Below are 72,089 nucleotides of genomic sequence, written 5' to 3' on the forward strand. Positions count from 1 at the left end.
AGCAAGTATGTTTAGCTTAAACGGTTCTTGGACAGAGAAATTCCTCTTTGCATGATGGGAAGGGTCAGATAAAGGTTGAACGGTGGTGTCTAGTATCCAGCTGTAGAGTATTTTAATAGTAACATTTCGGTGTTGGTTAGGAAGAGATTGCTCGCTCCTGCGCATAGTTATGTACAAAAGTAGTTTATAGACATTTTCTGTATTTGCTGTTCATTATCCATGCGGGGGGAATCCAGAGGATACCACCCACAACAGCAGTTGGGGAGAGACACAGCCCACCTGTTCGAACCCACCTATGACCTTTTGTTATAATGCAGAGACACATTCCTGTGTCCAATGAACCATGAGATTATAGGGACCATTGTATTGTTACTGTATGCTGTGTATATAAGGACCACCATTGCTGGGCCAGTCACTCACTCTCTCTGCAAGGTTTTCACATTGAAGGCTGAGGGCTGGATTCAGGACGCGCCTGCGAATCATTCCCACGTGTGTAAGTTCTCTGTTGCCATTTTGTTATCCTCTGTGTTTGCCATTTGTTCTCATTGTGTACTCATTCTGTTTTTCTTGTGTTTGCGATCGTTCGCTATTGTTCATATTATTCCTCGATATTCTGTTTAGATTTGATGTTAGTTTTGTAGTGTATAAGCTGTACTGTTTTTCCCCTTTTTATACTAAAAGAATTATCCACGAGGGTGTTAGAGCCTAAGTGGTTTTTAAATCCTAACCAGGTCTTGTGTTTTCACTAGTTACTGTAAAGGGTTTTCTGAGCGTCTCAATCGCTCAAACATCTTTTCATATTATCAAGGTTTATAAGCATTACATCGTTATAATATTTTATTGCCAAGGTTTAAAGTGTAAAGCATACCCTTACGGTGTGTTGTTACTAAGGGTTACTGTGTAACATTCCGTGAGCGTGCGTGTCGCTCGTGAGTCGCGCCCACGGCCTAGCGTCTGCTACGCTAGGTGCGTACCCTTACGGTACTCAGTGCGCCAATAGCGTTCTTAGTCCATAATAGAATATAGCTTAATGTTTATAGGTAATAACTGACTTTATCAATTGGGGGACTCATCCGGGCCTCCTCATATCCACAACCTAGCGGAACCAGGCAGACTTTATCCATCAGCAAAGGGTGGGAAGGTAGTATCCCCTGTTAGCCGTTTGGTGGTTGGGGATACAGTAGTGCTGATCAGATAAGCGTCTGCTCCGCTTGGTTTGTAGGGATGCTGGTGGGATCCGGAACCGAAAGGTAAGAACGTTAAGCTATTGTCTTTTAAATCTGTTTTAATTTCTGTTTGGTGCCAACTGCGCACGCAACACATGTAACACACGCACACACCTGTACTCTGCATATCTGACCATATTGTTGCAAAACAAGGTTCAAATGAGTCATATTGTGTTTGATTCAGATTGGATTGCTTATCTGTTTAAGTAGGTTTAAAAGTATATTTAAAAGTTGCTCCAAAAGCCTTGATATAGTGTTGTTGTTTTTTTAACTCAGGCCTAAAATAACTTCAGGGGCTTGCATAGTGACTTTTTTTTGTGACAAAGGAAGCCGCATGGTCTGTCCTCCATTTTGTGTAACCCTCAGGGATGTGGAAGGGGGAGGAGCAGTGGCCATTTTGGGAAGGTCAATTCTTTTCTAAATAGCTGATTTTCAGTCTGCTCAGGAATAATCAGCCGTCCTTGGTCAAAAAGAAATCACCATTTATGAGTTACCAATGCATTTATTTAACCCATGCCATAGACAATTACGAATAGATTCAGATGGGGTTTAATAAAAAGTTAATAGTAAGATGAATATTTGATGTAAGAATGACACACAGATATAAAACAAAGTTTTGTTTTTTCCCCCCCTTCTTCTTTACCTCCACGATTCTGTTAAACTCTGCTTGTTTTAAGATAAGCCATTGAAAAGCAAATTAACCTGTGCAACAGCTTTTTTTTCCTGGCAGTCAAAGGCACATTCATATGCAAATTAGAGGAGTGAATGGGTCTCGGGAGACCAGTGAATAGTACATAGATATAATATTATAATTATGTGTGTGTGTTTATATCAATGTATGTTCTGCAAGATAGCTATCCAATATGAATCATACTATTGGAAGCATTGATTAGTAGATTAATTTAGACCTGCATTTTGTGTATTTTCACATATCTACCTTTCTGTTTGCCATTAGCATTGATCACGTGCTGAGAAAATTTGTTGCTATTTAGTTAAAAGTAAAAGTAATACTTAAGGGAGTAATTGTAAAACACGCACGCAGCCTGACCCAGTTATAAAGGTTATACAGGAGATACTGTGTGGTGCTTGGTAAACAATTATAGTTAAATATCGTTTGCATTTATAGAAGCGTGTTATTTGTGTTACTGCGGACGTATCCGGCCTGTGTACACGTGTCTCTGACCGAGTGCGAGACAGCGTGCGCAACGCAAAGGCCTACACACGTGCCGTAAATTACGCAACGTGCGTACAGATACGCCCACTAAATACAAATCACACGATAGCATTGTTTTAGTCTAGTAGATACGGAAGCCACGAGATAATAGCACAAATTTGTTCAGTTTCCAAAATTTAGTTTAAAAAGATCCTCCTCTCGTTGCATTACCTCTGGGATTAGCCTGTGTTACCTGAATGAAAGAAATTTTCTGTACAGAAAAATCAAAGTATATATGAAGTGAAAGAGCGTGTGTATGCAAGTAAAGTTTTTTTTGGTATGAACCCTGGAATTCGAGATCTCGTAGAAGGATACCCGTGAAGTGAACACGTGGTGGCGTGGGAGAAGGCCATCTCACGTTTAAAAGTGAATAAGGTAAGAGGAGCAATTAGTGTTACAGCAGACCAGGAGGTCCGCGAAAGTCAGATATCCGTTAAAAGTACCTATACGAAGCTGTGAAAACCCTGACTTAAGAAATGTCAGAGGTAGTGAGCGCAACCCTGGGGGTTGGCGCAGTACCCATATAGACCCGTTTTGAGAATACGCTCCGGCTGAAGGTTTCGCAGCCTAAACAACCGATTCCACTGGTCGTTCTGCGGATAAGTAATAGTTACTTATACGCATTGCGACTGTACCGCATGTAATTGTGTGCATTAGTTGGTTACCTTGATACCCATTACGCAATTTGCGTACGCTTTGCGGGATCATAAACACTATTTGTACATTCTAACGTGATTTGTGTAGGTTTTTTATTTTAAGGGAGGTTCGCTGATCACTCAGGAATTCTCCAGCAACTGATACTTACTGGGGAGGGTAGCATACTCCCACACGCCCCAGTAAATAGAGGTCACATAGGGGCCCTGGGTTGAGTACGCCAGCGCTGAAGCAGTGTGTGGGCATATTGGTCGACATGGGCGAGAGTGGGTGAAGGCACTCGTTGGACTTTCACCGTTGCCTTACCTCTGGGAACGTGGTTTTTGTAGGAGTTCGCTGAGAAGGCAATACCTGCAAAGAATGGGGGCCAGTTGCTCAAGTAAGGGACGATCAACCAAGGTTCAGGTTGATATTATTCCGCGGCCAGCCGGGTCGGCGAGGTACATAATGTGTGAAAAATATGGATCACACGCAGAGGTTTTTTGCAATGAGTGGGAACGTATGACTGTGAACGATGGGGAGAAGTTTCCCAGGGTAGGCAGTTTTAATCCTGAGGTTTTGCAAAATTTAAGGAGAAGGATATGTCTGATAAAATCTCAAAAACAGAAGATCCTACACACAAACTGTTTACATTTATGGCAACAGGAAGGGGAGATACAAAGGGAATTAGCTCAAGCAGCTGGTTCCCATCTTAGCAGGAAACTGATGGCAACTGGAGAAACAATGGCTACAGAGAATGGCATACTGGGATATGATGATAATAGTGCACTTAATAAATGTATTAATGATGTTAATAGTAAGCGTAATAAATGTAATAATGATAGAAGTAAAACTGATAAATGTACAAATTCTAACCCGTGCAAGTTGCACCCCATGTTAAACTTCCCTCTGTTAGGCGCCGGGGTCCGCTCGGCCGTGCGGCCCGGCGCCTAGCAACCAGGGACGCCGTGCGCGTTCAGCCGCCGGCTCCCTGGCAACGCTAAGACGCCGGGCGCACGGAGCCGCTCTGACCTTAGCAACGGGGACGCCACGTTCAGCCGCGTTCCCCGTTGCTGGGTCTATTCTCATTACCCTGATTATGTGCTGGCCGTGCAGCATGCAAGCTGCACGGCATTTCTATTTGATTGTCCTGTCTGGATCTTGATTGGAGGGTGCCTGAATAAAGGCACCCTCAGGACTTCTTACAGACGCCGGTGATAGCTTCCTGTTTGCCTGTGTCTGCTGCAGAGAGTTCCCAGTCCCGGTCTATTCGGTTGTTCCTGTCCTCAGAGATCCTGTACTCGGAAGTTACCATCTGTTCCTGGAGTCTGACCGAGCACCTTTAACATCTGGTGGTGTTCGTGAGTCGCGGCGCAGCCGTGTGTTGCGGCTTGTCCGCTTCTGTTTATTATTTTGTTTAATTGTGTTCTGGAGCTTTGCGGAGGATTCCGCTTCCACAGATCCACTCTGGTGTCCAGCGGTGCCGGATAGGAGTGTCGGATCAGTGGATCTTTGGTTGTCCTTTTCCCTGCGGCTAGTCCGCACATACCTTTTGATTTAGTTAGTTAGCTTGTAACCCCTGGCCTGGTTGCTTAGTCAGAGGGCCCCTTGTTATCACCCTGTCTCGGACTTCCCCTTGTCTCCCATTAAGACCTGCGGGGGCATCGGGGTTGGGCAGATATAATCCGCCCTTCGAACGCGGCTGCCATGGGCTCAAGCAACCATAGTCTCGCAGGGGATTTCTGATAACACGGGCGAGACAACGGAGTTAGGGCGCCAGGGGTTACTAGGCTCTCCAGCTCCCACAACCAGCTTATTTTCCTGTACTCAGATCCCTGCCATAAGATCGCCTCCGGTCTGGAGTACAGGAATCATAACATTATCACCGGCCGCAAAAGAAAAGATTTAACTTACAGTAAATTTTTTCACTTTTTAGTTGGGAGAATTTGTCGGCCTTATGAATCCCGTCGGTGTTGGGCCAAATCATGGCCAGCTTCTTGTTAGTCAGATTCAGGAACTTACTCAGATGGTTCAGGATCTGTCCCTCCGGGTGAGGTCACAGGAAGATCTGTTACGGACTTCCCCGAGGGTCATCCCTGAACCAAAAATGCATCTGCCTGACCGTTTTTCTGGGGATAGAAAACAGTTTTTTAATTTTAAAGAATCTTGCAAACTGTATTTTCGTTTAAGACCAGTTACCTCAGGTACAGAGGCTCAGCGGGTTGGGATTATTATTTCTCTGCTTCAGGGGGATCCTCAGACCTTGGCTTTTGGTTTAAAGACAGACGATCCGGCCTTATCGTCTGTAGACGCCTTTTTAAAATCTTTAGGGCTATTGTATGACGACCCTGATAGAGAGGCGTCCGCAGAAAGTCAGTTGCGTGCTCTTAGACAGGGTAGGAATCCCGCAGAGAATTATTGTACGGAGTTTCGCCGTTGGTCGAACGACTGTGGCTGGAATGACCCAGCCCTGCGCAGTCAGTTTCGCCTCGGCTTATCTGAATCTATAAAAGACAGTCTCCTCCAGTATCCCGCTCCTGAGACCCTCGATAACCTCATGGAACTCTCTATTAAAATAGATCGTCGGCTCAGAGAGCGGAGGGCTGAAAAAGGGGCATCTGTCGGGTCTTCTCCCTGGGTTCCTTCCATTCCGGTAGACATAGAGGAGCCTATGCAGATTGGTCTCTCCAAATTGTCTCCGGAAGAAAGAACCAGGAGGCAAAATTCTGGTCTATGTTTATACTGCGGAGGTAAGGGACATTTTGCCCGTAGTTGTCCAAACAAGTCGGGAAACTTCCTGACCAAGTGAGTTGTGAGGGGGTTCACTTTGGTCTGCAGCTCATCTCCTCAAATAATTCACTGTTGGTTCCTGCTAAAGTTTCCTATGGCAGCCTCTGTTCCTCGGTCTCTGCTTTTGTGGACAGTGGAGCTGCAGGAAACTTTATGGATTTAACATGGGCCAAGGCCTTAGGTATTCCTCAGCTAACCTTGGGTAGGTGTATCACCATGCATGGTTTAGATGGGAGTCCTTTATCCAATGGGGTTATTTCTCTTTGTACACCTCCTGTTTTGCTCTCGGTGGGAGCTCTGCATTCTGAAAAGATTGAGTTTTTCCTTACCCATTGTCCAGCAGTTCCTGTGGTTCTGGGTCACCCTTGGCTGGCCTTTCATAATCCCATCATAGATTGGCAGTCTGGGGAGATCCTACAATGGGGTACCATCTGTGATAAAGAATGTATTACGCTTCCTATCCGAGTAGCTGCCGCCAGTTCCGCACATATTCCTGGGGAATACCAGGATTTTGTTGATGTGTTTTCCAAGGGCAATGCGGATATTTTGCCTCCCCATAGGCCTTATGATTGTGCCATTGAGTTAATTCCTGGTGCCACGTTGCCTAAAGGAAGGTTATATGCATTGTCTGGTCCTGAAACTGTGGCCATGAATGAGTATGTGAAAGAAAGCCTTGGAAAAGGGTTTATCAGGCCATCTAAATCCCCTTTAAGTGCAGGTTTTTTCTTCGTAGAGAAGAAGGATGGTTCACTCAGACCCTGCATTGACTTTAGAGCTTTGAATAAAATCTCAGTAAAGAATACTTACCCTCTGCCGCTGATCTCTGTCCTCTTTGATCAGCTACGTTCGGCTGTTATTTTTTCTAAGATTGATCTGAGAGGAGCATATAACCTCATCAGAATCAGGTCAGGGGATGAGTGGAAAACGGCATTTAGTACTCAGTCAGGCCACTATGAGTATCTGGTCATGCCATTCGGCCTATCTAACGCTCCGGCAGTTTTCCAGGATCTCATTAATGATGTGCTCCGTGAGTTTCTGGGAAGATTCGTCGTGGTCTATTTAGACGATATTTTGATATATTCTGACTCCGTAGAACAACATGTTACCCAGCTGCGTCAGGTGCTAAAGAAATTACGTGAAAATCACCTATATGCCAAACTGGAGAAGTGTGAATTTCATGTCACGGAGGTATCCTTTTTAGGGTACATTATTTCCCCTCGGGGATTCCGAATGGAACCAAAAAAGCTCCAAGCCATCCTTAGTTGGGCGCAACCCACCAATTTAAAAGCAATTCAGCGCTTTTTAGGGTTTGCAAACTACTATAGAAGATTTATTCACTCTTTCTCTGACCTAGTTGCTCCCATTGTGGCACTTACTAAGAAGGGAGCAGATCCTACCAATTGGTCATGTGAAGCTGAGTTATCTTTTCAGGCCTTAAAACAAGCCTTTGTCTCAGCCCCTGTCCTTAGACATCCCAACCCAGAATTACCTTTCATTGTTGAGGTGGATGCCTCGGAGGTTGGAGTAGGGGCTATCCTTTCTCAGAAGGATCCAGATTCCCTTGAGTTACATCCTTGTGCCTTTATGTCCAGAAAATTCTCATCTGCAGAATCCAACTACGATGTTGGTAACCGGGAATTGCTGGCTATTAAATGGGCTTTCGAGGAGTGGAGACATTGGCTTGAAGGAGCGACCCATACCATTTCAGTTTTGACTGATCACAAAAATCTTCAATACATTGAATCGGCTAAACGACTGAATGCCCGACAGGCTCGTTGGGCTTTATTTTTTACTCGTTTCAAATTCATTATCACCTTCAGACCAGGTTCCAAGAATACCAAGGCAGATGCCCTGTCACGCAGTTTCCTTCCGGTTCAAGACAACAGTCCTGTTACTCCCATACTTCCGCCTTCAGTCATTCAGGCAGGTCTCACACAGGATGTATTTTCCCAATTAAAGCTGCTTCAACATCAAGCTCCTGAAAATACTCCTGCTGGTCGTCTTTTTGTTCCTGAGTTTTTGAGAGCAACTGTTTTGGCGGAATTTCATGATAGCAAAGTTGCAGGGCATCCGGGAATCGCTAAGACTTTGGAATTAGTATCCCGCTCAGTATGGTGGCCTGGTCTTTCCAAAGACATTAAAGAGTTTGTTTTTTCGTGTCAAGTCTGTGCACAGCATAAAGTTCCCCGTTCTTTGCCTATTGGTCAACTTATGCCCTTAAAGGTTCCTCTTAGGCCATGGTCGCATATCTCCATGGATTTTGTGGTGGATCTCCCTCTGTCAGCCGGATGCCGAGTCATATGGGTGGTAGTGGACCGTTTTAGCAAGATGGCCCATTTTATTGCTCTTCCCCGATTGCCATCTGCCCAGGGATTGGCAGTCTTGTTCCTCCGTCATGTTTTCAGACTCCATGGGTTACCCACTGATATTGTTTCTGACAGGGGTCCACAATTCATTGCACAATTTTGGAAGTCTTTTTGTGCTTCGTTAAAGATGAAATTATCATTAACCTCCGGCTATCATCCACAATCCAATGGACAGACTGAGCGAGTTAACCAATCTCTAAAACAATATTTGCGTTTGTACTCGGCCAAACTCCAAAATGACTGGTCTGAGTTTCTTCCATTGGCGGAGTTTGCTTATAATAATGCCTGTCATTCTTCCACCAATGTGTCTCCATTTTTTGCAGTTTTTGGTTTCCACCCCAGAGCTAATTCATTTTTTCAACATTCCTCTGTCTCCTCTCTGGCCCTGACCTCTCATCTTAAACTTATTTGGAAAAAAGTGCACCTGGCTCTCAGAAAAGCAGCTTTCCGGGAAAAAAAAATTTCTGACAGGCTCCGGCGGCCGTGCACTTTTAAAGTAGGAGACAGGGTGTGGTTGTCGACTCGCAACATCAAACTTCGACAAACCTCAGCCAGATTGGGTCCTAGATTTATTGGACCATTTCTCATTATCAAAAAAGTCAATCCAGTTGCTTTCCGGTTACGTTTACCAAAAACTTTACGGATCGGAAATACCTTCCATTGCTCATTGCTTAAACCATATGTTTCGTCCAGCAGATTTCCTCGTAAAGAGTCTCAGGGGAGATCACCAGTTAATGTACAGGGTCAGCAAGAGTTCTTGGTTGAGAAGGTTCTCGATTCCAAGTTGTCCCGGGGTCGGCTTTATTTTTTGGTGCATTGGAGAGGTTATGGGCCAGAGGAAAGGTCGTGGGTCCTGGATGAGGACCTTCATGCCCCAAAGCTCAAAAGGGCATTTTTTCGTGAATTTCCTCAGAAACCTGGCTTTAGGGGTTTCTTGACCCCTCCTCAAGGGGGGGGTACTGTTAGGCGCCGGGGTCCGCTCGGCCGTGCGGCCCGGCGCCTAGCAACCAGGGACGCCGTGCGCGTTCAGCCACCGGCTCCCTGGCAACGCTAAGACGCCGGGCGCACGGAGCCGCTCTGACCTTAGCAACGGGGACGCCACGTTCAGCCGCGTTCCCCGTTGCTGGGTCTATTCTCATTACCCTGATTATGTGCTGGCCGTGCAGCATGCAAGCTGCACGGCATTTCTATTTGATTGTCCTGTCTGGATCTTGATTGGAGGGTGCCTGAATAAAGGCACCCTCAGGACTTCTTACAGACGCCGGTGATAGCTTCCTGTTTGCCTGTGTCTGCTGCAGAGAGTTCCCAGTCCCGGTCTATTCGGTTGTTCCTGTCCTCAGAGATCCTGTACTCGGAAGTTACCATCTGTTCCTGGAGTCTGACCGAGCACCTTTAACATCTGGTGGTGTTCGTGAGTCGCGGCGCAGCCGTGTGTTGCGGCTTGTCCGCTTCTGTTTATTATTTTGTTTAATTGTGTTCTGGAGCTTTGCGGAGGATTCCGCTTCCACAGATCCACTCTGGTGTCCAGCGGTGCCGGATAGGAGTGTCGGATCAGTGGATCTTTGGTTGTCCTTTTCCCTGGCGGCTAGTCCGCACATACCTTTTGATTTAGTTAGTTAGCTTGTAACCCCTGGCCTGGTTGCTTAGTCAGAGGGCCCCTTGTTATCACCCTGTCTCGGACTTCCCCTTGTCTCCCATTAAGACCTGCGGGGGCATCGGGGTTGGGCAGACATAATCCGCCCTTCGAACGCGGCTGCCATGGGCTCAAGCAACCATAGTCTCGCAGGGGATTTCTGATAACACGGGCGAGACAACGGAGTTAGGGCGCCAGGGGTTACTAGGCTCTCCAGCTCCCACAACCAGCTTATTTTCCTGTACTCAGATCCCTGCCATAAGATCGCCTCCGGTCTGGAGTACAGGAATCATAACACCCTCAGGATTACAAGCAAGAAAGTGAGCCCAGCACGATGTCGGCATTCTTTCCAGCAGCCATCATACGAGTCACCCAGGTGGGCACGGCCCAATCGGTAAAGGGAGTAGTCAAGCCCCCTTACGGAGGGTCAGGTGAGGTCGTGTCCACAGGTAAGTATGGTATTGTATGTTATGCACAGACAATTGCACCTCACATTGTAGAGTATAGAGAGGTAACGGTTTCTGTATTAATGAATGGTTTAAAGGAAGTGTTGAGAACAAGGGTACAGACCACTCAACCTAATTGGAAAGGTATGTCGATGGCTGCTTTGAGAGAGACCGCTATTGAGCATGATCGGAACATCGTAAGACACAGGGAGTCACAGGGCGGTAAGCAAATGACAATAAGTAGACAGGCCCTGACAACGAAGCCACATCAGCTTAAGCCCCAGACCCCTGTGGGTAAGTCAAATGTGATAAAATGTTATAACTGCCGGAGGGAAGGGCATTATGCACGGAATTGTATGTTTAACGACCCATATAAGGTATATAAACCCCCTAGACAACGACATAATGCACGTAATTGTAATCAGGGATCGTATAGGAAAAATTTTGGGCCGCACCTGTAATTTGCAGCCAGTAAAGTTGATTATTAGCCTTGATAGTAAGCCTGAGGTTACAGTCGATGTAATTGGTAGGTCATTCCTTGCAGACACAAGGGCGGCCAGGTAAACTCTGTGATTTATCTTTAAATATTTCCTTTTCATCTCTGACGTTCACCAGACAGCTCAAACGTCACATGTCTACTTGGTCTTTGCAGAAGTCTACCCAACCCCAGTATGTCCTACCAGCATCATTGTGCCTGGCCACGCACAGAGGGTGGAAATGCTGGTGGGGGAGACTGTGCGGAGATACCGATGGACATGTTGGTGTGACAGCCTGATGGTGAACGGAAATCTGACAATGTTTCTTTTCTATTGTTCTCTCTCTTTGTTCTTTCATGTTTTACGGATGGTATGTCACACAACAGTTAGACAAATGGTAATGCAAGATTTATGCTCCTTACAGAAAGATCGCTGAGTCGGAAAGAATATCATATCACTGGAGTGTTCGTTTTGGGAAGACTGAGAGACAGCACTGTTGAGACGACATCTGAGCAAGAAGAACAACAAGACTATAGGACAATTATCGTAACATTTTTCTTTCCCTTCAATTAGTTTCGGTACCCCCATTACAACTTTCTCTTTTTTCCTCCTGTAAGATGGACTCGCCCCAAGAGACTGCAGTCCGTGTTTTCCTGTTGACCCTGTTGTTGACCAGAGCAGTCTGTTTTGGTGAGAGTACCAGTGAGGTCGAGAAAGGATCTGGAATGGGTTCTGATGATCAGGATGGATTCGTAGAATTCCGAGAGCAACACAATCACCGAGCAAAGGCGAGTATCAGAAAACGATCTGGTAGCCATGACACTAACAGACATTGTGAAGGATTGTTAGCTGAAGAGAATTGTATAGGTAGGAATTGTGACAACATAGTTGAGGACGGGTGCATCCAGAGATGTCAGTCCAGCATTAATATCAATATGGACCGTCATCCATTGAGTGACTATCACTCATTAGTGGGTAAGGTTTTAAACCAAACGGAATGCTGGGTGTGCTCCCAAGTACCTCAAGGTCATAGAAAGCCAGGACTAGTGCCATACTCTTTAACGATAGATGAGGTACTTGAATTAAGGGATGGGAGACCGGTGGACAAGAAATTTAATATTTCTAGGCCTCCTAGTTTAAAGCTCCACCAATATCATGTGGATAGGTCCTTAATATGTTTTAACATTTCCAATCCCCGAAAGCCGGGAAATTGGGAAGTGACATGGAACAACCGAACCATGACATTCTCACACAGAGCCGATAGAATGCCCATTGACTCAGAGCTTATACGCCAAATAGCCAACAGTGGGAGATATTTCCAATATAGGTACACTCTAGGAAGTAGGCCCATGCGAGTTGGAGAAGTATCACCAGGATACTGTGCGCATATCATACAACCTGATACGTGTACTAGTCAAATGAGAGAGTTAGGGATAGGATTTTTCACCTGGAAAGTTTGTAAGATGGTGATGTCATTTTCTGTCCCATATGTCCTCCCCGACGATGCATATTTCATATGTGGGAGGAAGGCGTATAAGTGGCTTGCCCCAAACTCAGAGGGATTGTGTTACATTGGAAGAGTGTTACCGGAAGTAATGACCATTACCCATGATAGAATGAAAGACGTTCACCGCAATGCTCAAGCTCCTTACACTCACACCCATTACGAACACATTGTAAAGAGACACCTTATAGATAGGACAGAGCATGCAGCCTCTGATTTGATCCATGAATCCACCGGGATTCAACTCCTGCTCGCGCTAGATATCACCCGTACCGCCAGAGGAGTTATAAATTTTAGGTATATTACCGCGCTAGCGAACCTGATAGACAATATCACCAAGATGTATGATGACACCTTTAGGTATACTGGGAGAGAATTGCAAGCTTACAAAATGGAACTGATCCAGCACAGGATGGTTCTCAATTACATCACAGCAGTGACAGGAGGGTATTGTGTCACCCTAGCAACTCAGTATGGTGTGAAGTGTTGTACGTATATCACAAACAGCACTGAGGACCCAACCGAGGTCATAGATCAAAAGATGGACGATATCTTGCAATTGAAGTGGGAGTTCCGAAGGAGACACAACCTTACCCTTGCTTCTGTGGGTAATGAACAGACTGGCTGGGTATCATGGTTGAACCCACGCAATTGGTTCTCAGGTTTAGGAGAATGGGCTCAAAATGTTATCGTTGCTGTAGGGAAATTCCTCTTATGTATCCTAGGAGTTGTCATAATGATTGGTTTGATATTCAGATGTGTTCAAAAATTGCAGCGAAGGACCAAATCGATGAGTTTGAGGAGCGAGGGCATTGTAACAACAACTAGTTTAATTTATGACCCATCAATCGAGACAATGCTGTGATAAGATGTGATTCCACGGTCCGTTTCTTTTACCCGTTTCTCCTTTTATTTTTCTCCAAGGTAAAAAGACATCCACTCGGAAGAAGAATTTGATGACCCATTATACAGACCATTGATGAACTGTTTCACCGACAATTGATGAACCCTTAGAGACTTTAATTTTTATGGACACTTGAAGAGCTGTGCTTGCCACACAGCAAAGATACAGCAATCCGGACAAGACTTCAACAAGACATCAACAAGACTCCAACAGACGCCCAAGGACGACCATATATATATAATCATACGAATACATTTATAACGCATGTTTCTTATCTTCATCTCTTCTATCTTCAGGTAGTGGCACAACTAGTCGACAGGTGATATAGACACATATATTAGCACTCACATACTTTCCCCCTTCATGTATCATCAACTAATGTGCACCCCATTTGTTGGAACTAAAAGCCGAAAAGAGCTCGGTAGAGTTTGTTAGCCCACTTACAGACCCTTAATACGGGATAAGAAGGATTCAATGTATACTTCGCAATACCTCGAAACTTATTTTTAGAACATATACGGCACAATGATACATGAGCCCTCAGACATGGATTTCATACATACATGCTTTTTACTATCTCACTAGGTCATACATTTCCCACCTTCTCCTCTCCTCCCTACTCCCAATCATAATAAGGTATTTCATGGTAATATATATTTTTCTGCTTAATTGTTTAGATAGTGGCAGTTATTGTTGACTGCCAAAGGGTGGACTGTCAAAGTCGAAAAATATCATGAATTACTTGCCTTGTACTAACCCCTCATGCACATGCCCACTGCACGTGCACACGCTCTGCCGTGAGTGCACATATCCGCAATTTGCGTAAGATCGCTCTGGCGATCACGCGCGGTGTATGCGCTTTTACGGTAGAGTTTGTAAGCGTCTAGCGTGCGACTCGATCATAACATATTTAACCCATATAGCGTATAGTGTAGTGAATATTCCCCTTAACAATGTCAGCAAGTATGTTTAGTTTAAACGGTTCTTGGACAGAGAAATTCCTCTTTGCATGATGGGAAGGGTCAGATAAAGGTTGAACGGTGGTGTCTAGTATCCAGCTGTAGAGTATTTTAATAGTAACATTTCGGTGTTGGTTAGGAAGAGATTGCTCGCTCCTGCGCATAGTTATGTACAAAAGTAGTTTATAGACATTTTCTGTATTTGCTGTTCATTATCCATGCGGGGGGAATCCAGAGGATACCACCCACTACAGCAGTTGGGGAGAGACACAGCCCACCTGTTCGAACCCACCTATGACCTTTTGTTATAATGCAGAGACACATTCCTGTGTCCAATGAACCATGAGATTATAGAGACCATTGTATTGTTACTGTATGCTGTGTATGTAAGGACCACCATTGCTGGGCCAGTCACTCACTCTCTCTGCAAGGTTTTCACATTGAAGGCTGACGGTTGGATTCAGGACGCGCCTGCGAATCATTCCCACGTGTGTAAGTTCTCTGTAGCCATTTTGTTATGGCAATTACAGTTTAATGCCAAAAAATGCAAAATCATGCACTTGGGTCTCAAAAATCCTAAAGCTAAATACAGTATTAATGGCACTATACTGGAAACTACTGAGGAGGAAAGGGATCTAGGAGTCACTATTTCAGATGACTTAAAGGCAGGTAAGCAATGTAACAAGGCAATGAGGAAGGCTAGTCAGATGCTTGGCTGCATTGGGAGAGGAATCAGCAGCAGAAAGAAAGAAGTAATAATGCCACTGTATAGGTCATTGGTACGGCCTCATCTAGAATACTGTATTCAGTTCTGGAGGCCATATCTTCAAAAGGATATTAATACATTAGAAACTGTACAAAGGAGGGCAACTAAAATGGTGCATGGCCTACATCACAAAACATACCCAGAAAGACTAAGAAATCTCAATATGTATAGTTTGGAGCAGAGAAGAGAAAGGGGGGACATGATAGAAACTTTCAAATATATGAAGGGTTTTAAGAAAGTCCAGGAGGGAAACATTCTCCAAATGAAGAGAAGCAATAGGACACGAGGACATGCACTGAGACTGGAGGGGGGGAGGTTCAGGGGAAATTTGCGGAAAAATTATTTCACAGAAAGGGTAGTGGACAAGTGGAATAGCCTCCCATCAGAGGTGGTAGAGGCTAAGACAGTAGAGCAATTTAAACATGCATGGGATAGACATAAGGATATCCTTACAAAGAAATAAGGATCAAATAAGGTTAGTGATAAAAAAAAAAAATATATAAAAAAAAAAAAAGGGGCAGACTAGATGGGCCAAGTGGTTCTTATCTGCCGACAAATTCTATGTTATCCTCTGTGTTTGCCATTTGTTCTCATTGTGTACTCATTCTTTTTTTCTTGTGTTTGCGATCGTTCGCTATTGTTCATATTATTCCTCGTTATTCTGTTTAGATTTGATGTTAGTTTTGTAGTGTATAAGCTGTACTGCTTTTCCCCTTTTTATACTAAAAGAATTATCCACGAGGGTGTTAGAGCCTAAGTGTTTTTTAAATCCTAACCAGGTCTTGTGTTTTCACTAGTTACTGTAAAGGGTTTTCTGAGCGTCTCAATCGCTCAAACATCTTTTCATATTATCAAGGTTTATAAGCATTACATCGTTATAATATTTCATTGCCAAGGTTTAAAGTGTAAAGCATACCCTTACTGTGTGTTGTTACTAAGGGTTACTGTGTAACATTCCGTGAGCGTGCGTGTCGCTCGTGAGTCGCGCCCACGGCCTAGAGTCTGCTACGCTAGGTGCGTACCCTTACGGTACTCAGTGCGCCAATAGCGTATTTAGTCCATAATAGAATATAGCTTAATGTTTATAGGTAATAACTGACTTTATCAGTCACTGGAATTACTGATGACAGAGGACACTACCACTGGTCTCATGCAGCCCAACAGGTTGTTATAATTGTTCTACTGCAGCAGTGGATATATAGCAGCAGTGGATATCGCCACTGGAATTACTGATGACACATGACACTACCACTGGTTTGATGCATTCCAACAGGTTGTTATAATTGTTATATTGCAGCAGAGGATATATATAGCAGCAGCGTATATCGTCACTGGAATTACTGATGACACAGGACACTACCACTGGTCTGATGCAGCCCAACAGGTTGTTATAATTGTTATAATGCAGCAGTGGATATATATAGCAGCAGCGTATATCGTCACTGGAATTACTGATGACACAGGACACTACCACTGGTCTGATGCAGCCCAACATGTTGTTATAATTGTTATACTGCTGCAGTGGATATATAGCAGCAGCGTATATCGTCACTGGAATTACTGATGACACAGGACACTACCATTGGTCTGATGCAGCCCAACAGAATGTTATAATTGTTATACTGCAGCAGGGGATATATATAGCAGCAGCGTATATCATCACTGGAATTACTGATGACACGGGACACTACCACTGGTCTGATGCAGCCCAACAGGTTGTAATAATTGTTCTACTGCAGCAGTGGATATACAGTATAGCAGCAGTGTATATCGTCACTGGAATTACTGATGACACATGACACTACCACTGGTTTGATGCAGCCCAACAGGTTGTTATAATTGTTATACTGCAGCAGTGGATATACATAGCAGCAGCATATATCATCACTGGAATTACTGATGACACAGGACACTACCACTGGTCTGATGCAGCCCAACAGGTTGTTGTAATTGTTATACTGCAGCAGTGGATATATAGCAGCAGCATATATCATCACTGGAATTATTGATGACACAGGACACTACCACTGGTCTGATGCAGCCCAACAGTTTGTTATAATTGTCCTACTGCAGCAGTGGATTTATAGCAGCAGTGTATATCGTCACTGGAATTACTGATGACACATGGCACTACCACTGGTTTGATGCATTCCAACAGGTTGTTATAATTGTTATACTGCAGCAGTGGATATATATAGCAGCAGCGTATATTGTCACTGGAATTACTGATGACACAGGATACTATCACTGGTCTGATGCAGCTCAACAGTTTGTTGTAATTGTTATACTGCAGCAGTGGATATATAGCAGCAGCGTATATCATCACTGGAATTACTGATGACACAGGACACTACTACTGGTCTGATGCAGCCCAACAGGTTGTTATAATTGTTAAATTGCAGCTGTGGATATATATATATATATATATAGCAGCAGCGTATATAGTCACGGGAATTACTGATGATACAGGACACTACCACTGGTCTAATGCAGTCCAACAGGTTGTTATAATTGTTATACTGCAGCATTGGATATATAGCAGCAGCGTATATCGTCACTGGAATTACTGATGACACAGGACACTACCACTAATCTGATGCAGCCCAACAGGTTGTTATAATTGTTATACTGCAGCAGTGAATATATAGCAGCAGCGTATATCATCACTGGAATTACTGATGACATAGGACACTAAAACTGGTCTGATGCAGTCCAACAGGTTGTTATAATTGTTATACTGCAGCAGTGGATATATAGCTGCAGCGTATATCATCACTGGAATTACTGATGACAGAGGACACTACCACTGGTCTGATGCAGCCCAACAGGTTGTTATAATTGTTCTACTGCAGCAGTGGATATGTATATAGCAGCAGCGTATATCGTCACTGGAATTACTGATGACACAGGACACTACCACTGGTCTGATGCATCCCAACAGGTTGTTAGAATTGTTATACTGCAGCAGTGGATATAAAGCAGCAGCGTATATTGTCACTGGAATTACTGATGACACAGGGCACTACAACTGAAGTAGACATGGGATAGAGAGAGAGGCCGTGGGCAGAAAGAGTGAGACATGGGAGAGAGCGAGAACTGGGGAAGAGAGAGAGGGGTGCATGTGGAAGAGAGAAAGCAGGAGCAGAGATAGAGGTAGACATGGAGGCAGAGGAGACATGAGGGGAAAGAAAAAGAGAGAGGAGAGCAGAAAGATAGAGTGAGGCATGGAGAAGAGAGAGAAAAAGAGACACCAGGGGCAAAGAGGGAGGGAGATATGGGTAGAGAGAGAGAGAGATAGATAGACATAGGGAAAAGAGAGAGACTAGAGCAGAGAGAGGGAGACATGGGAGAGAGAGAAATTCCTGGGTCAGATAACGGGAGACATGGGAGAAATAGAGAGCAAGAGAGAGCAACTAGGGCATTGAGAGTGGGAGGAATGGGGAGAGAGACATGAGTCAGAGAGAGAGAGAGACAGAGAGAGGGAGACATGGGGAAAGGGAGAGAGTCCTGGGGTACAGAGAGAGAGGGAGATATGGGGGAAGAAAGAGAGAGAGACAAGGAGCAGAGAGAGGGAGAATTGGGATGAAAAAGAAAGCAAGATACCTGATTTAGAGAGAGAATGAGGCACGAGGGAGAAAGATATGGGACAAAGAAAGAGAAGGAGACATGGAGGAGAGAGACCAGGGTCAGAGAGAGAGGGTGACATGAGGATAGAGATCGAGATAGAGTGAGAGACACCAGGGGTAAAGAGAGGGTAGACTAGGGGTAATTGAGAAAGACCAGGGGCAGAGAGAGACAGAGACATGGGGAGAGAGAGATACCAGGGGCAGAGAGAGAGGGAGATGTGGGAGAGAGAGAAAAATTGGGCAGAGAGAGAGGGAGACATGGGGGAGAAAGAGACCAGATTCAGAGTGAGAGGTAGACATGGGTGGGTGAGTGAGAGATAGTGAGAGAGAGAGAGACCAGACATTGGAGGAGAGAAAGAGACCAATGGCAGAGAGAGAGGGAGACTTGAGAAAGAGAGAGAGAGAGACCTGGGACAGAGAGATAGTGAGAGATGGGAGAGAGGGAGACCAGGAGCAGCGAGAGTTATACATGGAAGAAAGAGGGAGAGCTGGGGCAGAGAGAGAGGGAGTCATGGGACAAAGGGAGAGAGACACCAGGGGCAGAGAAAGAGGGAGACATGGGGGAGATGGAGAGTGCAAGGGCAGAGGGAGAGAGGGAGACATGGTTAAAGAGAGGTACCAGTGGAAGAGAGAGGGAGACATGGGAGAGAGATACCAGGGGCAGAGAGAGAGAGAGAGAGAGAGAGAGACAGAGGGAGACATGGAAGTAGAGATAGAGAGAATCTAGGGGCAGAGAGAGAGGGAGACGTTGGGGGGAAAGAGAGAAAGACCAGGGGCAGAGTGAGAAAGAGACATGGGGGAGAGAGAGACCATTGGCAGATAGAGAGAGAGAGAGAGAGAGAGAGAGATAAAGAAAGAGAGAGACTAGGGGCAGAGAGAGAGGGATATATAGGGAGAGAGTGAGACTAGGGGCAGAGATAGAGGGGGACATGGGAGACAGAGAGAGACCAGAGACAGAGAGAGGGAGACATGTTCCCAGTTCACTTTGTTCTTACCTGCTCCTGTGGTGGTCATGCAATGTGTAGAGTGTAGTGTTCCCACTGGACTCCAGCTGATCAGCCAATGGTGGTACTGTTACAGGTGCCTCACAGCTTCCCCTCCGCATCCCTTGCCTTAAGTGTCAGTCTGGACTCACTTTTGTCACACATAGAGGAAGCAGGACTTGCTGGGGAAGGGAAGCTGTGTGGTGATACAAAAGGAGGAGGCAGAGGGTAGATGAGGCATGGGTTTGGAAGCTCATTGGTGGTTGGTCCTGGAGGTGGGCCACTTATGGAAATATTTCAGGGGAAATAAATTAGCAGGGCACCATGGAACAGCCTGCCCATGGTACAGCGTGGCACCATGGGCAGGCTGTATTGGGGTGGGAGATCAGCATGCCCCCAGCCTTTGCTCCAGTGGCAGGCGCTCTCTCTGTCAAGGACCAAAAGTCACAGCAGTACTCCCTTGATGGTGGTCCTGGCCACATTTGCTGTATTGGTGCAATGACAGTTGCAGCTGTCAAAATCAAGAGCTGCAGTTGTTAGAATGGTCAGTGCCAATGACCATTCATACATTAGCTGGCACATCCGTGCTCTATCTAGCAGCTGGGGGCACTGATAATGGCAGGGGCACATAGCGTCCTATCATTTACCACACAAACCCACAAAAATACATGGGGGAGAAATGGTAACTGCAGTACATAACTTGCACAGTTACCAATAAACCCACTAATGCACAGTCATACATCTATCCCTAAGTCACATGCTGCTTTCATAACGTCAGCATCTTTTTCCATAGCTGCGTCTGCAACTTTATGTGAAGGCATGGATCAGCCATTCCTGTAATGTACTAGTGTGAATCTGAACATGGAAGGATTAGGATTCCCATTTTTAAAATTAGTAGTCACAACCATTAGAAGCAACATCGGAATTGCACCACCCCCATGCTAGGTGATTAATATCTGTCAGAGTATGATGCACATGTTTAAATCACTAAAAATTCGTATGACCCAAAGTCGCAGAACTGGCTGAGCCGCACTGACTCTGGAATGTATTGGGTATTCTTGGGCAGTTACTGGGTGGTGACTAAACAGAGGTACAAAATTTAGTGATGTGCACCGGAAATTTTTTGGGTTTTGTGTTTTGGTTTTGAATTTGGTTCCGCGGCCGTGTTTTGGATTCGGATGCATTTTGGCACAACCTCCCTGAAATTTATTTGTCGGATTCGGATGTGTTTTGGATTCGGGTGTTTTTTTTTAAAAAATCCTCAAAAACAGCTTAAATCATAGAATTTGGGGGTCATTTTGATCCCATAGTATTATTAACCTCAATAACCATAATTTTCACACCTCACAATATTATTATTAGTCCTAAAATTTGCACCAAGGTCGCTGGATGGCTAAGCTAAGCGACACAAGTGGCCGACACAAACACCTGGCCCATCTAGGAGTGGCACTGCAGTGTCAGGCAGGATGGCACTTCAAAAAAATTGTCCCCAAACAGCACATGATGCAAAGAAAAAATGAGGCGCACCAAGGTTGCTGTGTGACTAAGCTAAGCGACACAAGTGGCCGACACAAACACCTGGCCCATCTAGGAGTGGCACTGCAGTGTCCGGCAGGATGGCACTTCAAAAAAATTGTCCCCAAACAGCACATGATGCAAAGAAAAATGAAAGAAAAAAGAGGTGCAAGATGGAATTGTCCTTGGGCCCTCCCACCCACCCATATGTTGTATAAACAGGACATGCACACTTTAACGAACCCATCATTTCAGCGACAGGGTCTGCCACATGACTGTGACTGAAATGACTGGTTGGTTTGGGCCCCCACCAAAAAAGAAGCAATCAATCTCTCCTTGCACAAACTGGCTCTACAGAGGCAAGATGTCCACCTCATCATCATCCTCCGATTCCTCACCCCTTTCACTGTGTACATCCCCCTCCTCACTGAGTATTAATTCGTCCCCACTGGAATCCACCATCTCAGGAACCTGTGTACTTTCTGGAGGCAATTGCTGGTGAATGTCTCCACGGAGGAATTGATTATAATTCATTTTGATGAACATCATCTTCTCCACATTTTCTGGAAGTAACCTCGTACGCCGATTGCTGACAAAGTGAGTGTTATGAGCCACGGCTGTGGCTCATTCCTGTTTTGCAGTTTTGTTCTGTATTTCATGTTATACTTCTGTTTATGTTCCCCTTGGGTGTCATGGGGTGCTCGGAGCTCACCCTTAAGGAGGGGATACTGTTATGAACCACAGGTAGTGGTTCATTCCTATTTTATGTTTATAAAGTTGTCTTGCATGCCAGGATTTCCTGTTGCTCTGTTTTAGAATACTCTTGTCTGCTGCCGCTGGTGAGTCTGTGTAATTGCAGCTTGTTCCCTTGTGTTCAGCCTCACCTGGCTGCTAATTGCATCTGGTCAGTTTGGAATCTTGCAACAAGGCAGCTGCATGGGATTATTAATTAGGCCTCTCTGTTATATGCTGGCTGTTTGCAATTCACAGATGCTGGTGATATTCCTGGGTTTTCAGTCTGCTTGAGTTCTGAGCTTGGTTCCTGCTAGTTCCTGAGCTTCCTGTGTCGATTCCTGTGTCAGTCCCTGTGTCGATTCCTATGTCTGATCCCGTGTCCTGCCGTGAGGCGTTCCTGTCCTGAGGTCCAGTACCTTTGCCTGTGCAAGTTTCTGGCTTCTTGGTGTCCACCGGTCTGTCGTTTGGGATTCTGCCTGTCCTCCAGTTCTGAGAGTCTGTGTCAGCAGCATTGGGAGTTCCTGTCCGTTTGCCAGTATTCGTACCGGTTCCGGGAGTAGCGGCACGGCCGCGTCCGTTGGCTTAGGCCGCTGTATTCCCTTATTATTTCTGTCACTGGTGTTTTGCAGAGGGTTCTGCTTATGCTGTCACCGCCGGTACACAAAAGTATTGTCGGCGTGTGGTCAGCATTTCCTTTGTTGTTCTTTTCCTTTGGCGGCAAGCCGCACATACTTTGGCTTTAGGTTTGTTAGTAGCCCCTGGCCTTGTTGTTTAGTCAGAGGGCCCCTTGTTATCACCCTGTCTCGGTTCACTCTTTGTCTCTCATTAAGACCTGAGGGGGCATCGAAGTTGGGCAGACGTAATCCGCCCTTCAAACGCGGCTGCCATGGGCTCAAGCAACCATAGTCTCGCAAGAGTGTACTGACAGCACGGGTGAGACAACGGAGATAGGGCGCCAGGGGCTATTCCCTTTCCATTCCCCTTTCCCAGCATTCCGTCCTGGTGCTCTGGACTTGCTTCATAACATCTCCCTTGTTCTGAGCACCAGGAACCTAACATTATCACCAGCCATACCACAAAAAAGAAATAAAACTTTTTTTTTTCTTTTTTGGCCCAGTCCGGTGTTAGAATCCAGTCCGGTGTTAGAATCCAGTCTTGTCTAGAATCCGGTGTTTAGAATCCAGTCCGGTGTTTAGAATCCAGTCCGGTGTTTAGAATCCAGTCCGGTGTTTAGAATCCAGTCCGGTGTTTAAAAAAATAAATAAAAAATCTTGATTTGTTTAGCAAAATTTAGTCTTGCCTTGCCTTGCCTTGCCTTGTCTTGTCCTGTCTAGTTTTAAATCCTCCTATGTCTACTATGCAAGCCCTGCAGGCATCTCTCGCAGCCCTGAACTCTGTATTCAGTGCTTTGAGACCAGAGCGACTAGAAGTTTTGCAGCAATCCCTAAAGCAACTGCAAAACCTTCTGACTAAAATCTTGCTCATTTTGCCAGAAGTCGTTGAGAGTACATCTATCTCTAAAGAGACTCTTGTTCACAGTATGGTGACAAGAGAATCCTCTGGTTTAATTGAAGAGAAAAGGTCTAAAAGTTTTCTGCGGCCCAGGCTCTCAGAAGAGGAGCGTCTGCGTCGCAGAAACTTAAACTTATGCCTATATTGTGGGGGTTTAGGCCACTATCTGCAGACCTGTGAGTTGCGCAAGCCAAAGTGTGGTGACGAGTCTTGCCCTCTGGCCAAGTTGAGTCAGGATACAAGACCTACTCCTGTCTCTACTGTGGCAGAGGTACTTGTCACACAACCCACACTAAAAAGCTCTCTGTCCTATAATTGGGGTCCTTGGGCAAGGGAGCCCCATTATAGATTCAGGAATCAAAAAAGAATGTTTTTCTCCTCTCTTGAGGTTCCTGTGGAAGCGGAGTTGCAAGCCCCTGGAGTGGTGCCCGATGCCCAGGGTCCTGGAGTGGTGCCCGATGCCCAGGGTCCTGGAGTGGTGCCCGTAGCCCAGGGTCCTGGAGTGGTGCCCGTAGCCCAGGGTCCTGGAGTGGTGCCCGTAGCCCAGGGTCCTGGAGTGGTGCCCGTAGCCCAGGGTCCTGGAGCGGTGCCCGATGCCCAGAGTGCTGGAGCGGTGCCTGATGCCCAAAGTGCTGGAGCGGTGCCCGATGCCCAGAGTGCTGGAGCGGTACCCGATGCCCAGAGTGCTGGAGCGGTACCCGATGCCCAGAGTGCTGGAGCGGTACCCGATGCCCAGAGTGCTGGAGCGGTACCCGATGCCCTAGCTTATAGAGGGACATCAAATATTATAGTTCAGGTGTCCATACCGGAAGGGGTCTCAGAAGCTGTCACCCCAGGTAGGGACTTGAAAAGCGCAACCCAAGAAAGGGTCTCTAAAACCATAGTTCTTGAAGGGAACTCGAGAAGCAAAACCCCAGAAGGGATCTTTGAAGTAATATCCCCAAGTGGGGTCTCGAGAGACGCAGCCCCAAAGAAGGGTCTAGAAGTCACTTCCCCAGGAAAGAACTTAAGAAGCATAGCATTAGTGGAGGATCTGAAAGTTATTGCTTCAGCAAAAGTCCCGGAAGTCATAGTCCCGGGAGAACTTTCGATAATTATCGACTCAGAGAGGGAGGCCGATGGCCCGATCCCAGTCAGGGACGCCAACGGCCCGGTCCCAGTAAAAGAATCCGAGGTGCTGGCCCCAGCGGGGTTCTCGGAGGCCACTGCCCCAGCGGGGTTCTCGGAGGCCACTGCCCCAGCGGGGTTCTCGGAGGCCACTGCCCCAGCGGGGTTCCCGGAGGCCACTGCCCCAGCGGGGCTCCCGGAGGCCACTGCCCCAGCGGGTTTCCCGGAGGCCACTGCCCCAGCGGGGCTCCCGGAGGCCACTGCCCCAGCGGGGTTCCCGGAAGTCACTGCCCCGGGTGGGATTCAGAAAGTCACTGCCCCGGGTGGGATTCAGAAAGTCACTGCCCCGGGTGGGGTTCAGAAAGTCACTGCCCCGGGTGGGGTTCAGAAAGTCACTGCCCCGGGTGGGGTTCAGAAAGTCTCAGTCCCGGGTGGGGTTCAGAGAGTCTCAGCCTCGAGTAAGGTCAATAGTGACCAGGTCCTAGCAAAGCACTCAAGTCAGTCAGATGAGAAGGAAACAGATCCTGACTCTGATATCTCAACATCCATAATCTTTGATGGGGACTTAGCCCAATTTTTGGCACTTTACAAACACTATTACATTATTATGTTGTCTAGACCATTTCTGGGCATCACTTCAGAGAACATTGTGCTTTATCTGATTTATTCTTTTAGAGGAGAGCCTTTTGAGTGGGCGACCAGCCTAATGAAAGCTGAAGATCCCATTCTTCAGGATCCCCCAGCATTCAGTGATGCAATTATTAAAAGATATGGTTCCAAAGAAATTGGTTCAGGTTCCTCTAAGTCACCCGTCTTGTCTGCTGAGAGTCCACCAAATACTGTAAACTCGGCACAAGAGTCTCAGCCCGTTGTTTTGACTGCAGGATGTGCTTTTTTGACTTCTTCTTCTAATAATAGTACTTTACCAGAAAGTTCAGCTCCCAAGGGTAAGAGACCTGTCTCTGATTTGAACGCAGCCTTGCTGGGTGGTACCATCAGTTCAGACAATGTTTGGGGAATTACCTTGGTCAGACCTAAAGAGCTTTGTAAAAAGAAGAAGAAAAAGAAATAATTTTTGACTCTTGCCTTGATAAAAAAAAAAAAGGATTTTTTTCCCCCCTTGTCTTGTGTCCAGTGGCCACCATCAAGGGGAGGGCACTGTTACAAGTTGTTGCTACAGCTTGTTTTTTGTTTTCTTGTCTGTTAGACCAGTGTGTCAGGTTTTTTTTTTTTTTTTGTATCCCTTGTTCTGGATAGTCTGAATTTTGGGGTCTTTTTGACCCCTCCTCAAGGGGGGGGTAATGTTATGAGCCACGGCTGTGGCTCATTCCTGTTTTGCAGTTTTGTTCTGTATTTCATGTTATACTTCTGTTTATGTTCCCCTTGGGTGTCATGGGGTGCTCGGAGCTCACCCTTAAGGAGGGGATACTGTTATGAACCACAGGTAGTGGTTCATTCCTATTTTATGTTTATAAAGTTGTCTTGCATGCCAGGATTTCCTGTTGCTCTGTTTTAGAATACTCTTGTCTGCTACCGCTGGTGAGTCTGTGTAATTGCAGCTTGTTCCCTTGTGTTCAGCCTCACCTGGCTGCTAATTGCATCTGGTCAGTTTGGAATCTTGCAACAAGGCAGCTGCATGGGATTATTAATTAGGCCTCTCTGTTATATGCTGGCTGTTTGCAATTCACAGATGCTGGTGATATTCCTGGGTTTTCAGTCTGCTTGAGTTCTGAGCTTGGTTCCTGCTAGTTCCTGAGCTTCCTGTGTCGATTCCTGTGTCAGTCCCTGTGTCGATTCCTATGTCTGATCCCGTGTCCTGCCGTGAGGCGTTCCTGTCCTGAGGTCCAGTACCTTTGCCTGTGCAAGTTTCTGGCTTCTTGGTGTCCACCGGTCTGTCGTTTGGGATTCTGCCTGTCCTCCAGTTCTGAGAGTCTGTGTCAGCAGCATTGGGAGTTCCTGTCCGTTTGCCAGTATTCGTACCGGTTCCGGGAGTAGCGGCACGGCCGCGTCCGTTGGCTTAGGCCGCTGTATTCCCTTATTATTTCTGTCACTGGTGTTTTGCAGAGGGTTCTGCTTATGCTGTCACCGCCGGTACACAAAAGTATTGTCGGCGTGTGGTCAGCATTTCCTTTGTTGTTCTTTTCCTTTGGCGGCAAGCCGCACATACTTTGGCTTTAGGTTTGTTAGTAGCCCCTGGCCTTGTTGTTTAGTCAGAGGGCCCCTTGTTATCACCCTGTCTCGGTTCACTCTTTGTCTCTCATTAAGACCTGAGGGGGCATCGAAGTTGGGCAGACGTAATCCGCCCTTCAAACGCGGCTGCCATGGGCTCAAGCAACCATAGTCTCGCAAGAGTGTACTGACAGCACGGGTGAGACAACGGAGATAGGGCGCCAGGGGCTATTCCCTTTCCATTCCCCTTTCCCAGCATTCCGTCCTGGTGCTCTGGACTTGCTTCATAACATCTCCCTTGTTCTGAGCACCAGGAACCTAACAGTGAGCGGCGGCACTAAACACTCTTTCGGAGTACACACTGGAGGGAGGGCAACTTAGGTAGAATAAAGCCAGTTTGTGCAAGGGCCTCCAAATTGCCTCTTTTTCCTGCCAGTATACGTACGGACTGTCTGACGTGCCTACTTGGATGCGGTCACTCATATAATCCTCCACCATTCTTCAATGGTGACAGAATCATATGCAGTGACAGTAGACGACATGTCAGTAATCGTTGGCAGGTCCTTCAGTCCGGACCAGATGTCAGCATTCGCTCCAGACTGCCCTGCATCACCGCCAGCGGGTGGGCTCGGAATTCTTAGCCTTTTCCTCGCACCCCCAGTTGCGGGAGAATGTGAAGGAGGAGCTGTTGACGGGTCACGTTCCACTTGACTTGACAATTTTCTCACCAGCAGGTATTTGAACCTCTGCAGACTTGTGTCTGCCGGAAAGAGAGATACAACGTAGGTTTTAAATCTAGGATCGAGCACGGTGGCCAAAATGTAGTGCTCTGATTTCAACAGATTGACCACCCGTGAATCCTGGTTAAGCGAATTAAGGGCTCCATCCACAAGTCCCACATGCCTAGCGGAATCGCTCTGTTTTAGCTCCTCCTTCAATGTCTCCAGCTTCTTCTGCAAAAGCCTGATGAGGGGAATGACCTGACTCAGGCTGGTAGTGTGTGAACTGACATCACGTGTGGCAAGTTCGAAGGGTTGGAGAACCTTGCACAAGACGGAAATCAATCTCCACTGCGCTTGAGTCAGGTGCATTACCCCTCCTTTACCTATATCGTGGGCAGATGTATAGGCTTGAATGGCCTTTTGCTGCTCCTCCATCCTCTGAAGCATATAGAGGGTTAAATTCCACCTCGTTACCACCTCTTGCTTCAGATGATGGCAGGGCAGGTTCAGGACTGTTTGCTGGTGCTCCAGTCTTCGGCACGCGGTGGCTGAATGCCGAAAGTGGCCCGCAATTCTTCGGGCCACCGACAGCATCTCTTGCATGCCCCTGTCGGTTTTTAAATAATTCTGCACCACCAAATTCAATGTATGTGCAAAACATGGGACGTGCTGGAATTTGCCCAGATGTAATGCACGCACAATATTGGTGGCATTGTCCGATTTCACAAATCCCCAGGAGAGTCCAATTGGGGTAAGCCATTCTGCGATGATGTTCCTCAGTTTCCGTAAGAGGTTGTCAGCTGTGTGCCTCTTATGAAAAGCGGTAATACAAAGCGTAGCCTGCCTAGGAACGAGTTGGCATTTGTGAGATGCTGCTACTGGTGCCGCCACTGCTGTTCTTGCTGCGGGAGGCAATACATCTACCCAGTGGGCTGTCACAGTCATATAGTCCTGAGTCTGCCCTGCTCCACTTGTCCACATGTCCGTGGTTAAGTGGACATTGGGTACAACTGCATTTTTTAGGACACTGGTGACTCTTTTTCTGATGTCTGTGTACATTTTCGGTATCGCCTGCCTAGAGAAATGGAACCTAGATGGTATTTGGTACCGGGGACACAGTACCTCAAACAAGTCTCTAGTTGCCTGTGAATTAACGGAGGATACCGGAACCACGTTTCTCACCACCCAGGCTGACAAAACCTGAGTTATCCGCTTTGCAGCAGGATGACTGCTGTGATATTTCATCTTCCTCGCAAAGGACTGTTGGACAGTCAATTGCTTACTGGAAGTAGTACAAGTGGTCTTCTGACTTCCCCTCTGGGATGACGATCGACTCCCAACAGCAACAACAGCAGCGCCAGCAGCAGTAGGCGTTACACTCAAGGATACATTGGAGGAATCCCAGGCAGGAGAGGACTCGTCAGACTTGCCAATGACATGGCCTGCAGGACTATTGGCTTTCCTGTGTAAGGTGGAAATTGACACTGAGGGAGTTGGTGGTGTGGTTTGCAGGAGCTTGGTTACAAGAGGAAGGGATTTAGTGGTCAGTGGACTGCTTCCGCTGTCATCCAAAGTTTTTGAACTTGTCACTGACTTCTGATGAATGCGGACCAGATGACATATAAGGGAGGATGTTCCTAGGTGGTTAACGTCCTTACCCCTACTTATTACAGCTTGACAAAGGCAACACACGGCTTGACACCTGTTGTCCGCATTTGTGTTGAAATAATTCCACACCGAAGAGGTGATTTTTTTTTTTGTATTTTGACCAGGCATGTCAATGGCCATATTCGTCCTATGGACAACAGGTGTCTCCCCGGGTGCCTGACTTAAACAAACCACCTCACCATCAGAATCCTCCTTGTCAATTTTCTCCCCAGCGCCAGCAACACCCATATCCTCATCCTGGTGTACTTCAACAGTGACATCTTTAATTTGACTATCAGGAACTGGACTGCGGGTGCTCCTTCCAGCACTTGCAGGGGGCATGCAAATGGTGGAAGGCGCAAGCTCTTCCCGTCCAGTGTTGGGAAGGTCAGGTATCGCAACCAACACAATTTGACTCTCCTTGGGGATTTGTGATTTAGAAGAACGCACAGTTCTTTGCTGTGCTTTTGCCAGCTTAAGTCTTTTCATTTTTCTAGCGAGAGGATGAGTGCTTCCATCCTCATGTGAATCTGAACCACTAGCCATGAACATAGGCCAGGGCCTCAGCCGTTCCTTGCCACTACTTGTCGTAAATGGCATATTGGCAAGTTTACGCTTCTCATCAGACGCTTTCAATTTTGATTTTTGGGTCATTTTACTGAACTTTTGTGTTTTGGATTTTACATGCTCTCTACTATGACATTGGACATCGGCCTTGGCAGACGACGTTGATGGCATTTCATTGTCTCGGCCATGACTAGTGGCAGCAGCTTCAGCACGAGGTGGAAGTGGATCTTGATCTTTCCCTATTTTAACCTCCACATTTTTGTTCTCCATTTTTTAATGTGTGGAATTATGTGCCAGTATCAATAGCAATGGCCTACTACTATATATACTGCGCACAACTGAAATGCACCACAGGTATGGATGGATAGTATACTTGATGACACAGAGGTAGGTAGAGCAGTGGCCTTCAGTACCGTACTGCTATATATACTGGTGGTCACGGTCAGCAAACTGCAAAACTAAAATGCACCACAGGTATAGAATCTAGATGGATAGTATACTTGACGACACAGAGGTAGGTAGAGCAGTGGCCTTCCGTACTGTACTGCTATATATACTGGTGGTCACTGTCAGCAAACTGCAAAACTAAAATGCACCACAGGTATACAATCTAGATGGATAGTGTACTTGACGGCACAGAGGTAGGTAGAGCAGTGGCCTTCCGTACCGTACTGCTATATATACTGGTGGTCACTGTCAGCAAACTGCAAAACTAAAATGCACCACAGGTATAGAATCTAGATGGATAGTATACTTGACGACACAGAGGTAGGTAGAGCAGTGGCCTTCCGTACCGTACTGCTATATATACTGGTGGTCACTGTCAGCAAAACTCTGCACTGTACTCCTCCTATATAATACTGCTGGTCCCCAGTCCCCATAATAAAGCAGTGTGAGCACAGATATATGCAGCACACTGAGCACAGATATGGAGTGTTTTTCAGGCAGACAACGTATACTGGTGGTCACTGGTCAGCAAAACTCTGCACTGTACTCCTCCTATATAATATACTGGTGGTCCCCAGTCCCCACAATAAAGCAGTGTGAGCACAGATATATGCAGCACACTGAGCACAGATATGGAGTGTTTTTCAGGCAGACAACGTATACTGGTAGTTACTGTCAGCAAAACTCTGCACTGTACTCCTCCTATATAATACAGTTGCTCCCCAGTCCCCACAATTAAGCAGTGTGAGCACAGATATATGCAGCACACTGAGCACAGATATGGAGTGTTTTTCAGGCAGACAACGTATACTGGTGGTCACTGTCAGCAAAACTCTGCACTGTACTCCTCCTATATAATACAGCTGCTCCCCAGTCCCCACAATTAAGCAATAAGCACAAATATTTGCATCAAGATTAATAAACGGAGAGGACGCCAGTCACGTCCTCTCCCTAACATTTCCAATGCACGAGTGAAAATGGCGGCGACGCGCGGCTGCTTATATAGAATCCGAATCTCGCGAGAATCCGACAGCGGGAAGATGACGTTCGGGCGCGCTCGGGTTAACCGAGCCATACGTGAGAATCCGAGTATGCCTCGGACCCGTGTAAAATGGGTGAAGTTCGGGGGGGTTCGGTTTCCGAGGAACCGAACCCGCTCATCACTAACAAAAATACTATATTCTGTCTGATGAGTGTGTTGTGGGAGTGTCATGGGCGTTTTGCATCAGTGGTTGCAAACTCAGACATTTAATTGTGTACATTGGAGGCTATACTCTGATGGAGATTTTGCATCTAGCATGGGGCCAGTGCAATTTCCTATGTTGTTTCTGACCTTTGCAACTGCAGACATACAAAAAGAATGTCTCAGCCCTTGCACTTTCAAACGCACACTTGTACACCAGGGGTAGGGCTTTTTAGTAGCATTAGGATAAAGTCACCGACACGCTGGTGTCAAAAGATGCTACAGTGGTCGCAGCAGAGTGTAGCTCAGAATCAGCCCCGAATATATATTGTTTCACTAAAACTATACACACAGCATAGAAGATAGATAAAGCATCCTTAAAAGGGATTTATAATTAATGAATTACAAAAAAGAGCTACACACAAAAATGTTTATATTTGCCAATAGACCTGTAAAGTTTGGCTGAGATTGGACTTCTTTAAAGACAGAAGTTCTATCCTTAGCATATCCCCACAGAATTTACAACCTTAGAACACTCATAAATGCCAAACCTTAACTTGATCTATGAGGCAGGAAGAGTCGCTTTGGGTGTTTCAGGCTATTTCTTTATTCTGTGCATCAGTCCAACAATCATAAAACAGTTTCTGATCAGCATTGTAGGGCTTTTAATATCCACATTAAAAGCCCATTTGGAGGTTAAAGCACTTGTAAATGAGATGATTTTTTTTTTAAAGTTATGTTTAATTTGCTGTCTGTGTGCCCACCCTAATCCTATTTTTTCTGCTTATTACAATGGTAAAGTATCATTATTATGTGCTACTGCTTCTATCACAACCTCATTTAGCATAACACATCTATTCATAAATAATGTGGATAATAATTTAGTACAAAAGCTAAAGATGCTGCAATATATAATGCAGTTATTTTTCTATTAATAAATGAGTAAATATAACATTAATATTTTTTTTATCAATGCATATTCATTTTAGAATTACTGTATGTTTTGTTTACTAATCTTACATAAGTTTATGTCCTCGAAGTGACTGTTATTAGTGTTAAATGAATATTAGTGAGTATTAAATGAAAAAAAGGAAGTGTTTTACAGAATCTAATAAAGTCTAGTGACCTTGGCGAAGAATAATTAGATGGAGGTAAATGAAAAGCTTTTTTTTGCAGTTCTGATACAAATTTAACAAATTGTTTTGAAAAGTTTTCACTACAAGAATAATATAAACCAATATTGTTAGCCATAAAATTGTAAAAAATCTTCCTAAGGCGCTGCAAAATGGAGCAGCAGTAGACAGTACAAATAGGTCACCAACCTACAAAAACAATATGTCACAGAAAAATACAGTCTCACTTTCTGCGCTCCAAATGTCCCCTTGTTTAAAACGTTCCTCACAGCGATGCCATAGTGTACACGGAAAACAAAGAGAAACAAAATACAATAGTGTAATCCTGTATGAGCACTAAAGTTCTTTCCACTGTGTAGAGGGGAAACTAGGTGATGAAGATGGTCCCAGACAGGAGATATAACATCCACCTTCTTATGGGGTCACCCAAAGTGATGCCGTGAAGATGTGGTAATAAATCCTTACGTGTATGCTTACTTGGAAATATGAGGTAGAAAGCAAATAAAGGTTTCTTTTCCGTGGATGTAAGTTCCTCTTTAGCCCATATGGTGAGGATAGATATCACTCATGTGGTGGGTATAGAATTAAAAAAAGGGGAAGCCAATTAGGGCAAAAAAAACCTTTTTATTAAAAATGGAAATAAAACACAAATAGACAACCAGCCATACCAAATTGGGGAACAGGGATGGAACTCAGCTGACACAAAGTGATCCGGATATCAACAAATGTCATATGCTCCCCTCAATGGATGAACTGGTTAGGACATCCACGGAAAAGAAACCTTTATGTGCTTTCTACCTCATATTTCCAAGTAAGCATACACGTAAGGATGTATGTACACTATGGCATCGCTGTGAGGAACGTTTTAAACAAGGGGACATTTGGAGCGCAGAAAGTGAGACTGTATTTTTCTGTGCAATATTGTTAGCCAGCTACACTGTAGTGAGTGAATATTTCATATGCATTAACTTACAATATTAGTCCATAAGTATTGTTTTAGGTATTGAGAAGAATCATAGATATTAAGGAGAGACTATAAATATTAGGGCCTTATAAATTGTTTATTCTTAATACTGAGTTATGAATCTGATGCACACTGGTCAATAGACTGATATCAAGGGCGTAGCTACCCTAGGTGCAGGGAGTGCAGCTGCTATGGGGCCCAGAGATGAGAGGGGCCCACCTTCCCTGTCAGTTACTTGTGTTATATACATTTTTCACCATTGGTAGATATATTTGAGAGCCCTTATAAACTTTTGCCTTGGGGCCTGCAATATATCTAGGTATGCCCTTGGACCTGCTCATTGTAATGTAGTATAAAATGAGCTAGAGGGCATTATAATGTTACATGATATGAAGTGGGCACTGTAATATGGCAGAGCATGAAGTGGAAGCACTATATTGTGGCATAATATGAACTGGGGGCACTAAAGTGTGGCATAATATGAACTGGGGGCACTAAAGTGTGGCATAATATGAACTGGGAGCACTATAGTGTGGCATAATATGAACCGGGGACACTGTATGTCATAATATGTCATAATATGAACTGACGGCACTGTAATGTGACATAATGTGACTAGGGCACTACGATGGTTCATAAAATAAACTAGGGCTCTACTATGGTGCATAAAATTTGCTATGGCACTATTATGGGGCATAAAATGAACAACTGCTGCAGAGCGGTGTATCTTTAGAAGCATTGGAAAAGGGGCCCCTTCAAAATGTTGCTGTGGGGCCCACAGTTCTAGCTACACCCCTGACTGATATTATGTAGGCTGCTGGCTTATTTAACTAGCAGCATAGACAACCACAGGAAAGCTTCCTGTCACGATCCGGGTATCTGGACGCCATTTCTTACCCATGAGATGCCTCCTAAGGCTGGCTCAGCGCTCCACGACCGGATCCCATCTGTTATCCTGATGTGTACATTCCTGTATCCTCTCCTGTCACTCTGGGACGCTGTCACAGTAAACGCCATATTACACCTGGCATGGCGTCTCCCGCGGCCTCCGCCGCCGTCCCTGAACTTCTGCATGCAGAGTGTCTGAGTGGCGATTACGTCAGCCGTGGCCTCCGCTGTGTCCGCGTGGTTGGATGTGCATCTGTCAGCCTGGCGCCTCCTGTCTCCGGTGGCCGGCGCCGCCATTACTGTTTTCATTACCACATGGATTACAAACCAAACTTCCCTCCAAGTGTCTGCATGGGCGCAGCCATCTTGGATTCTGTCAGCTGATCATTTCCACCAATCTGTTCTCAGTATTGATAATCTGCATAATTGCCTAGCCAATCCCTTCCTTGCTGCAGGTATAAATACACTGTGCCTGAGCAAGGAAGGCGTCAGTGCTTTGGTTGTCAAACCTAGTTCCTGTTTGTCTCTCTCCTGTGATTGTCTTCCAGGTTCCAGCTCCTGTCTCAAGACTTCCACCATAGAGACCCGCACCAGCATTCCACCTGCGGTGTAGCCTGACTCTCCGATCCATTTTGGATTCATCTGTTTCCAGCTACAACATTACCTGCTTCCAGCCCAGCTTCCAGCAGAGTACAGCTTCTCTTAAAGGGCCGGTGTCCTTTCTACAGTTTACCACTCTCCACCGGTATTATAATTTCACCGCTCTCAAACTCCTAACTTCAGCTCATATTTCATCGCTCCCAAGTTCATTTATTATTTAACTGGTTCCAGCCAGTATGCACTCCGTGCCAACAACAGTCTGGTTCCAGCCAGTATCCACAGCAGCCGTTTTATCTACAGCAGCCCAGCTTTTCCTGGAACACCAGCTGGTACAATCCTGGGTTATCTCCATTGCTACAGTCGGGCCTGGTAAGGACTTTCCATCTAGAAGATTATAAGAACTATCTCACACTACCAGTGCCCTGTGGCTCCTGCCACCCTGTAGTTCCCAGGAACTGTATTTATTCTTTGCTGACTTTTATGTTTCTTTTACTGCTACTGTGATGCATGGAGTTTTGTCATAAATAAACATCATTGACTTTTATTCAAGTTGTCGTGGTCACGCCTTCGGGCGGTTCTTCTTCATGTTACTTACATGTCCAGGGGTCTGATACAACCTCCCAGGTTCCGGTACATCTCAGCCCCTACAACTGAGGCTGCCTCCCGTCAGCTCAGGCCCTCAGTTGTGACAGTAAGCACTGACCTAATGAATCCAGCCGGAGACCAGGATCAAGCGGCCAGGCCGATGCAAGAACTGGCAGCCCGACTAGAACATCAGGAGGCTGCACAGGGCCACATCATCCGCTGTCTCCAGGATCTCTCTACTCGGCTGGATGGGATTCAGACAACTCTCCGTGGATCAGGCGCGTCTGGTGCGTCAACCACAGTGACTCCAGCTATAACCCCACCCACCTTACCCATTTCTGCTCCACGTCTTCATCTTCCAACGCCAGCAAAATTTGACGGATCTCCAAGATTCTGCAGGGGATTTCTCAACCAGTGTGAGATTCAGTTTGAGCTACAACCTGGCAATTTTCCCAGTGACCGTACAAAAATTGCCTACATTATTTCTCTTCTCAGTGGCTCAGCCCTTGATTGGGCATCACCGTTATGGGAGAGGTCCGACACCCTGCTATCTTCTTACACTGCATTCGTCTCAACATTCAGGCGCATCTTCGACGAGCCAGGCCGGGTAACCTCAGCTTCATCCGAGATTCTCCGTTTACGCCAGGGGTCATGTACTGTAGGACAATATCTGATACAGTTCCAGATCCTGGCATCCGAACTGGCATGGAACGACGAGGCCCTGTATGCTGCATTCTGGCATGGCTTATCTGAGCGTATTAAAGATGAGTTAGCTACCAGAGACTTACCCTCTAAGTTAGATGAGCTAATCTCACTCTGCACGAAAGTTGATTTACGTTTCAGAGAGAGAGCAACTGAGCGTGGAAGATCATCTGCTCCAAAATCTTCTGCTCCTCCTCCTCGCCAACTGTCACCAACTAAAGATGAGCCCATGCAAATTGGCCGTTCCCGTTTAACTCCTGCTGAGCGCCGAAGACGTCTCTCCGAGTCTCTCTGTCTTTATTGTGCAGCTCCGTCTCACACCATTAATGCCTGTCCCAAACGTCCGGGAAACTCCAAATCCTAGCTCGCCAAGGAGAGGGCCGGCTAGGAGTAATGATCTCCTCTCCATCTCCTCAAGATTGTAATCTCCCAGTCTCGCTTCAAGTTGCTCAACGTTATCGGAACGTCATTGCCCTCCTTGATTCCGGAGCAGCTGGGAACTTTATTACCGAAGCCTATGTTAAACGGTGGTCCCTACCCACCGAGAGACTTCCTTCGTCCATTTCTTTAACTGCCGTGGATGGCAGCAAAATTTTTGATGCAGTTATTTCTTTAAGGACTCTACCAGTTCGTCTGAGAGTGGGAGTTCTTCATTCCGAACTTATTTCTTTTTTAGTGATTCCAAGAGCCACACATCCTGTGGTCCTGGGCCTTCCATGGCTCCGTCTTCACAATCCTACAATTGATTGGACGACTACGCAAATCCTGGCATGGGGTTCCTCCTGTGCTGAGACATGTTTGTTTAAAGTATTGCCTGTCTGTTCTTCCTCCCCCAGGTCGTCTGATGTTCCACCTCCTCCATATCAAGATTTCACGGATGTGTTCAGTAAAGCTTCTGCTGATATCCTTCCTCCTCATAGAGAATGGGACTGCCCGATTGATCTCGTTCCAGGGAAGGTTCCACCTCGAGGCCGAACTTATCCGTTGTCTCTGCCTGAGACGCATTCTATGGAGGAATACATTAAAGAGAACCTAGCAAAGGGGTTCATTCGACCTTCTTCTTCTCCAGCCGGCGCAGGCTTCTTTTTTGTAAAAAAGAAAGATGGTGGTCTGCGGCCGTGCATCGACTACAGAGGTTTGAACGACATTACCATCAAGAACCGTTATCCTTTACCCCTGATTACTGAGCTCTTTGACAGAGTTAGCGGAGCTACCATCTTTACAAAGCTGGACTTGAGAGATGCATACAATCTCATCCGGATCTGTGAGGGTGGCGAGTGGAAGACCGCCGTTAACACCCATGACGGACATTATGAGTACCTCGTCATGCCCTTCGGATTGAGCAATGCTCCAGCTGTCTTCCAGCATTTTGTCAATGAGATCTTCAGAGACATTCTATACCGTCATGTCGTGGTCTATCTAGACGATATCCTAATTTTTGCCAACGATTTAGAGGAACATCGTTTTTGGGTTAAAGAGGTTCTGTCCCGTCTCCGTGTCAATCATCTCTATTGCAAATTAGAGAAATGCGTCTTTGAAGTCAAGTCCATTCCGTTTCTAGGGTACATTGTGTCCGGTTCCGGACTAGAGATGGATCCTGAGAAACTACAAGCAATCCAAAATTGGCCGGTACCCTTAACCCTCAAAGGGGTCCAGAGGTTCTTAGGGTTCGCCAACTATTACCGAAAGTTTATACGAGACTTTTCCACCATTGTGGCACCTATTACTGCTTTCACTAAGAAGGGTGCTAACCCGTCCAAGTGGTCTGAAGAAGCCATGCAAGCATTTCATCTTTTAAAACAAAGGTTCATCTCTGCGCCTGTTCTGAAACAGCCTGACATCGACTCTCCTTTCATCTTAGAGGTGGATGCCTCCTCCGTTGGAGTAGGAGCGGTGTTATCTCAGAGGGCTAAAGATGGCCATTTACACCCTTGCAGTTTCTTCTCCCGGAAGTCCTCCCCAGCTGAGCGCAACTATGCCATTGGCGACCAGGAGTTGCTAGCCATCAAGCTCGCTCTAGAAGAGTGGAGGTATCTGTTGGAGGGAGCTTCTCATTCAATCACCATACTTACAGACCACAAGAACCTTTTATATCTGAAAGGCGCACAATGTCTCAACCCTCGTCAGGCCAGATGGGCACTTTTCTTTTCCAGGTTCGACTTTAAACTCCAGTTCTGTCCGGGCTCTCAGAATCGCAAGGCCGATGCCCTTTCCCGCTCATGGGAGCAAGAAAATGAGTCAGAGTCTTCAGACAAGCATCCTATTATAAATCCGTTGGCATTCTCCACGGTAGGGATGGACTCTACGCCCCCATCAGGGAAAAGTTTTGTGAAACCGATGCTAAGGAAGAAGCTCATGCATTGGGCCCATGCTTCCCGTTTTGCCGGACATACAGGTATCCAAAAAACCCTGGAGTTTATCTCTAGGTCCTATTGGTGGCCAACTCTGAAAAAGGACGTCTTGGAGTTTATTGCATCTTGCCCAAAGTGTGCTCAACATAAGGTATCCCGCCAGTCACCTGCGGGGCAACTGGTTCCACTATCTGTTCCCCGTCGACCTTGGACCCATTTGTCGATGGATTTTATTACAGATTTACCCATGTGCAACAAGTTCAATACCATCTGGGTGGTAGTTGACCGGTTCACCAAGATGGCACACTTCATTCCTCTCACCGGTCTTCCGTCAGCTTCCAAGTTGGCTCAAGTATTCATACAAGAGATCTTCCGACTCCACGGTCTTCCTGAAGAAATTATCTCAGATCGAGGAGTTCAATTCACAGCCAAATTCTGGCGAAGTTTATGTCAAGTCCTCCAAGTCAAGCTAAAGTTTTCCACGGCTTACCATCCTCAGACCAATGGTCAAACTGAGAGGGTGAATCAGGACTTGGAGGCCTTCCTCCGCATCTATGTGTCCTCCTCTCAAGATGACTGGGTTCAATTACTTCCCTGGGCCGAGTTCTGTCATAACAACCAGTATCATTCTTCATCTGCTTCAACACCATTCTTCACTAACTTTGGATTCCACCCTAAAGTCCCTGAGTTCCAACCGCTTCCAGCAACTTCTGTTCCCGCAGTGGATATCACCTTGCATCAGTTTGCCAATATCTGGAAGAGCGTACGATCAGCTCTGCTCAAGGCATCGTTCAGGTACAAGAAGTTTGCGGATAAGAAGCGTCGAGCAGTTCCTGCTCTCAAGGTGGGTGATCGGGTATGGTTATCCACGAAGAATTTGAGGTTAAGAGTTCCCAGTATGAAGTTTGCACCTCGCTATATCGGTCCTTTCAAGATTGAACAAGTCATCAATCCTGTTGCTTACAGACTCCAGTTGCCTCCCTTCTTAAAAATACCCAGGACATTCCATGTTTCCCTGTTGAAACCGCTGATCTTGAATCGGTTTCATTCCTCACTTCCTCCAACTCCGAAAGTCCAAACTCAACGAGGCGTTGAGTATGAAGTGGCCAAGATCCTGGACTCACGTCACCATTACGGTCAACTACAAAAATATCTTATTGACTGGAAGGGTTATGGTCCTGAGGAACGTTCATGGACCAATGCTTCTGATGTCCATGCTCCTGCCTTGGTCCGGAGATTCCATTCCAAGTTTCCTCAAAAGCCAAAGAAGTGTCCTGGGGCCACTCCTAAAGGGGCGGGTGCTGTCACGATCCGGGTATCTGGACGCCATTTCTTACCCATCAGATGCCTCCTAAGGCTGGCTCAGCGCTCCAGGACTGGATCCCATCTGTTATCCTGATGTGTACATTCCTGTATCCTCTCCTGTCACTCTGGGACGCTGTCACAGTAAACGCCATATTACACCTGGCATGGCGTCTCCCGCGGCCTCCGCCGCCGTCCCTGAACTTCTGCATGCAGAGTGTCTGAGTGGCGATTACGTCAGCCGCGGCCTCCGCTGTGTCCGCGTGGTTGGATGTGCATCTGTCAGCCTGGCGCCTCCTGTCTCCGGTGGCCGGCGCCGCCATTACTGTTTTCATTACCACATGGATTACAAACCAAACTTCCCTCCAAGTGTCTGCATGGGCGCAGCCATCTTGGATTCTGTCAGCTGATCATTTCCACCAATCTGTTCTCAGTATTGATAATCTGCATAATTGCCTAGCCAATCCCTTCCTTGCTGCAGGTATAAATACACTGTGCCTGAGCAAGGAAGGCGTCAGTGCTTTGGTTGTCAAACCTAGTTCCTGTTTGTCTCTCTCCTGTGATTGTCTTCCAGGTTCCAGCTCCTGTCTCAAGACTTCCACCATAGAGACCCGCACCAGCATTCCACCTGCGGTGTAGCCTGACTCTCCGATCCATTTTGGATTCATCTGTTTCCAGCTACAACATTACCTGCTTCCAGCCCAGCTTCCAGCAGAGTACAGCTTCTCTTAAAGGGCTGGTGTCCTTTCTACAGTTTACCACTCTCCACCGGTATTATAATTTCACCGCTCTCAAACTCCTAACTTCAGCTCATATTTCATCGCTCCCAAGTTCATTTATTATTTAACTGGTTCCAGCCAGTATCCACTCCGTGCCAACAACAGTCTGGTTCCAGCCAGTATCCACAGCAGCCGTTTTATCTACAGCAGCCCAGCTTTTCCTGGAACACCAGCTGGTACAATCCTGGGTTATCTCCATTGCTACAGTCGGGCCTGGTAAGGACTTTCCATCTAGAAGATTATAAGAACTATCTCACACTACCAGTGCCCTGTGGCTCCTGCCACCCTGTAGTTCCCAGGAACTGTATTTATTCTTTGCTGACTTTTATGTTTCTTTTACTGCTATTGTGATGCATGGAGTTTTGTCATAAATAAACATCATTGACTTTTATTCAAGTTGTCGTGGTCACGCCTTCGGGCGGTTCTTCTTCATGTTACTTACATGTCCAGGGGTCTGATACAACCTCCCAGGTTCCGGTACATCTCAGCCCCTACAACTGAGGCTGCCTCCCGTCAGCTCAGGCCCTCAGTTGTGACACTTCCTCAGCCATTGAAGGTTGTTATTAGCATGTTAATGCACTTAGGAAGTGCTGTAATGAGCCTGTGTGGTCATTAGAATGCATACGCTGTGTATCCCGAGCAGGATGACCATTTGACATATACTGTAGATGTTACCTATCTCTGTATGTTCTTGAAAATACTCTTTTCCCACTTAGGAGACATATCTTAATTTCAAGAATTGTTAATCGGGACATAGGATGAGCCAGGACCTGATAATCAGATTATCATCTAACTGTCACAGTACTAACCAAAGTCCAGTCTGCCGGGAGGGACCATTTCCAAGGTAATTAGCTTAACTATTCAGTGATCTCCTCTACCACTAACAAAGGAAGCATACAGTAAGGGGTGATCAGGTCACATGTGTATTGAGACACCCACAAAAGGTGACTACACTACAGTACATTATATTAAGGGCACATCGGGATGCGGTTATGTGACTGGTGGTAAGGAGGCTGCTGGTCACTATACTGGTGCCAGAATCCTACCCTTTGTGAAGCCCGACAGTCGACATGCCGACTGACAGGGACTATTCCCACTCATGGGTTTCCATGACAGCCATAGAGAGTTGGAATAGAGCATGTGGCGAGCACAGTGAGCCACCAAGCTACAAGGGGCTTCGTTGCGCTCGCCCCCCCTTCCCCGCCAGCTATATAAAATCCGGGATCCCAGCATTGGTATGGTGACCGGCGGTATCCCAACTGCCGGTCATCCATACCCAACCCAGCCACATCACACTGGATATGGTTTACAAAGTGAAATTAATATTTCTACAATCACAAAGAACATTTAGTTTCTCATAGGTGCATATCTGGTCTATATGCAGGTGGATTACGGATTGCATAATTCTAAGAGGCATCGTTTCCAAGATATGAAGTACTGTATGTATCATATTTACTGTAATTTGGTAGCTAAAATAGCAGAGAGTAATACTCTTTCTAGATGGATGGATGCTAAAGCTGGAGGAGATCCACTTTCAACTCTGGAAGATAATTTTACCTTAGTTTTTTAGTAATTGCTGCACAGATCTAGAAAGAAACAACTATTTTGATTCTGAAAAATGTTATCTTTATATGCAGCTGGACTTGCTTACTTTATTCACCTAATCTCCATATTTAATGCAAAATCATATTTTACCTATTGCCAGTATTATCTACCCCTGAAGAAGTCTGACTGGATGAAATGCGTAGGGTTAATGTCATGCAGTACCCATAAAGCCATCCGAATGTCATTCACCTAGTGATCTCATACCCCTTTAGGTGTGTTTATAACAACCATTTCTCTGACAGTTGTGGAATTATTGCTGCCTATTGTATTGAAAGATTTTATCTATTGTACAGTTTTTATAGAAAATAAAATATTTTTTTCCACAGATAAATTGAATCATTGATATATTTGGTGTTGGGTGAAATTGTCGGTGAAAGGGTCTATCCCTGTAAGAAATATTTTTTCAAAATATCTTCTACTCCAGTGTGAATATTTTAGTGGAACAGTTTTGTCCACCCTAAAGGACTCTGTTTATCCACCACACTCACTAGCGCCCTCAGACACTATACTGCTATATATATATATATATATATATGTCTGTGTATGTGTGTGTGTGTGTGTGTGTGTGTGTGTGTAGAATCTGGCAATGAAAATGGCAGCACGCAAGTAAACAAAGTGTCAAAGTCAGAAAAATATCTCTACACACACTGCCATATTTGCACCTCATACTGGTCCGCGCTGCGCATGCGTACGCTCTCCCGTACGTGCACATACTCACAGTCGCGGGCACCCGCAGGCGCATGGTATGCGTATTTACGGTAGAGTTTATGTAATCGTAGCGTGCGACTCATTCGTTACATATTTTCACTAATAATGTATTTTGTAGATCATGGTCCCTTTGATAGATTCTGAAAGTTTGGTTAACATAGCATGTTCCTGAACAGAGAGATCCCTCTTTGTATTGTACGAAGGGTCTAACAGGGGTCATACAGTAGTGTTTGGTACCCATCGGAAGAATATTTAAATAGCAATATTCCGGTGTTGGTTTGGAGCGGATTAGTCGCTCGTGCGAATAGTTATGGACATAAGAAGTTTATGTCCATTTACTATTATTTGTTCTTACTTAGTCATGCGGCGGGAAACCCAGTATCCCACCCACCTGAACAGTTGGAAACAGTCACAGCCCACCTGTATGAATCAACCTATGACCTTTTGTTATAATGCGAAGCCGAATTCCTGTGTCCAATGAACAATGAGATTGTAGGGACCATTGAATTGTATTGTGTGTGGGGCATAAATAGGCAGGCCGACCGTATCCAGTACACTCTCTTCAACAGTTCTCATTGCTGATAATCGGGAGCTGGATATCGAGGCGCATGCGATCGTTTCCCCTTGTGCGTAAGTTTTCTCCGCAATCATATTGTCTTGATGTTATTATGAGCCATCTCTCTCTCCTCTCTTTTTCCCTTATTTTCCCTTGATTGTATTGTATTGTATTGTATGGTATTTCCTGTGTAGTTATTTGGTTAGTTAGTCTATGTTATATTGTAGTGTATGCTTTGTAATGTGATTCTTTTGCAAGTATAATAGTCATAATACATATAATAGGTTTTGGACCCTAAGCCCAGGTATCTGTGTATTTCTTATAGTGTTAAGTATTCCCTGAGCGTCGGTGACGCCCAAGCAGCTTTGTAGTTAATCAGGTTACACCAGGTTGCATTTACACTCTATCACCACACTAAGGTTTACTGTATATTTCGTTGTTAAAGGTATAGATATAAAGGTTTAACGTTATAAGCGTCTGCACCGCTGGTGATCTCCTCGTGGTCCCGAGCGTCCGCTACGCTATAGCGAATCATTACGTTAGTCGGCAGCCAATAGCGTGCCTGCCTGTGATCTCTGGGCCGTAAGCGAACGTGACGCTTGAGCGTCTTGACTACGGTTGAGCGATCGTTACGCAACTTGCGTACCCTTACGGTACTTCTTACGTAGATAGCGTACAGTGTTCTTAGACCTCTTAAAGTGTTTTATATACGATAAATATTTAGCTTTATCAATTGCGGGCTCGTCCAGTCCTTCACATATCTGCACTAGGTAGATCAGCAGACATTATCCCTCAGCAAAGGGCGGGAGGTTGTATCCCTCGTAGTGCTGACGGGATAAGCGTCTGCTTCGCTTAGGTAAAGGGTGCTGAAGGAATCCGGGAACCGGAGGTAAGAGCAAAACGCTAGTGTCTTTTAAAACTGTTTATTTTTCTATCTTGCGTACACACGCCCACATATATATCTGCATTCCTTTTTCATTTGTGTATTTTCGTATATCACTCTCCTGTCTGCCAGTTTTATAGTTGATAAAAGTGCTGAAAGAGATTTGCTGTTATTTCATAATTTAAGAATAGAGGTAATAAAGTTAAAATATAGACAAACACACAGTTTTGCCTGGGAGATAAGGCGAAGTCAGTGTGGTGTGTGGTAGATGATCAAGGATCATCTACATTGATAAAAGTATAAATTGTGTTACGGTGGATCTTTGCTTTGCGTGCACGTGTCCCTAACAAAGACTTGCGTACGCAATCCAAAGGCCGACGCATGCAGCGTATATTACGCAACGGAGCGTCCGGTTACGCCCACGTAGCTCAAGTCACGATAAGTTGATTTTTAACGCAAAGCGATAAATAACGCAAAGCGGTAAATAACGCGAGGCGAGAAATAACGCAAGTCTATTTTTGGGTGTCTGAAATTTAAATTAACAGATCCTGCTCCTAATTGGTAACACATCTGGTCTAAAGAAAAATTTCTGCGCAGAAATAGAAATAGAAACAAAAGTGTACATGTGATGAGTGAGTGTTTTTGTATTACATAAGTTTATATAACTTGGAGGTTGAACCAAAAGAAATCACCGAGTACTCGTGAGGAACATACGTGTAAGTGACATGCACAGTGGCTAGGGAGGCATCCTTAGTTAAACATACAATTTGAGCATTAGAGTATAGCGGACCAGGAGGTCGTATAGAACAAGACCAGGAGGTCAGACCAGGAGGTCGTATAGAACAAGACCAGGAGGTCATAGTAGACCAGCAGGTCCAGGTACAGTAAACAAGGAAGTCCGCTATACAGTCCACAGGCACAACACCGAAAAGGGTTGGTGCAACACCCATATAGGCCATACAAGCTCTCGCTGAAGGAATTCGCAGCCGCAATTTTCGATTCCATTGGTCTTTCCGTACATAAGCTTAGTTGCTTGTGTGCTGAACGATTGGACCGCACGTAATTGTGTACAGTAGTTAGTAATCTGACCTAGTACCATTAGAGTAAAGGGGTCACAAACGCTATTTGTACATTCTAACGTGATTTGTGTAATTTTTTATTTTTCCAAAAAGGGAAGTTCGCTGGTCACTCAGGAACTATCTAGCAACCCCACCTTTACTGGAAAGGGTAGTGCTCTTCGGATCACACTCGCATTTTCCAGTAAACAAAGGTTTATAGGTGCCCTGGGTCGAGTGCGCCAGCACCATATCGGTGTGATCAGGTCGCATTGGTCGGCGTGGGCGAGCGAGTGGGGTGCTCGGTAAACTTCACCGTCTGCCTATCGTGAATACCTTGGTTTTCTGTAAAGGTTCCGTAACACCTGCAGATTATGGGGGCCAGTTGTTCAGGAAGGGGGCGATCAACCTCGGTTCGGGTTGACTCTATAAACCGACCAATCAAGTCGGCAAGGTACGTAATGTGTGAAAAATACGGAAGACACACAGAAGCCTTATGTGACGAATGGGAGAGAATGACTGTACATGATGGGGAGAAGTTCCCAAATATAGGCAGCTTTAGCCCAAAAGTGTTACAAAATTTAAGGAGGAGGATATGTCTCATTAAACCAGCAAAGAGACGAAGCAAACATTATGATTATTTGCAGTTATGGCAACAGGAAAGTGAATTACAAAGAGATTTAATTGACTTATCTGACTCTTATCTTGAGAGGAGAGACATGGCGATGGAGGGGATTGTGGTTGCGGAGAAAAGCACAAGGGTGAACAATAAAAACGCTCTTAGCAACTGTAGTATAGATAATAAGAATAAGTGTAATAAATGTAACAATGATTATTGTAATACTGTTGAATGTACAACTATTAACCTATGCAAGTTGCACCCCATGTCAAACTTCCCTCAGGAATACCAACAAGAAAGTGAGCCCAGAACGATGTCGGCACCCCTTCCAACAACCATCACACAAGACATCCAGGTGGACGCGACCAAATTGGTAAAGGCAATAATCAAACCCCCTAACGGAGGGTCAGGTGAGGTCGTGTCCACAGGTACGTACAATGGCCCTCATTCCGAGTTGATCGGTCGCAAGGCGAATTTAGCAGAGTTACACACGCTAAGCCGCCGCCTACTGGGAGTGAATCTTAGCTTCTTAAAATTGCGACCGATGTATGCGCAATATTGCGATTACTAACTACTTAGCAGTTTCAGAGTAGCTTCAGACTTACTCTGCCTGTGCGATCAGTTCAGTGCTTGTCGTTCCTGGTTGACATCACAAACACACCCAACGTTCGCCCAGGCACTCCCACCGTTTCTCCGGCCACTCCTGCGTTTTTTCCGGAAACGGTAGCGTTTTCAGCCACACGCCCCTGAAACGCCGTGTTTCCGCCCAGTAACACCCATTTCCTGTCAATCACATTACGATCGCCGGAGCGAAGAAAAAGCCGTGAGTAAAAATACTTTCTTCATAGTAAAGTTACTTGGCGCAGTCGCAGTGCGAACTTTGCGCATGCGTACTAAGCGGATTTTCACTGCGATGCGATGAAAAATACCGAGCGAACAACTCGGAATGAGGGCCCATGTTTCATATCACGCACAAACAGATGTACCACATATTGTAAGACCAACACAAGATGATGTAGCTGAGTTTGATCCGGTCAGGGTGATTGCAGTCCCCAATGGGAAGACTGACGATCAGGGAATCATTCCCGTCAAGGACAGTGCAAAGCGCTGTCTCTGGTCCCGGACCGAATTAAGATCAATTATGTCTGAATTTCCTGATCCTAGGAAAAATCTAGTAGCCTGTCAAAGATTTGTTAAAGAACTAGGAAACTCCACAGAACCCACCAACAAAGAGTGGCGAGCAGTGCTGAGGACATGTTTGCCCTCCAGTGTTGACCCTGAAAAATTCATTGCTGATTGTAAATTAGACACGAAGGCACCTTGTACGGAGGAACACAATCAGGAATGTATTAAGCAGATCAACCAACAGTTAGAAGTATATTTCCCAGCCATTGTCGAGTGGAACAAAATCTTCTCCATAAGACAAAACGAAGGGGAAAGTATTTCTAATTATTTCAATCGAGCACTGCAAATAATGGCTAGAAACACTGGGATCACAGACATCAAGACAAATGCACAACATAAAGGAATAGCGGTTAAGGTATTAATGAATGGGTTAAAGGATGAATTAAGTACAAGGGTACAGACCACCAACCCAGACTGGAGAGATATCTCGGTGGCCGCATAAAGAGAGGCCGTTATTAATCATGATCAGAATATCACCAGATACAGAGAGTCACTAAGTAACAAATTAATGGCAACAAGTATACAGGCCCTAACTACAAGACCACTCCAACAAAAGCCCCACACCACTGCGAAAAATTCAAATATGGAAGTCTGTTATAATTGCCAGAAGGAAGGTCATTATGCAAGAGATTGCAGGTCTAGAAGCACACACAAGGTATATGCACCCCCTAGACAACAACATAACCAGAATATCCAAGGAAGCAGGGAGGTACAGGGAAAGCGGTTGAGGGTGATGAGCGTCCAAGCGTTTGAGGAGGCATCAAACCAGCCAAGACTCCATTTCACTGACACTTGGAGGAAGCCCAGGGTTTGTTATCGTTGTAAAAGAGAAGGGCATTATGACAGGAACTGTAACCTCCCACGTAAGGTCAGACCCCCTAGACATGAAAATGAGCATGAATATGACACACCAAATCACAATCAGGGATCATATAGGCCACACCCATGATATGTAGTCAGGAAAGGTGATCATTAGGACTGATGGAAAGCCTGAGGTAACGGTTAATAAATTGGGAGGTCATTCACTGAAGACACAGGAATGACCAGGTGAAACGTTGTAAATGTATTTGTGAAGAAAAATGTTTTTCTCTCTCTCTCTATCCCCATCTCTGACGATTATTGGTAAGAATTCACACATTGCATATCCACTTGGTCCTTGCAGAAGTCTACCAAACCCCAGCATGACCTATCCGCCACAATGTATTCTGGCCAGATACAGACAGTGGAGTAATGCAGGTGCTGGTGGGGAGGGACTGCTCAAGGAAACCATTTGACACGTAGAAATGACATCCTGATAATCTGACAATGTTTTCTTAATGCTGACAATGTTTTAAAAATGCTTTGTTTCTCTTTTCCTATTGATGGTTATTGTCGAGTTATGTAAAATATATATGCATATGAATTGTTCTCTATCTCTTTTTTTTTTTTTTTTTTTTTTCGTTTTCTCTCTCTTCTCACTCATGTTTTCATGGTTTAAAGATGCTATGTCACCCCTCAGTTGGACCAATGGTAATGCCAGATTTTTGCTCCTTACAGAAAGATCGCTGGTTAGGAAGGAATATTGCATCACCAGAATGTTCGTTTGGAAGACTGAGAGATAGCACCTTTGAGATGACAGCAGAACAAGAAGAACTAGAAGACTAGAGAACTTATTATCGTAACAAGTTCTCTCCCCCACAAACTGTTTTCTTATACCCCCTTTACAAATTTCTTCTTTTCTCCTCCTGTAAGATGGACTTGCCCCAAGAGACTGTGATATGGATTTTCATGTTGACCCTGATGTTGACCAGAGCAGTCTGTTTCGGTGAGAGTACCAGTGAGGTCGAGAAAGGATCCAGAAAGGTTCTGATGACTGAGACGGAGGTGTAAATTTCCAATAGCAACCCAATCACCAAGCAAAGGCGAGTACCGGAAACGATCCAGCAGCCATGTTATCTGTAAACATTTTTCTTTTAAGGATTGTTGGCTGAAGAAAACTGTATCTGTAGGCTCTCTAACATTGTCATTGAGGACGGGTGCATTAAGAAATGCCAATCCAGTTTTAATATCCATATGGACCGGCATCCATTGAGTGACTATCACTCCTTAGTGGGTAGTGTGTTAAACAAAACAGATTGTTGGGTATGCTCTCAAGTACCTCAGGGTCATAGCAAATCAGGGCTAGTACCATTTCCTTTAACGATAGGGGAGGTACTTGAGTTAAATGGTGGGAGACCGGTGGACCGGAGGTTTAACATCTCCAGCCCTCCTAGTTTGAAGCTCCACCAATACCACGTGGATAGGTCCCTATTATGTTTCAACATCTCCAATCCCAGAAAACCGGGAAATTGGGAAGTGTCATGGAGCAACCAAACCATGACCTTTTCGCATAGAGCAGATAGAATGCCTACAGATACAGAGCTTGTACGCCACATAGCCAGTAGAGGAAAATCTTTCCGGTATAGGTACACCTTAGGAAATAGAATTACGAGAGTTGGAGAAGTATCACCAGGATACTGTGCACATATCGTACAACCTGATACGTGTACTAAGCAGATGGAAGAATTAGGGTCAGGAGATTTCACATGGAAGGTGTGTAATATGGTTATGTCCTACTCCGTCCCATATGTTCTCCCCGATGATGCATATTTCATATGCGGGAGAAAGGCGTACAAGTGGCTTGCCCCAAACTCTGAAAGATTGTGTTATATTGGAAAAGTACTGCCTGAAGTAATGACTGTATCACATGACAAAATGAAAGACATACACCGTGGTGCCCAAGCTCCTTATACTCACACCCATTACGAGCACGTTGTTAAAAGGCACCTGATAGAGAAGACAGAGCAACCGGCCTCTGATCTGATAAGTGAATCCACCGGGATTCAATTCTTAATCGCGTTAGATTTCACCCGCACCGCTAGAGGAGTGCTGAATTATAAATACATATCGGCGCTCGCAAATTTGTTAGATAATATCACTGAAATGTATGATGACACGTTTAGATATACTGGAAGGGAACTTCAAGCTTATAAAACAGAACTGGTGCAGCATAGAATGGTTCTTAATTACCTCACAGCAGTGACAGGTGGATATTGTGTTACATTGGCAACACAGTACGGCGTGAAGTGTTGCACGTATATCACGAATAACACAGAGGATCCGGTCGAGGTCATAGACCAAAAGATGGACGATATTCTCCAATTGAAGTGGGAATTTCGCCGAAAACACAATCTCACTCTTGCTACTGTAGGTAATGAGCTGACTGGTTGGGTGTCATGGTTGAACCCGCGAAATTGGTTCTCCGGTTTAGGAGACTGGGCTCAAGGAGTCATAATGGATGTTGGGAAGTTTCTCCTATGTATCTTAGGTGTTGTCATATCAATTGGCTTGATATTTAGATGCGGTCAGGCTTTAATGAAGTGCAAACAAAGTACAAGAGTAATGAGTTTGAGGAGTGAGGAAACTGTAATTAACCTGGATTTGATTTATGACCCAACAATAGAAACAATGATGTAATGAAAATGCGATTATACGGTCCGTTTCTTTCACCTTTTTTCTGGTTTTTTTTTTCTCCAAGATAAAAAGACCCACTTGGACAAGGAAGTTGACGAGACGCTATACAGACAACGGATTGACCAAAGAAGAAGTTTTGACCACTGTAGATACGGACATTTGATGAACTTTGCCATGGATCCCCAGTTTCCCTAGAATTCTTAAACTTACGCTAGCCCAACATTTTTTTTGTAAATCTAATGGCATTGACAAAGCTTTTTGCTCGCACCTAATGGGCAAAACAGCGCAAAGAAGACGACTTTCAACTGATACCGAACAAAACTTCAACCGACAGATGTACATTAACCTGACATAGAATACCACTGCATTTTCCATAAGTGTTCTTTATCTTCATCTCTACAACCCTCAGGTAATAACACACATAGTCGATAGGGAATACAGGCACAGATATCAGCAACCACATACCTCCCCTATTCATGTATCATCAACTAAAATGTGCTTCCCCATTTTGTTACAACTGAAAGCCGAAATGAGCTCGGTAGAGTTTGACAGCCCATCCACAGACCCTTAATACGGGATAAGAAGGAATTCAAATGTATACTTCGCAATACCTCGAAGCTTGATTTACAACACGTATGGCACGATGATACATGACCCCCCAAACATGGACTCATACACACATGCTTCTGCTATCTCACTAGGTCATACCCTCTTCCCACCTACTCCTCTCTCCTCCCTTACCCAACCATGGAAATGAATTAACCCCTGACATATATTTTTCTCCTTTTGAAATGTTTTAGAAGGTGGCAGTTATTATTGACTGCCAAAGGGTGGACTGTCAAAGTCAGAAAAATATCTCTACACACACTGCCATATTTGCACCTCATACTGGTCCGCGCTGCGCATGCGTACGCTCTCCCGTACGTGCACATACTCACAGTCGCGGGCACCCGCAGGCGCACGGTATGCGTATTTACGGTAGAGTTTATGTAATCGTAGTGTGCGACTCATTCGTTACATATTTTCACTAATAATGTATTTTGTAGATCATGGTCCCTTTGATAGATTCTGAAAGTTTGGTTAACATAGCATGTTCCTGAACAGAGAGATCCCTCTTTGTATTGTACGAAGGGTCTAACAGGGGTCATACAGTAGTGTTTGGTACCCATCGGAAGAATATTTAAATAGCAATATTCCGGTGTTGGTTTGGAGCGGATTAGTCGCTCGTGCGAATAGTTATGGACATAAGAAGTTTATGTCCATTTACTATTATTTGTTCTTACTTAGTCATGCGGCGGGAAACCCAGTATCCCACCCACCTGAACAGTTGGAAACAGTCACAGCCCACCTGTATGAATCAACCTATGACCTTTTGTTATAATGCGAAGCCGAATTCCTGTGTCCAATGAACAATGAGATTGTAGGGACCATTGAATTGTATTGTGTGTGGGGCATAAATAGGCAGGCCGACCGTATCCAGTAAACTCTCTTCAACGGTTCTCATTGCTGATAATCGGGAGCTGGATATCGAGGCGCATGCGATCGTTTCCCCTTGTGCGTAAGTTTTCTCCGCAATCATATTGTCTTGATGTTATTATGAGCCATCTCTCTCTCCTCTCTTTTTCCCTTATTTTCCCTTGATTGTATTGTATTGTATTGTATGGTATTTCCTGTGTAGTTATTTGGTTAGTTAGTCTATGTTATATTGTAGTGTATGCTTTGTAATGTGATTCTTTTGCAAGTATAATAGTCATAATACATATAATAGGTTTTGGACCCTAAGCCCAGGTATCTGTGTATTTCTTATAGTGTTAAGTATTCCCTGAGCGTCGGTGACGCCCAAGCAGCTTTGTAGTTAATCAGGTTACACCAGGTTGCATTTACACTCTATCACCACACTAAGGTTTACTATATATTTCGTTGTTAAAGGTATAGATATAAAGGTTTAACGTTATAAGCGTCTGCACCGCTGGTGATCTCCTCGTGGTCCCGAGCGTCCGCTACGCTATAGCGAATCATTACGTTAGTCGGCAGCCAATAGCGTGCCTGCCTGTGATCTCTGGGCCGTAAGCGAACGTGACGCTTGAGCGTCTCGACTACGGTTGAGCGATCGTTACGCAACTTGCGTACCCTTACGGTACTTCTTACGTAGATAGCGTACAGTGTTCTTAGACCTCTTAAAGTGTTTTATATACGATAAATATTTAGCTTTATCAAAAGTAACACAGTCCCAGTGCCCTCTGTGGATGTCTCCGGTGTCGGCACCCAGGTAATTGCCAATGTTTTGCTGATTTATTTCTGGATCTCATATATATATATATATATATATATATATATGTGTGTATATATATATAATGATCTATTGCTTGTGTGTTTTAGATTAAATAACATTTCTAGTGAATCATAAGAACTAAAAAGAAGTTGTATATTCTTGTATATACATACAGTATGTGTGTTTTTAGCCAAACCAAACTAAGAATTACTACATAAACGCAGTACCCTAATTTTTTGTAAAAAAAAAAGTCTGGAATCCATTATTTTATATAGGGTGAAAAGGCTATGGGCATAAGGGAAGGTATTAGCTTTCTGCAAGTATTGTACCAGCAGATAAAATAATATTTTTTAGGAGCTTCAGGAACTTTGGCTGACACTTACAATTGGACTCTGGATCCCTGCTGCTAACTCTGCCCTCCTTACAGCAATAATCCCAGTTGCTGTTAACATAGTAACATAGGGCCTAATTCAGACCTGATCGGTGCTGTGAGTTTTCGAACAGCAGCCCATCAGGTCTGAATTGCGCATGTGCCAGCTCCGTAGTGCACTGGCGCATGCCAGACAGTCAATGGCCATCTCAGCCCTGTGATCGCCTCTGCCTGATTGACAGGCAGAGGCGTTTTCTTGGCCGGAGGAGACGTGCCAGCTGCATTTTAGGGGTGTGGTCCGGGCACCACAGGCATGCCTGGACCATGCGGGGGACGGGCCGCGGCGGCTGTGTGATGTCACACGCAGCCACTGTGACCATCACAGCGATGGGTAGCTCCCTGCCAGTGCGCAGGAGCTGCGCTGGTGGGGAGCTACTCTTCAAGTACAAAAGCATTGCTGCTGTGCAATGTTTTTGTACTTGTGCAGGGTAGGGGGGGTCAGGCCTGACATGAGGGGCAGACTAGTCCTATGCTGGGCATACCTCCGCATGTCTGTATGACTGATCGTAGATGTGCTAAATTTAGCACATCTACGATCAGGTCTGAATTAGTCCCATAGTTTTTGAGGTTGAAAGACAAATTGTCCATCAAGTTCAACCTGTTAGTCCTTAAAATATTACAGGAGGAGACCACTAATTTTAACATTGGTGAAAGTTTAACAACTACAGTATGTTGATTCTTCTTATTTATTTTAATTTTATTATTTAATTTTATTAGTGTAGTGCTTGATTTACCCACCATAACCCTGTATATCCTTATCCATTAGGAATTTATCTAGCCCATTCTTAAAAGTAATGACTGAGTCCGCCATTACTGCTGTCTCAGGCAGGGAATTCCAAGTACGTATTGTCCTTCCTGTGAAGAAACTTTCTGTCTCTGTGTGTGAAATCTCTTCTCCTCTAACCTAAGCAGGTGTCCACTTGTCTAACCTTAGTCTAACCTAAGCGGGTGTCCATGTGTCTTTTGTGGTGATCTTACCAAAAACAAATCCCCCACTAGCTCTGTATATTGACCCTTTATATATTTGTAAATGTTAAGCATGTCCCCTAATCTTCTTTTTTCCAGTGTAAACATGCCTAGTCTATCAAGCCTTTCCTTGTATTCTAGTGTCTCCATCCCCTTAATCAATTTGGTCACCCGTCTTTGAACCTTTTCTAGTTCCAGGATATCCCTTTTGTAGTATGGTGCCTATAGTTATGCATAGTATTCGAGATGTGGCCTCACCAGTGATTTATACAATGGGAGTATAACACTCTCATCCATTGCATCAATACCCTGCTTTTTGCATGCTAATACTTTATTTGCCTTTTTTGCTGCATTCCTACTTTGGGTGCTACTGCTAAGTTTGTTATCTATATGAACACCTAAACCTTTTTCCAGTACAGAATCCCCTAGTTTCTCCCCATTTAGTATGTAGGTAGTATTTCTGTTCTTGCTACCAAAGTACATTACTGTACCTTACATTTGTTTATGTTGAACTGCATTCTCTATTTAGCTGCACATGTTTCCAATCTTAATAAATTGTTCTGTAGAGACTTAGCATCATCCTCTGAATTTATAACCTTACAGTTTGGTGACATCTGCAAAAATTGACACTGTACTCTCTAGACCTACTTCTAGATCGTTTATGAAAATGTTAAACAATAGTAGTCCAAGCAAAGACCCTTGTAGTACACTACTTAGTACTTCAGTCCAATTCAAAAATGTTACATTTACCACCACTCATTGCTCCCTTTTATCCAACCAATTTCTAACCCAAGTGCATATTGTGCTCCGTAGCCCAAGTTCTCTTAATTTGTATATAAGTCTCATGTGAGGTACTGTATCAAAAGCTTTGGGAAAGTCTAAAAAGATTACATCCACCTCTTTACCCTGATCTAGGTTTGCACTAACCGTTTCATAGCCTATTAAGTTAGTTTGACATGATCTATCCTTCACAAATCCATGTTGGTTTCTATTAATCACCTTATTGGTTTTGAGGAATTCCTGTATACTATCCCTTAAAATTCCTTCTAGTACTTTCCCCACTATAGATGTAAGACTTACTGGTCTATAATTACCCAGTTCAGATTTATTTCACTTTTTAAATATCAGCACTACATCCACTATACACCAGTCTTTGGGGACCATGCCTGATGTAAGTGAGTAATTGAAAATCAAGTATAGGGGTCTTGCTAATTCAGAGTGCAGCTCCATGAGGACCCTTGGGTGAATTCCGTCTGGACCAGGTGACTTATTAATCTTCATTTTTTTAAACGGTCGCTGACGACTTCCACACTTACTGTAAATAAGCATTTAGCAGTAGGACATTATCATTGCTGAGGTTATGCGTCAATCCCGCCATCTGGTCCTCTCGTGAATACTGATGAGAAAAACTTGTTTAATTTTTCCGCTATTGTATGTCATTATCGTCTTTGATTAGTATGCCCAAATTGCCTTTTAAAGGGTCTATACTCTCTTTCTTTAATCTTTTGCAGTTTATGTATTTAAAAAAAAATTCGGGTTTGATTTACTTTCCTGTGCTATAAGCTTTTCCATTTCTATTTTAGACACTCTGATTTCTTTTTTGCATACAGATTTTTTTTACAAACCTTATAGTGCTGGAATGACAGGCTGAAGACAAGCAAATATAATTAGGCCGAGTGAGGGCTGGAAGCAGACAAATACATAGTGACAGGCCATGGTCAGGGGCAGTAGTAGTTTAGCTTCTCAAGCAAATACCCAGACAGCAGCGAGTAATCAACAATACAGATAATGCAGTTCATCAACAGATGGATGGCAGTGAAGAAATGAGGGAGATGGAAGAGACTGTACCCTCTAGCAACTGGTGGAACGGTCCCTCTGGCACAGATGGGAAAAAAGGAAGTGAGGTACCTAGTCAGATTGTGGTGGTAGGGGATTCTATTATAAGGAAGACAGATAGGGCAATCTGCTACCGGGATCACCATACAGTCTGTTGTCTCCCGGGTGCTCGGATACAACACATTGTAGACTGGGTAGAAAGATTGTTGTGAGGAGCGGGGAATGACCTGGCTCTTGGTGCATGTTGGCACCAACGACAAAGTTAGGGGTAGGTGGGATGTCCTTAAGAATGACTATTGGGACTTAGGCCAGAAACTAAAGGCAAGGACATCTAGGGTAATATTCTCAGAAATATTACCTGTGCCATGCGCTAACCCAGGGAGACAGAGGCAGATTAGGGAGGTAAATGTGTGGCTTAGAGACTGATGTAGGAAAGAGGGGTTTGTGTTCCTTGAACACTGGGCAGACTTCTCAGTCAGGCACCATCTTTTTTTGTTACGATGGATTGCACCTGAATGAGGAGAGGGCAGCAGTACTGGGGGGAAGAATAGTTAGAAGGTTGGAGGAGATTTTAAACTAGGTGCCTGGGGGGAGAGTTTAGCTAGAGATTATGGGTCAAGCAGTGAGAATAGTAAGGATGGAGGTAGTGAACTGAATAGTGGTGGAGAAGGGGGAGGGAAAGAGCAGCCGGAAAGGGTATTACCAAGGGTACTACTAAAACACAATTTAACAATAAACATGGATCACCGATAATGCACATAGGAAATAAAGTTCCTAGCAGTAGAGGTAACACTTATCTTAATTGTACATATTAAATGCTAGAAGCCTTAAAGGGGGAACTAGAAGTCCTTGCAGCAAACAAACAGTATGATATTATCGGTATTACTGAAACTTGGCGGGATGAATTTTATGATTGGACAGTTAATCTAGAGCAGGGCTGGCCAAACCGGTCCTCGAGATCTACCAACAGTTCATGTTTTCCAGGCCTCCTGAAGATCTGTAGAATTGTCAGTTAGGAGTGAATGCAGCACATCTTAATTAGAAATGACTACACCTGTGCACTAGCTAGGTGGTCTGGAAAATGTGAACTGTTGGTAGATCTCGAGAACTGGTTTGGCCAGTCCTGATCTAGAGGGTTATACACTGTTCAGGAGAGACAGATTAAATAAAAGGGGTGGAAGGGTATGTCTTTAACCGTAAGTACTGTGGAGACTGTATGGGTACAAATTGAATGCGGGGGAAAGGGACCAAGAAAGATACTTCTAGGGATGTGCTACAAGTCGCCAGATATTGATGTGTCTGATGAGGAATAGTTACTGAAGCAAATCGAAAAAGCGGCAGAATTAGGAGACGTAATAGTGTTGGGAGATTTTAACTATCCATAGATTCATTGGACAAATGATTCTTGTGATACTGCTAGGGGTATTAGTTTTTCAAACACACTAAATGATCACTACTTACTTCAACTAATCAAGGAACCAACTAAGTACAATGCAATCTTAAATCTAGTATTAACAAACAATGGTGATTTTGATATCAAATATTATAGTAGGGTAGCCAATGGAAAACAGCGACGACATTATGTTCACATTCAATATCAGTTTTCAAAAGCAGCCCTATATAGGCCCAACTAAGACTCCAAACTTTAGCAAAGCCATCTTTGACATGATGAGAGAAGCTTTAAGTGACTGACTGGGAAATTTTGTTTCAAGGCAAGAATACTACAGAGAAATGTGATGTATTAAAAACATTACTTGCTAATTATACCCGTAAATTCATTCCCATGTGCAGCAAAAGGAGTAATAATTCCAAACCAATGTGGCTTACTAAAAAGATTAAGGAATTAATGTCCAAAAATATGTGTATTTTCAAGAACTATAAATCGGACGGGAAGGCGGGAAGCTAAACTACTACTGCCCCTGACCATGGCCTGTCACTATGTATTTGTCTGCTTCCAGCCCTCACTTGGCCTAATTATATCTGCTTGTCTTCAGCATGTCCTTACCAAACTGCATGACTAATACAAGTCCTTACCCATCTACCTAATTCTACATGTCTGCTGCCAATCTTGAGTCAGCACTATACAATTTGCATAGCTGACTTCTACCTACCCAAAATGCCGCTAATCAAGTTCAGGTGGACACTGCAAACACTTGCCATGCTGTGGAATCACCATCGCATAAGCCGGTTCAAGCACTGCACGGGAGACGGGAGGCTAATCCCCCTCCAGCTTGAACATCCGACTGCGACCCGCCCATCCACTACGGGACTCGACACACATTGTCATATCTAGCGGCTGCACTATCCCGGCTACAAACGTGGTTCACACACTGCTATATATCAACAGCGTTGACATCTTTTTGGGCTAACAACCTGCATGATACGGCTACAGCAGCAGAGTCGGTGCACACCTGTGTGGTGATTTATATTCAGCATACCGCGGTTTCTCCACTATTGGAATTAACGACCTCATTTACATCAACTTTATGCCAGCATCCACCTGAGCTCGGTAACTATAAGCCAACCAATGATAGCGGCTATTAACATTTGATTTTACTACATTTCAGCAGTTTATAAAACAAGCACGAATCAATCCATCCCGGGGGGTATTGTTCATTGGTCCCATTGTCACTGAACATTTGTATTGGTATATGGACTTGGTTTTCAGCTGCATTTTAATATAATTTGCATTATCATAAGCATTTATATTAAACATTGAACACTCATTATGCAATTGCTATATAATTATATAAGAATGTTTTTTATATAATAGCAAAACATACAGTTATAAATGAGTATATGCTCGTTTTTAATAAAGTCATTTAATTCATTATATTTGGACTCCTTGGCTGTTATCATGTGAGGTACAGTACACATGGATATATGAGTGCCTCTATTAATTTCTCTTTGTTTAGCTATCTTGTGTCACGGCTGAGTTTGTTTGTGAACTCGGACTAGTACTGGACACTGGTTCGGTCTTGAGTGCAGTGGACAGAATCAGATTGGCTTAATGAATGATCCGCTCATCCAGATGTGGCAGTCAGGCAGTATACTCTATGAGGAAAGGTGACCAACTATGGGTACTGGAACACTGGTGGTGGAAGCCACCAGTGCAATGGGTAGCTGGGTTGTCACCTAATGGAGAGTCACGTGAGAACTGGTGAGTTATTGGAATGCTGGGATGATCAGCAATGCAGGAAAGTCACAGATCACTGGCTAGAACCAGCGTGATAGCTCTTGATGAAGCTGAGGACAACAGCAATGACTGTAGACAAAGCTGAGAGTATCATCAGTAACTTTACACGTAGCTGAGGACATCAGCAATGACTGTAGAGGAAGTAGAGGGCATCAGCAATACTCATAAATGAGGCTGAGGAGGTTGTCAATACTTGTAGACGAAGCTGAGGATGTCAGCAATACTTGTAAACGAAGCCAAGGATGTCGGCAATGCTTGTAAACAAAGCTGAGGACATCAGCAATACATGTAAACAAAGCTGAGGACATCGGCAATGCTTGTAGACGAAGCTGTGGACGTCAGCAATACTTGTAGACGAAGCTGAGGATGTCGGCAATGCTTGTAAACGAAGCTGTGGATGTCAGCAATACTTGTAGATGAAGCTGAGGATGTCAGCAATACTTGTAAACAAAGTTGAGGCTGTCGGCAATGCTTGTAACTTAAGCTGAGGATGTCAGCAATACTTGCAAACAAAGCCGAGGACGTCAGCAATGCTTGAAGACAAAGCTGAGGATGTCAGCAATACTTGCAGACGGAGCTGAGAACATCAGCAATACTTGTAGACGAAACTGAGGATGTCAGCAATACTTGTAGATGAAAATGAGGATATCAGAAATGACTGTGGAGGAAGCTGAGGACATCAGAAATACAGGTTTCCAGGCGCTGGGCAGCAACGGTAGCACATTGGGGATTCCATATGCTATGCAGTGCAGGGTCAGCACTGCTGGTTTCCCAGTAGCTGTAGCATGATAGTTCTGCACAATGGACACTGCTAGAAGATGGCTGCAGTGGTAGGTTTTCTGGATACTATGGTGTGCTACCTTGCGCAGCTGATTAACTGGAAGCTGGTTGGAACCAGCAGAGTCTTTAATGCCGCTAAGAATATAGGACAGTCCCTCTGGTTCACTGGAGGACTTCCAGTGAGTCTGGAGAGGCCAGGATGTAGTGGCAGTGATGGCCCTTTAAATCATCCAGGGAGTCAGGCAGTGCGGGGGATGGTAACTTGCACTGATCCTACTACCAGCAGGAGATTCTGGAGCTCACTCCAGGCTGAGAAACACCAAAGCACTGACAGCTTGCTAGTGCTTGAGACCTGGAACTTATACCCACTGCTTACAGCAGAGTGGATGACTGGCTCACATGATGTGGAAGTGAATCTGGATTGGCTCCTGGAAGATCAGCTGACTGGAGACTGCCATGGCGATGTCCATAGCTGGTTTTGGAGAGAACTCCAGCGTGGTGTTTGCATAGAGAGACAGTAATGGCCGCAGGTCCTGAGAGCACAGGGAGGTGTATCTGGTGACCACTGGACTTGTGGATGCTGGCATGGAAGTATAAGACAGCATGAAGAATCCTCAATGATTGTTGTGCAGACACACCATGCAGAGTGTGGCTGAGTTCAGAATTCAGACAGAAGGTAATCAATACAGATGCAGCTCATTAGCAGAGAGTGAACTCAGCACACAGGGTACTCATGGTGCTGGTGAGCTGTTTGTCCCAGCCAGCAGAAAACATGCAGGCTACAGGACTGATGGCAGAGGTAAGTCACCAAATTATATGATTTTAATGAGGGTTGTTACATCTTGCTTCCTAATAGTCAGAAGTATCTGCTACCATGTCACCTCTATGTACAAACGCTAGGATGCAGTATTTTGACATCCAATATAGCATCATATTCATACTAAACCAGGCAATGCCTTGTGGTAATAACCTTCTTCTAGTTTGAGTGGAAGATGTATCATAGGCACATCTAGCTTTAAGGGAAAGGTGGCTTGCTAAAGTCGATGCCCACTCTACCAGTAATGTCCTAACACTGGCACCTTGTTATTTGTAAACCCAGAGGTAGCGAAATCCATTTCTATAACTGTAGAAGAGGCCTCTAACAGAACAATTAAAGAGGCCTAGGTAAGAAGCCTAGGTAAATTAATGGCAACCAAAAAGCAGCCAACTGGGCATCCATATTAGTAGCCCACATTGCATACAAGGTTTTATACTGTTGACTAAAAGAATGAGTGAATTCGGCACATGAGACCTGCTTAACACTAACACTAGCCAAAACTGTTCTGCCTATGTATCTCTTACCTAGCCAAGTATTCCAGATAGCTGTCACCCATCTCCTCCAGAGATTACATGGAATATTTAGAGAAAAGCAAATGATTTCATGATTTATAAAATAAAAAAATCTGACAAATAGAGCTCTCCCTAAATTCTTTAATAAAGGTATTTAAATAAACTAATTCCAAATGCTGCCCCCTCTGTTCTAATTACATCTCTATTAAAAGTCTTAATCTTTGCAATTCTGTTTGCAAACATAATGATGGATTTAAAAGTGTACCACACACCTGCATAATCTGTTATTTAATCCTTATACCTCATATAACTCCCTCACGTATCTATTAAATCAAAACACGCAGTCATCAGGGTGATCCAAAATTGAATTAATTTCCCAAAAAATCAGCCCTATATTCATTAATAAACTCAAAGACACCAGGACAGGGGAGGGGCCAGAGTTACCCCAAGGCAAGTAATCTATTGGAGTGGCCAGTGGCAGCAAAGAATTTGATACAAGTATGAGGTCTATGAGTGACAGAGTAATAAAAGACAAAGAATGACAGGAGTGTTGCCTAATCTGGGGAAGCATAATTCTCCAAACTTCCAAAATCCCATTTTGTCAACAAGTCTTGCAAAGGGGGTCTCAGTAGAATGGGATGAAGTAATGACTTCCTTCCACCTGTCCATGAATGTGCACAGAACATTATTAAAATTATCCAAGCATAGAAATGGAGTGGCAGGGAAATGCATTAGAAGAGACAGCCATGTTGAGAAGGGATGTGGTTCTGTGACTGACGGTTGGGAGACTGCTGGTCACAAAACCGATGCCGGAATCCCGATCGGGGGAAAACCCGACAGTCGGCATGCCAACTAACAGGGACTATTCCCACAAAGCCATGTTAGAGGCATTTTAGTGAAACAAGTAATATAAGAATTATGCTTTCTAAGTTATAATATCGTCAATAAACAATAAATCTCACAGTTAGTCCAACATCAACATAGCGTGCGACTCAGAATCAGGATCTAAAAAAGCTGATTTTATATTTGAGCATGAGAAGTCGGTCTCCCCACCAATCTACTCAGAGGCATGGTGTGACCAGACAAACTGGCTGCAACAAGATGAGTGAACACCATAATGGACTAGTCAGGGCAGACAACCTGGGAAGATCAAATTCTTACAAGACACTCTGCACTAATCTAATCTAACAGGTTTAAGAAATTAGAGTGAATTCACATGTGTATAATAAAAACATTTATTCAATGAATTAATCATATATACCTTTAAATAAATATGTGTACACAAATACAAATAATTAATTAAAAACTGTATACATGCACAATTAACCATATAAGTGAACCTAATTGGATCCTTTTTCTAATAGCCGGCTATATAATGAAGATCTGTATGCAGGAGGATCAGATATTGAATGTTAGATATAGACTATGTCCACAGTCTCTCATGTGAAAAATATCCTCATCACTGATGTATTTTGTGAATGACCACAGGTAGTTCACTTGTCAATTGAGCAGAGACCATATATTGAGATAAAAAGTTCATCAATTGATGTTTAAAAAGTCTCAACAAATTTCTTGTGAATGACAACAGGCTTCAAATAGCCTAGGCAGGCTTAGCTACAATGCGCTCACCCTCCGTCTCAGTTTAGAAGACGGATCCAGCTGGACACTCACTGTGTGCGCCGTGCGGGTGCGGCTAGGAGGCTCTGGACGTCTCCGACCTCCCACATGAAATGAGCCGCTGCAGTCCCCAAAAATCTCGCTGGTAAATTACCGCTGGTGTAAGCACACAGTGAAAACCGGGGATATCCAAGATGAATGGTACTGTCATCAATTGTTCCTCTAACGTGTTTCGCTCGTTCCTGGAGCTTCCTCAAAGCACTCTTTGAGGAAGCTCCAGGAACGAGCAAAACGCGTTAGAGGAACAATTGATGACAGTATCATTCATCTTGGATATCCCCGGTTTTCACTGTGTAAGCGCCGGACACCAGCGGTAATTTACCAGTGAGATTCTTGGGGACTGCAGCGGCTCATTTCAAGTGGGAGGTCGGAGACGTCCGGAGCCTCCTAGCCGCACCCGCACGGTGCACACAGTGAGTGTCCAGCTGGATCCGTCTTCTAAACTGAGACGGAGGGTGAGCGCATTGTAGCTAAGCCTGCCTAGGCTACTTGAAGCCTGTTGTCATTCACAAGAAATTTGTTGAGACTTTTTAAACATCAATTGATGAACTTTTTATCTCAATATATGGTCTCTGCTCAATTGACCTGTGGTCATTCACAAAATACATCAGTGATGAGGATATTTTTCACATGAGAGACTGTGGACATGGTCTATATCTAATATTCAATATCTGATCCTCCTGCATACAGATCTTCATTATATAGCCGGCTATTAGAAAAAGGATCCAATTAGGTTCACTTATATGGTTAATTGTGCATGTATACAGTTTTTAATTAATTATTTGTATTTGTGTACACATATTTATTTAAAGGTATATATGATTAATTCATTGAATAAATGTTTTTATTAAACACGTGTAAATTCACTCTAATTTCTTAAACCTGTTAGATTAGATTAGCGCAGAGTGTCTTGTAAGAATTTGTCCAATTGGCTCTCCTATGTGGTTGGAGACCCGGTTAATTTATGCCTACACAAGCATATTAACACTCAGCAGCTGAAAGAGTATAAATGTGTTTATCTTAGACCTTATTTAAAGTACTACTATTAGCGCCGTGAGATAATTTCTGTAAAGTATTGGTAACCTGGGAAGATCATCCCATGCCCCAAAAGCAGATGAAACACACTACAAGAAAAATCAGAGTACACAATATATCTGTAGCAATAAATGCATAAAATTATTTAAAGAAAATTCATTTTGTGGAAAAAACATCGTAGTAGTTAACTAGCATACGCATATCCATTAATTGAAAGGTATAAGCAATCCAGAATTAAAGAGGAGTAAAAAGAAAGGTTGTTTGGACTATTTTTTTCAGAAGCAGTAAAAGCATGCAGTGCTTGCAGCAATGCTGGATACACTCTCCACTAACCGGTAATGTGCACTGAGGTGAATGGCTGGGGAGGCACACATGGGGATGGCTTTAAATGCTTGAAGCCTATCTCACCCCCCACTCACTGCAACTCTCCCCTCATTACACTGAGCTACAGTGTCCATTGAGTTTCCTACCTACATCCCTGTGTCTTCTCTTGCTGCTGACTGAGCTCTGGCTACAGTGCACTTCCTGGTCAAATGACACATCTGAGTGCATCATCCAAATCCATCAGTGCACAAGACACACCCCTACACTCATAAGCATGCCTCTATTAGCTCTCTTTCTGTGCAGCTTTTTTGCCCATGGTGTGGCCCCACCCCTAGCTCTTCAAAGCAGTGTTTGACTGTAGAACCAAGGCAGAGCTGTTGCTTCCTCATTTCCCTGCAGTTCCAGGGATTTCCACAAAGCTAGTAAATGTTAGCTATAAAAACGACTGTAATAAACAAAGGAGTCTGACAGGGAGGCTCTTTCAATGTTGCTGTTCTTGGCCTACTTGGATTCATGTGATGACAGTAATATTATCCATAATGGAACTAAATTAAGATATATGGAAATTATGGGATATCAAGAAATAAAGGAAAAGTTACATATACAAAACATCCTCACATGGAACATTACTCCCATGCTGTCGACTGAGACCTGGAGTTTCCCCCTCAGGTGAGGGACTTGCTTAAAATGCCCAGTGTTTCAAGTTCTTGCAGGGATCCACTGCAGTATTACTTGGTCTGGTCAGTGACAGGCTTCTTGTTATCTCAGCAGCACATATGGACTCCATGTAGTCCTTCTATTTCATTGCTGCAGGGTTGGATGTCTGTTAAGGGTTCTGGATGTTTGATAGGGGTATTGCAGACAAGCCACCCTCACACTTTTAGCACATCTTACAACCTGCACAGGCCTTTTTACTCCCAAAGAGCCACACTCAGCAGAGGCCTATGCACTTTTTCTCCTTTCTAAGAGATCTTTCTCCTTCTCACTTGTCTCTGTTATGACTTGATGTACTTCTCTGGGCCCATTCCTTGCTCTACAGTCACCACAGATGCTGTGAATTCCAGGCTACATCATCTTTCCAGCACAGTCATGCCTGATGCTCTCAGATGGCTGCCCGGTCATCATGGACATAAAAGCATCAGGGGCTTTAATCTCCCCTTGGTGGACTGGCATATTAATGTCCAGTTTTTGTTCCTGTGTAGCACCCAGAAAATAATATGCAGTTAGTACAGGACTGCTAGCAGTCATACTCATACTCATGCTTTAATGTCAATAGGGTACCAGGGAATAAAATGAAGTCTATGCATTCCCAATACTGGTGTGCACCAAGGAACCTTATACAAGATGTGTCCACTTACACCTAGCCTCCCCGCACATTAGTTACATGGCCCTTCTAGTCACACATTGCCATGGCATGATTAGGTAGCAGCAAGCATCTTTATGTGCAACATTTTCAATTAAAATGCATCTTATTCACAAAATGATGCAAATACTGTAGGATGCCCACACAGCTTATGCTGATTAAAATAATATGTATTATGGCTATGGGGGTCATTCTGACCAGATTGCACGCTGCCGTTCATCGCAGCGCAGCAATCAGGTCAGAAGTGCGCATGCACCGACGCCACTGTGTGCCGGCGCATGCCGGACAGCCGATAGCTGTCGTAGCCCAGCGATTGCCTCTGCCTGACTGACAGGCAGAGGCGGTCGCTGGGTGGGAGGGGGCGGCACTTTGATGCTTGGCCGCGGTTTGGTCGCCATTTTGTGGGTGCAGTCCGGCCAATGCAGGTGTGGCCGGACCGTGCGGGGGGTGGGCTGCAGCGGCAGCGTGACATCACATGCAGCCGCTGCGACCATCACAATGATGAGTAACTCCCGGCCAGCACGCAGGAGCTGCGCTGGCTGAGAGTTACTCTTCAAGTACAAAAGCATTGCCTCTGTGCAATGCTTTTGTACTTGTGTGGTGGGGCCGAGTCTGACATGCGGGGCGGACTAGCCCTGTGCTGGACGTCTTCCCGCATGTCAGTGTGGATGATCGTAGCTGTGCTAAATTTAGCACAGCTATGATCAGGTCTGAATCACTCCCTATAATCTGTGTGCGACCGTGGCTTTAGCTGCATACTATATGGAATGATATGTTACAGCGTTTTCCTAGAAACTCACAGAGAATATAGGCATGCTGCTTATAATTTTAATCAGCAGAGCCTGCTTATGCATCCTATTTTCATAGCGAGGTGAATAAGATGCATTTTCGGCAAAAACAAATTCCGATGCTAAGGGAGTTACACGGAACCTGTCGACGCACTCATGCCAGGCACCTCCCACTACATGGCATATTGAGGCAAGATGTATGAGGACACATCTGTACAGTGGGGAGGGGGGGATCTGAATATCTTACATTGGACAGTTGTCATATTTAGAGTTCCATCTAACCATTGAACAGTTGCTCAGAATCCGTACTCTCCATACACACATCTTTTTCAATTTTCACTGATGGCCACTGAATGGGACACTTTACTTTCAATCTCACCAGGCATGCTCTTTCCTCTAGAAAAGTGTCCTATGTCACACTCCCATTCATCTTCATACTTCAGACCCATGGTTTAGCACAGTCATCAATCTCAGGCACTCTTGGATGTATCTTCATCCCAGATCTCTTCATGCTTTTCTCACCTCTTTGCCTGCTCATTCTCTCTTGGAAAGAACATTACAGCATACAGTTTGTAACTGTAGAAGGTGTTGCCAGTAGGATTTTTTGATGGTCTGACCTTATAGGAGGGCACTACAGTTTGCTTAAAGTCATGCTTAAAGTCATAATTTATTCTTCATAGGGATCAAAAAATGATGGATACACACCAGATCTCCTTTGTGTGGAACATGCTCTGATACTTCACAGTTTCATCTTGTTGTTGACAGCAGAGTGTTCAACTGTGTGGATTCCATGTTGCTACTCCTCCCAGGACACTGCATTCCATTTTCCAAGATGGCCACTGAGGCTACTACTAGTACTGAGTATGTGCAGATCAATCTTTGGACTGTGTGAGAGTGCCACAGTGAATGACACTTAAATTAAACCACTCCACTGGTTTAGTAACTTGGCTGTTTGTACTTGCAAGGCATCTGCTGGTGTAAACAGAATCTCTGCTATATCCCCAAGCATGTACACACAATGTCTTATTTCCAAAACTTCTTAACTTGGCACTGAAGGCCACTAAATAGGGCATTAAACTTTCCCTCTAAACATGCAAGTTCTCTCTTGCAGTGTAATGTTCTGTGACACTCATCTTCAGACTCAAGTCCCATTGTTCAGAAACAATAGAAAAGCATTAATTTCTCTCAAAATATCCTCATGATTTATATCTAAATGCATAAAGTGTTGACAGTGATATATTTTTTGGCCTGACCCTATTTACTTATCATATAATCTTTTGATTGATTAGCTTCCAAGTGATCCATACATGATGGGTAAACATGCTCTGATACTCTACCTATGCTTATTCTTTAGTCCCAACCTTCTCAACACTATCTCTCAGTTTTCTCTTCAATTGAGATCCCAAAATATATGTCTAGTGGACTATGGGGGTCATTCAGACCCAGCCGCATTGGCCCGCAGTGCAGTTTGCTGGTGGCGGCAAACTGAGCTTGCGCAGCAGGCGCACAGCAGCTGCGTGGCCGCACACATTGTGGTCACATCCCAGATGAATGCAACCACAGTAATATTGACAGTGGTCAACCTTAGATCTGATGCATTCAAAATTGGATTGTGGACACATCGGGAGGCGGCCCCATACATGCTGGTTGGCCTTGCCCTGTGCTGGGCGGCCATTAGCATGTGCAGTGATGAACACAGATCTGGCTGTATTTGCAGTGACCTGTGTTCATCTCTGAATTACCCCCAGTGTGCCTCTCTTCCAAACATCAGGATGTAAGGTGAGTATCATTTGGAGTCATTCTTAGTGCAGTTGAATGTGGGAACCAACTAGCTGATGTGCCAACTCCACCAAGTCCGTGATCTCTGGTCTATGGACCCAAGCATTTAAAGAAAGGTATGGTTGAACTACACTAGTTGGTGAATATCTCTTAGGATGGAATGGGATGCTTTTGCACATTTTGCATAGATATCACACACTTCTCTAATAAGATGCCCCTAAAGTCTCTGCTTTGAGCAGAATGGATTGTAACATGGAATTTATAATGCACAAATATTTTCTGCTAAAAAGTGTCCTGGAAGCAGAGGAAGTTCTTTGATCTTGGATGATGTAGGATAGTACATATATATAGCCAGGGCCAGTGCTAACGTGTTCGGTGGCCTCCTGCAAACTATAAATTTCATCCTGCCACATTTTACTAAGGCACAGTGTATTTCTAAGGTACTGTATGTGCAAAAAGGGGTGGAGTTTCACAATTAAGGGGTGTGGACACACAATAGTACCCCATTTCAAAGTATGCCACCCAGTAGCACAATCTTATTCATATTACACCACACATAGTATCCTTGATTCATACTACACCACAGAGTAGTGCTTCTTATTCATGTTACACTACACAGTAGTACCCTTTATATATGTTACACCACACAGCATTGCCCCATACACATACTACACACAGAAATAGCACCTCTTATATATAATGCTCACAGTAGTGCCACTTATACACAAAATGCCCACAGTAGTAGTACTGCTTCTACACATAGGGCCTAATTCAAGGTTTATTCCAAATCAACATTTTCCTCTAATGGGCAAAAGCATGTGAAGTGTAGGTGGGGCAGATATAACATGTGCAGAGAGAGTTAGATTTGGGTGGGGTGTGTTCAAACTGAAATCTAAATTGCAGTGTAAAAATAAAGCAGCCAGTATTTACCCTGCACAGAAACAAAATAACCCACCCAAATCTAACTCTCTATTCACATGTTATATCTGCCCTACCTGCAGTGCACGTGGTTTTGCCCATTAGAGGAAAATGTTGTTTTACAATCAACCTTAAATTAGGCCCATAGTGCCCACAGGTGTAGCACCCCTTATACATAATGCCCACAATAGTAGAACCCATTATACATAATGCTCACAGTAATGCCACTTATACACATAAAGCCCACAGTAGTGCCACTTATACACATAATGCCCACAATAATAGTACCAGGGACGTGCAGTGAGGTAAATGGCTGAGGAGGCACTGGATAGTATCAGAGCCAGATTTAAACACAATATACGAGCCCAAGGGTTCATGTGGGCATTAAACAATAGAGTGACCATATTATCCGTTTTACCTGGGATGCTCATGGATTACACAGGTTATGTGGCTAATTAAAACCAACTAAAATGTAGGCTTGAAGTCAGCCAGCCACAGAACCTGTGTAATCCATGAGCGTCCCAGGTAAAAGAGATAATATGGTCACTTTATATGCAAAGATGCAGAAATATATATGTATTATCCCATTAGTGTAACCACCTGTAATGTTATATGTAGGTCATCACTGTACACATATAAATGTATTTATAAAAAACTGTTGAGTCACTGAAGTTCATAGGGATGCACAGGTAGCCCTCACAGAGGGAAGATAGAGGGCGAAGTAATACAGAGCAGTGTCTGTGATCTGTCTCTGAAGAGAGGGGTGGAGTGATTTAGCCTGAGGTTGATTCACCCTGTGAGGAGAACTCCTGAGGGAGCAGGCAAGTGAAGGGTAACTGCGCTGACACAGCACCACATCAGGAACATTGGGGGTAATTCCAAGTTGATCGCAGCAGGAAATTTTTTAGCAGTTGGGCAAAACCATGTGCACTGCAGGGGGGCAGATATAACATTTGCAGAGAGAGTTAGATTTGGGTGGGTTATTTTGTTTCTGTGCAGGGTAAATACTGGCTGCTTTATTTTTAAACTGCAATTTAGATTGCAGATTGAACTCACCACACCCAAATCTAACTCTCTCTGCACATGTTATATCTGCCCCCCCTGCAGTGCACATGGTTTTGCCCAACTGCTAAAAAATTTCCTGCTGCGATCAACTTGGAATTACCCCCATTGTGTATATTTGCCGGTGCTGGATGGAGAGCTGACACCAGGGCCAGTATTTACAAAAAATCCGAGTTTGGCCGATTTGTGTTTTTTTTTCTAAGTCCCAATCCGGGAATTCACTAAGCACCAATCTCGGCAGTGTTTGGACTATTCGTAATGGTTTGAATGACAATGTTCCGAAATACGAATGAATAGACCATCGGTCAAACGCGGCTGTTATTTCATACAATACGGGAATTCACTATTCATTCGTATTTTGGTGTTAGTCTCTGAGTGCTCAAATGCGGTCGTATTTTTTTGCGATTCGTTAAAAAAAGCGGCAAAAAAATAGACCTGCTGTTTTCAGGCGTGTTTACATGTGTTGCAAACAAAAAATCTCTCACACCTGAATTAGGATGCCTATAAAAGGATGTTAGGCCCATTTCAATACACCTACACTCAGAAATGGCAGCAGGACCGTGGGCCAGTGATCTTTTGTGTGCTGTGGGATTCCTCAGACTCAGACATCAGCCTGTAAGCACCCAGGGCCAAGGAACTGAACATGGTCAGCAGGTTGTACAGGTTCCGCAGAGGCTGCGCAGGCCTCGTTTTTTTAGGGGGCGTTTAAACTTGAACGCATTGTCCGATGATAAGGTCATACAGATGTTCCGTCTAAATCATAACAACATTTTCTGTCTGTATGACCTTGTCAAACTGGGCCTAGACCCTGAGACAGCACGCTCTCGCTCTGTCTCAGGCCTGCACAAACTCCTGGCTGTGTTGCACTTTCTGGCTACTGGCAGCTTTCAGGCTGTGTCTGGGGATGTCATAGGAATCTCACAGCCCTCACTTTCCAGAATCTTAACACAGGTGATGTATACCTAACTACCCACTCTGTTTTTGCTTGGTTTTAATTACTCGGTGGCCAGTTCTGTGCTAAAATCTCATGTATAATTTTCTATCAAATATGCACACAGGTGTTGGCTGTTTTGCAGCCCCTCATAGATGCCTCAATCTGCTTCCCTACCCAGGAGTCTCAGTGGCATGCCGTCAGGGTAGATTTCTATGAGCTGGCTGGCATGCCCAATGTGCTTGGAGCCATAGATTGCACACACATTGAGCTGAGACCACCTAGGGGCAGGCAGCACATATATACAAATAGACGTCTAGAGCACTCCACAAATGTGCAGGTGGTTTGTGATGCAAATCTCAAAATAATGAGTGCTGTTGCTGGTTACCCTGGGGGCTGCCATGAATCCTTCATCCTCAGTCAGTCATCCCTCTTTGATAAGTTTGAGGATGGACAAATGCCAGATGAATTGCTACTGGGTATGTAATTTGATATGTGTAGGCCTGTGTATAGTTTGTCCAAATACAGGGGCAGATGTATTGCTCTGTAGAAGGCATAAGCAAGTGACAAACCGGTGATATGTGCAAGGTGATAAAGGCACCAGCCAATCAGCTCCAATATGTAAATGATTATTTAGGTACATATTGTCCGCTGCCTTTATTACCTTGCACATATCACTGGTTTTGTTAGGCGCCGGGGTCCGCTCGGCCGTGCGGCCCGGCGCCTAGCAACCAGGGACGCCGTGCGCGTTCAGCCGCCGGCTCCCTGGCAACGCTAAGACGCCGGGCGCACGGAGCCGCTCTGACCTTAGCAACGGGGACGCCACGTTCAGCCGCGTTCCCCGTTGCTGGGTCTATTCTCATTACC

This window comes from Pseudophryne corroboree, chromosome 1 (assembly GCF_028390025.1).
Source record: "Pseudophryne corroboree isolate aPseCor3 chromosome 1, aPseCor3.hap2, whole genome shotgun sequence".
Lineage (NCBI taxonomy): Eukaryota > Metazoa > Chordata > Amphibia > Anura > Myobatrachidae > Pseudophryne > Pseudophryne corroboree.